Below are 72089 nucleotides of genomic sequence, written 5' to 3'. Positions count from 1 at the left end.
TGACATTTGCAACAAAGTCCAAACAGGGACCAACGGTGAAGATATTGTTACAACACTGATCCATGGTTTTTCAGTTCTGAAATATGATTTGTGATCTGTAATATCAGCTTTGATATGCTAAAGCTTATATATTGTGATATGCTTCATCTTTGGTACTGAATTATGCTGAATCAGTTCTACACCTGAAGATTAACACATTCCAAACCCTCTGGCGTAGAAAGTTGATGTTGCTGAGATAGCCCCATAAAGTATGACTTCACGTCTTCCAGGTGTAATATCTTCAGGTGTTTACACGTGAGTGCCTTGCCAAGTGATATCTTCAGGTGTTTACAGGTGAGTGCCTTGCCAAGTGATATCTTCAGGTATGTATAGGTTAATGTTTTGCCAAGTGTTATCTTCAGGTGTGTACAGGTGCATGTCTTCCCAACTGTAATCATTAGGTGTGTGCAGGTGAGTGTCTTGCCAAGTGATATCTTCAGGTGTGTACAGGTGAGTGTCTTGCCAAGTGTTATCTTCAGGTGTGTACAGGTGAGTGTCTTGCCAAGTGTTATCTTCAGGTGTGTACAGGGTGAATGTCTTGCCAAATGATCTCTTCAGGTGTGTACAGGTGAATGTTTTGCCAACTGATTATCTTCAGGTGTGTACAAGTGAATGTCTTGCCAAGTGTTATCTTCAGGTGTGTACAGGGTGAATGTCTTGCCAAGTGTTATCTTCAGGTGTGTACAGGTTTATGTTTTGCCAACTGATATCTTCAGGTGTGTACAGATGAGTGTCTTGCCAAAAGATATCTTCAGGTGTTACAGGTGATTGTCTGGACAACTGTGTGGGCAAGTGAGGTCTTGTACAGTGTGTCCCCATTGATGGCTCTATTTCAAGTGTAGAAACTGTGCCCGATTCCCCACATACTGCTTGAGGCAATTTAAAGATTTGTACATTTTTGTTATATCACATATGTTGTGTTATTCTAAAATAAAGTGTCATGCTTGTCACAGATAGTGTCACTACAATAATGTTTTGTGACAACATTATTTTTCCACTTGGTTGTGTTTTGTCTTTTACTGCAAGATGGTAAGGAAGTTATGGAAGAAATCTACCAGAACGAGTCATTTTTACCACAAGAAGACTGTTCATTTTTATGATTATAATTTTAATAAGGATGTAAATAGACAAGTTTTTGACATGTTTTTCAGCCTGGTTTCTTTGGAACTTCCTGACAAAATCAACTGCCACCTTAGCCCTGTAGAATGGGTAGATCACCTGCCCATGTTGTACCAAGAGATGGTACCTTGCCTGGTAGTATGAGAATACACATGGACTGTCCGGCTTGGAGACAGTATGCAGTGGAGTAACCATGTTGAACACGTGCACAATATCTCAGTGGGCTTACACCACTTCAGACAGTACAAGTACCTGCTTGACCATCACAATGTGTGGGGAATAACCATGAAGTCAACTTTAAACCCAGTTTCATCTCACCTGACAAATTGTGTCTTGCTTGTGTGAGATTGATTGGAATGTGGCTGGTGTAAATGCACTGTACCGTTCAGTAACAAATGACATCAAAAGGAACAACTCTATATCTGCAACAGTTTCCTGAACTTGAACAGTCTGTCTCTTTGTCTCCCATCCACATCAGTTTTCCTACCTACCAGCCCTTTCTGCAGTGCTTAAACCCTAAAAGAAGCAAGTCGAGATTTCCTCAGTCTGAATGTCCTGAATCATAGAGACTCTGCTTTGATTTAAAAGGATTTATTGGTTTCTATCAGAATTATATATTTAGAGACTAAGAGTTAGTCTAGAACATGAACTGCAATATTGAAGCTGTTTGTTTAGTGTTTAGTCTTTCTGGGACACAGTTTACACCTTGCAGTTATCACCTCAAGCATCTACAGTCGCATCATGTTAAAGAGGAAATTAACTCTCAACAATTCTCAAAATGTTCTGTTTGATGGAAAGCTTGGAAATGTTTCCATGCCCACAAGTATAAATGCATCCATCCAAAAATACAGTGGATGAAATGGTTAAAAAGTTATCTGCTTACGTCTAACAAGTGATAGAGGATGACTTTTCTTATGCCAGAGAGAATTCTGTCTACTCTTTGTTGTGTAGGAAGTATGTTTGTTGTCAACACTTACGACATAGGAAATGATACCATGTGTATTGAAAGATCAGCTGTATGGCCTTAAGATATTGAGGTGAGCTGAAGCAAATGCTATCCTTTGACCTTCCAGTTTCAAAGAAAATATTGAGCTCCAGGCTGCAACTTTTCTTGAGGATGAAGGTAATTTTAAAATGTGGAATGAATGAGACTCTTGTTGAAAGTATCTCCACAGGAATGTATGAATTATGGATCGAATAAACTTTCTCAAATCTTAACTTTTAATTTTATACCTGATTACATGCAATTTTGTCGACCTGTCTGAGATAGGAGTTTTGGCTATCAGGTTTTATTTGATGAAAGGATGGTTTGTTCGGTGAAGATAGCTATCTGTACAGGAGTATATGTGTTTATGTGCTTATGAGAAAGAGGTGTGTGAAAAAGAGAGTATTTCTTGATTTGATAGTGCTTGATGTGATCTTGTTTACTGAGGACACCAAAATAGTATGTGTGTGTCAGAGATTAGTCAAATGGAATGTCACAGTTTGAAATTGAAGTTGTGGGAAAAATGGATACTGATGGCAGTACACTGAGGCCAACAGTATACACTTGCAGTAACAACAAGATGTGAATTGGGAAAACAAAACAGTCAGTTATGCTGAACACGTTCTAAAAGCAGTAAAGTTACATTGTCACATTGTCAGACAAGAGGACATCTTCATGATTTTGTCACCATTAAATTACAGTTATCTATCTAAAAAGAATTCTCCAGTTGGTGCTAGATAACAGTTAACTAATGTCCTTGAAAATATATTGCCAGTTGCTCAGATCAGTGTTCATGCTGTTGATCACTGGATTGTCAGGTCTAGACTCACTTATTTACAGACCACTGCCATATAGTTGGAATATTGCTAAGGGCAATGTAAACCAAAAATCAATCACAATAAACTAGTATGAAACCTGGTGATTTGTGGTATCAGTTGTCAACAGTTCTTGCTTAATAACAGTTGACACCATAGTCTTTCAGCTTACTCTATATCTGATTTTGGGTCTAACAGGGTCCCTTATATCCCACTTTGTGTTTCCTGCAAGAATCTGAAAAACCCATTCTATCCCTCCCACAGGAGGTTGTTTGTGACAAACATGGTGGATGACATGTTTGTAGTTTATTCTGTGATTATAGCAGCATGTGACAACTTGCTATCTGTGGTGATGAGTTGTGAAGAATGTTGGCCACATTCACTTCCTGAAATAAATCTGTTTGGCTTCATGATGCTGATGTCAGTGGAAGATGGTATCAGGAACTGCCAATGTGGCGGCTCTGATGGCCGACTCTCTCGCCAACAATAACACATTTGCAACATGTATCTAAAATTTTAAGAAAAAAGTTTCTTTTTCAAATATTTATGTTTGTGTGATGTGCAAAGTAAGCAGATGAATGTTGATTTTATGACCTGTTAACAGTTTGGGAAATTAGAGGGTCATTAAGTTTTCTAGTGTAGTATTTTGAATGAGGCTTGCTGTGAATTGTATATTTTACCATGCAGGGTTAAGGCAGCTATAATTAGTACTGAAATTGGACAGGCGAGTTATAGGAAGGAACTGAAGCATGTGATTCACAGGAAGTTTTTCCCATTTTCTGTTGTTACCAGATTTGTTCAATGGTGATCAGATGAAATCAGTAATTAAGCATTTTTGATAAACCAAAGTAGAAGAACTACCCTACTGAATTAATGTGTCCTAATTTGTATATAGTATATGTCAATTAAAGCTGACATTCTTTTATTTATATTTGTTAGTGTGAATTTTTGCTCTTAATAACTTTGTGTACTTTTGAGATAAGGGTAGGTTAGAAGTTTATGCATTCTTCATTAGGCCAGGATTCAGTTCCAGGAGTGCACTGTGTATGTACAACATGTCTCTCTGTTGGTTCCAAAATTGCTGGAAGAGTATGAAGACATTTTGTAACTTTGTGCATGTGTGTGTTATTGCTGTAGAGTAAGTGAAGATGTCCATGTATGTGTGAGCACAATGTGCAATGTGTATAACTTAAAATAGTAAAACCTTCAAGGTGGAGATAACATAAGATTCTTATAGCGTGACGCTCCACTTGCCTCTATACAAACTATAGACGTGCACAGGATGTAAAAATGCACAGGTACATTCTGCTGACAAAGGAGGTACATAATTACATTTTAGAATTTATGAAGTTCTAAAACATTACAAAATCTTCAACTTGACTGATTGTACCAAATTCTTTATCATGATTGAAAATTATGTGCTAAAGTATGTTACTGTCTAAATACTTCAGAGTGAGTAAGTGTTTTTGGATGCTCTCTGTAAATCTTTTCTGTATCACTGTATTGACTTTGGATGATAGCATATACTGGACAAAACTAGTTAGAGATATATGTAAATTTTGAAATTATGAATAATTATATATCATATATTGATGAAATATCAGTCCTAAAAGTACCAATATTCCTAACTTATTTTGTCCAGTATATGTTGCCTTCTCTTCTATTTTCCAGACATGGATTCGTAACATTTGTTCACATTGACTCAAAGCACTGCTGTAAGGTGACAATTAGTAAGGTGGAACATTTTATTTGAGCAACCATGATTGGATAAGCAAGTCTTCCAAATGTCCCCAAAAAATATAATCCCCAAAATTTAAAGTTAAAGTTAAATCAAATGTCAAAATCGTCAAGATAAGAAAATTCAGACAAAAACATTTTCCTTATTGAAATTACCATTTCCTCATTTTGCGTGATGTCTTCCATATTTCTCCACTTGGATGGTGAAGTATATGTCAAGATAGATCATTAGAAGTCAGGGGGCACTGATAAGGGAGACAACCCTTATCAAGTTTATCGTAAATGTGGAAAGACATGATAAACTTTTCTTCAATTTTGAAGGGCCTTTCCAATTTCTATGCAAAGCAATCAGACACCATAAATATAAGCAGATGGAGGAAGAGAGAAAAAAGAAATTTGGCGGAGAATAAATAAACAGGAAAATTATGGTGAAGATCATAGCAGTACAGAGATCAAGGGGGGTGGGACCTGATGATTTCTCACTGGTGTAACAAACTTATGATGACATTATCTCATGAGGCCCTGCAGGGGTTCAACATTTTTTGGTATGTAATGATGATCAACTGTGTAGGGGTTAAGGACATTAAAACCTCAATGTTCATACTGGCCTGTTTCTTCATGTAATTTATAATCATATTTCTCATATTACACTCTTAAACCTTTTATTTTGAACACACATGTTTTTGTTTTTTAGATACTGTTAGGAAATAATATTGAGATTTCTTTTGTTGATTACTCTGTTTTGATGTATTAATTCTTCTTTTAATAATGTTCTTCCATTTTTAATAAGAGTCACCATGGTCCCTGGTTTGACAGTAATGAATGTCAAAAATAATCATACTGTTTTAATGCCCAAGTTTCAAAGCAAAAACTCTCATACTGATTCAAATACAGTCATTTGTTGACAGTCTTGTTTCTACTTTAGTAATGATGGTTTACAAACAATCTAACACATCTGTCTATACAATATATCATGATTTAGGATGGTTTCCTTCTTTTGAAGCTAGGGCAGTGGGGGTAGCCTAGTGGTTACAGCGTTCGCTCGTCACGCCGATGAGCCGGGTCGATTCCCCACATGGGTACAATGTGTGATGCCCATTTTCTGGTGTCCCCCACCATGATATTGCTGGAATATTGCTAAAAGCGGCGTAAAACTCACTCACTCACTCACTCTTTTTAAGCTAGTAAACCAGTGTTAAAAGTTCACCGAGCTGGCTTCATGTGACTGTGATATCATAGTAGGTCTGTTGAACATTGTTCTGTTATCTCATTATGTACATGGAATTCCCCATTTCTGGTGTCCACATCAGTCCTTGCCTTGATACTGAAAATATTGCCCAAAACAGCTTGAAAGCATACTCACTAATTTCTGTGAGAAACATCATACTTAATTAATATGCTGTCATGAAGTGTTACTAAACCTAAACTGGGCCCCATTGATATGAACACAAGCCAGATGATTTGATGGAGTGACAGACAGTTTTTGATTACACTGTAATTAATCAAATAACATCTGGGGTTAATTAGCTTTCTCATCTTCTCTTTAGTCCTTGCTAAATATCTACAGAAACTTGTAGGCAAGATAGAGAGATAATGATGAGACTTGGCCATGCTATCAGCAGTTCCAGAACTGCAGTAGACCATGATAGATGACATATAATGGTACCTTGAACAGAGGTGAAGGAAGCCATGCGCCGTTGGCACTAGGAATACAGGGTTTCACTTTAACCACTTGTTTAATGGCTGCAGAGTAGTGAAAAGGGTAGTTTTTTCAGCTACGTTTGAAATTAAAACGTAAACCTTTCAACAATTGATTTAACTCATTTAACTAGAGAACCCTAGATAAAATTGGTGTGTTGATGCATAGATATGTTTGTGATAAGGCTGAAGGTGTGAATTCTTGGGAGGCTGCCATCAGAAGCTGAAGTACTGGACGTGACACACCATCAGAAGCTAAAGTACTGAACGTGAGAGACCATCAGAAGCTAAAGTACTCAACGTGAGACACCATCAGAAGCTAAAGTGCTGGACATGAGACACCATCAGAAGCTAAAGTGCTGGACGTGAGACACCATCAGAAACTAAAGTGCTGGATGTGAGACACCATCAGAAGCTAAAGTACTGGATGTGAGCCATGATCAGTGCTGGATCCGAGGGGCCATTAGAAACGTGCCAGAGAGCTGAAACACTTGAGTTCTGTGGCCCTGAAAGAGCCACCACTTCATAATTTATAGTGCAGATCTCAACAGTGATTAGTTGCAAGGTATATCTTTTGATTGCTGGAGTAGAACAGAAATTGTGTGATGAAAAAACGTTAATGTAAGATTAATTCTCTTGGGGTTACAAGAATGTGTTTTGAGAAAGCTTATTCTGCCATTGGAAGTGATAAACCATGCTGGAATGTCATGAGTTAATCTGTTTCATTGCATGAAAGTGATAAATTGTTCTTAAGGTGAGATTTACAGAGTTCGATTAGTCCAATGAACTCTTAATTCCCTTTTCCACTGACACAAATTTCCGATTGATTGATTTTCAGTCGAGAATACCTTTTTATCTCTGAAATTTATGATGTCTCGCAGTTATTTAAGGTTGTTTGGTGTTGACCAGGTACTGTTTGCTTATACTTGATGAGTAACTAGGTTATCTACAGCAAGATCGGAAATCTACAAGTGTTGAGTTTGGAAGTGGCAAGGTTAGCACCAAATATGACCTGGATAGGATAAGTGTAATGCTTTTATTCCTGCAAATTCGAAACTTTCTGTTGATAATTCTGCAACACATGGGTCACAGAGTATGGTTCTATGCAACCAAGTGTTTTCTACTGGCACTGGACAGCTTACTCACCCATGCTGCAGAACTTGGTGCAGTGTTCATGTTACACTTCACCCTAAACTGTACAATCATTTTTGCCATGGTCAAATTTGCCAAAACAGGTGTTACTGGTAGATCATTCTCACCATATATAAAATTCTCATCCTCACCATCAAGTATTTCTGGTCACTCTTTCTCACCTGCAAGAAATTCTAATACCTCATTCTCACCCTTCCTTCATGACTACCCTTTCCTTCATGACTGTATATTGCAGGATGAACCTGCCCGGTCATGGCAGTTTCATATCAGGAAAGCATTATTTTTTAAGCTTAAGATAATGTAACATTTGATCTTCTAAGATCTGCATTATCCATTCTTAGTTGAATGAAGCCCCCAAACCAATATAAATTGATAAATGTTGGTTTGACTCATGCTTGAAATAACATTCATTTGTATGTTTATGTTTTGTTAGTTTAATATGTCTTGGAACAATTAACTTACATTTCATTGAAATAAGTAATGATATGGATATATTGTGATAAAGAGGAAAGGTACACTAATTTTGATATGAATGAAAATGTTTTTAGATATCATGGTATAAATATTGAAGAGTCATTTTCTCTGCATGTCATATTGAATCGTTAATCTTACTGGATTGTGTAAGTTTCAGTCATATCAAGTTTCAATCAAGAACATATTGTTGGTATATCCCTGTGTCATTATCTATGTACATACATCCGGCAATTCTTCAAATCACCAGTCTGTATGCATAGACACCATAAGCTAACTTTGTATTGATTTATTGATAAATAGATCATATTAGTGATTAATGACCTAACAGTTGTTTTAGATTTGACTTTGAAATTTCTGAATAAACACATTTTAAGCTGATAGACAATCTGGCCATGTTTTCAAGACAATCTGGGAGCCTATAGTTATTAATAATACAAGTATAGGATGACAAAGGTTGAACATTTCCCAGAGTATGTTTTACAGACATGTATTATGGGTATTGTTTTATCATCAATAAATTACTTTAAGATTATTTTTTATGGTTTCTTTAATATAGCTGAATTATAAACTGCTACATTTATTTTAACTGAGACTGTGTATGATGTCTTACCCTCAAGATGGCCACTGCATGCAAAACAAATACTCATTTCCTGTAGCAGTCTTAAAAACCTTAATCCCATTGTAAGCCTGTGGTCTTTGCTCGGAGCTTTCAGTCGCCTGCTCTTAATTTGACAGTCAATATGAACATGAAGCGTTATTATCCCAATCAAATATTTGAACAACAAGCTGCTCAGGTTTAGCTCCTGTGCTTCAATTTCCGGCTTTCAGTACTTAACATTTTCTTGTTTGGAGAAGTATATTTACTTGTCATTTACTGGTGGTAAAAGTACCTTTAACTTTTAAATTGCTGTCATTTTATGTCCGTTTGATAGTGTCTCAAACTTATGCTGAGAATGTGATATTTCCTTTCTTTGTCTTTCCCATTCTTTCTGTTATCCTGTCTTTCTTTTGTTTCCCCTTTCTCTTTTGTCTCTCGTTTAGTTTCTTTATTTTTCTTTCCATATTTTTTCATTTCTTCCTTATGCTGTGTCACATCATGGCCTGATTAGGCAGATTGTTTTTCTTGCTTTCAGCCACAAGTTTGTCTGGTCTGAAATATCGCAGACTGGATTTCAAACAACATTCACTCACACATTTTTTTTCTTTCTTTTATTACCATACTTCCTTTGCTTTTGTCAGTGCTTCCCTCTTCCTCTTCTATATTGTCTTTAATGTTGACACATGAAGATCCAGGTTAGAATCGGTTTTCGGCAAACCATGCTTGTCATAAAAGTCAACTAACAGGATAAGGTGGTCAGATTTGCTGACGTGGTTGACACCTGTCACCGTATCCCAACTGTGTGTATAAATACTCATACTGTTCATCAGTGGATTGTCTGGTCCAGATTTGATTATTTATGACTGCTGGAATATTGCTGAACATGGCATTAACCAACTTTTGCAGTTGTGTTGTGTCTTCCTAGTTTTCTGTCATCTCTTAGCCCTATGTTTCCTGGATAGTTAAGTCTGATGAAGTAGCCGAGTAGTGGAGCATTAGATTCCCAACATGGGTACAACATGTGAAACCCAGTTCTGGTGTCTCACCCTCATGCTATCAGACCTCATGCTGTCAGTCATCCTTACTTTATTTTATGGGTCGACTCTCATGCTGTTGATCACTGGTGCGTCTGGTCCAGACTCGATAATCATAAACTGCCACCATATAGCTGGAATATTGCAAAATGTGGCCAAAAACTAATCTCGCTCGCTCACTCACTCACTCACTCACTCACTCCTAAGTTAAACAATCAGCTGCATCAAAGTAAGTACCATTAACCACTTCTTAAATGCACAAAACTTTATTGAGTGTCACTTGCATGCGTAAGCAAGTTTGTTAGCAATTTTCCAGTTGCCACATATACATCACACAAAATATTTTCCTGGGTACAAGTTTTTCTTATCCTTTAAAACTTTTGTTTCCATATTGACTTTCCACCAACCATGGAATTTGTCTGAGCAAATACGATGCAGACAAACATGAATTGAAGGATTAACATGCAGGTTTAATCAGCCTGTTGACTTTACTTTCAGCTGACCTCAATCTGATCTTGTATATTGTATACTGGTTAGATTACACTGATATTGACGAGTCAGTCACAGCTATAGATTCATCCAGTCTGCTGTAATGGGGAAATTGACAACGATCCACAAAAGACGAAATTTCGTATCATCAATGAACATTTGTAGCCATGTTTATTTCACCATTTACATGTCTCTGCCCATGTTCCTGTGTGTATTGACGAGGCAATTAGTTGGGAGACGGATTACATTACATTGTCAAGTCCCATGTTTCAAGTGACTTGCTAACACATTTATCTCACCGATGGATGAAATGTTCACTCAGGCCTTTGTCAGTTTGGGTTTCGAGAGATTAGTTTTGTGTAAACCGTTCTGAAAGATTCTGTGATAAATCTTTTGTGATCTGTTGAATAATCATGATGGCAGTCAGCAACAACTGAATATTATCGTTTTTTTCCTTACGTTTCGTCCACCACATACAACAGAATACCTGAAGGTTTACAGTCAGTGCTGATAATTAAGTTACATGTATCTACAACTTGTGTGTCTGAAACAGAGAGGGTAAATATGTTATTGCCGACAAGTAGTGTCTCATTAAATGGTCTGTTTGATGGGGGATGAACCCTTGAGGTGGATCTTATCCAACATCCTTCAGATCCTGGCAGGTGTTGCAAGACAATGTTTATGTCAGAGAACAGTGGCAGTGTTTTTCTGCCAGGACTGAATCATACCAAAAGACTTATGCTCATACTTACTGTTACTCTTGGCATTGAGGGCTGGGAACCAGGACATTCATGGCCAAATGAAAGTAAAGAATAATCATTTTGTGGGGCTATATTTGTCTTAACTTGCTTTATCCCCTGCAACACGTTTTGCGGTGTATTACAATGCACTCCGTCCATCCGTACATTTGTGCGTCCGTGCACATTCGTCTTTTCCAGACCAGAACTGCAAAACCTTTAACTATTTCTTCACCAGTCTTGGCTTATAGATAGATCTGGTGGTGTACTGGTGCCTTTTTGTAGTTTTGGGCTTCTTGATCAAATATTTTTTGCATTTCCATGGCAACAAGTTAGACTTTGACTGAATTTGGTGGGTGTGCTCTTTTCCGGATTAGAACTTTAAATCTGTTCACTGTTTCTACACCAAACTTGGCACATAGATAGGTCTGGTAGTGTACTGCTAGCAGTTGGAACTTTTGGATTTCTGAATAAAGTGTTTCCTGTGCTTCTTCCATTCCAACCAGTTTGGCTTCAGCTGAATTGATGGTAGTGTTCCTTCGTGGAGTAGAACTTTTCAGCACTCTAGATCTGCTTCCACTTTGCCATATAAACATTTGACGTCATCATAACTAGAGGACGTATCCATGAAGAGTATTTTGCCATTGTGGGGATATTGATGACTTCGTCTTCTTGTTTTTATTCTCATACACATATCCGATTGAAGGAAGTTAATTGCTTACAATTTTTCATTTATACATGGCTTTCTATCTTTAACAGTTAGGTCTACGAAAGTCAATATACATCATGACTACTCAAAGATGGGGAAGTTGATGGACATTTTTCAAAATGGACACCATACAGACTACATCAGTAAAATAAGTATGAGATTGTCCCATGATTTAAAATTTTTCATCGTTTTTTTGGCAGTGCAGTAATCTTGAATTCAATTTTACGCTTACCATTCACCTGACGTTAGTTTTGTAGTTTGCATCATTATATAATAGTGACATCACTCACTTGATATGAGACAGTCAGTTGGACTGCTTATTAAATGTTGCAGAATAAACAAGATTGTGAGCACAAGATATTTTCTCAACAGAATATATACCTTAATGCAGGCCTCTGTAGTATATGGCTCTGATTACAACTCCTACAGTATGTATTGATAGTGACCAATTCCACGGGGCTTATTGTTGGTAGTATGCTGAAGCACACCTGTGAGGGCTAAGATCATGGTCACATGACCAGTTGTCAGGACAAGGTCACTGGCCAGCTGGTCAAGTGGTCATCTCTCCACAGTCAGGACAGTTTTATGGAGACCTGTTTGTGTTGTTATTGACAGCTACACAAGCCATGCTGTCACCTTAGTGATGTGTTGGTACTGATGTTTCAAGAAAAGTACTAGTTGTCCCAGGTGCCGGTGCCTCCAGGTGACTCTCTGTGTGGACTTAGTGTCTCTACAGGGAACAGATAGAAATATACAATAATGCCTGCCCCATTCAGCTGGAAAATCGCATGTTTCTTATACTATGACAGTTGTGTTTTGATGAGTTAGTTGCATGTTGTTTTATGTCTGTTTGTATAGTGATGCTGTGACAAATCACCTATAAGTTATTGTGAGTGAGTTTAGTTTTACACCACAGTCAGCCATATTCCAGCTATATGGTGGTGTCTGTAATTATTGAGTCTGGGCCAACATTCCAATTTTTCAGTGATGATGTTTGAGTGGAAGAATCGAATTTAATGTATTTAGATTATTTTTAACAACACCTGTACATTTGTTTGAGGAAAAATACATGGAATGAAAACATAATCAGTGTAGTGTTAACCCTGTACACTGGGGTAGACAAAACATATTTCCACTAAATAATGATACCCTTTGTTTCACACAAGTCACTGGTGATATGCCCTGTAGAGTCACCGCTACTTACATGGACATATACACTTGAGACAGCTTGAACTGTGGCAGAGGTCAGCGTCAGCTCCAGGGTATGCAGGATGTGTTTGGATAGCTTTAACAGCCACTTGACCACCCTCCTGTATGGTCTCAGACAAACTGTACACTGTGAACATTGGGGAAATAGTGTGGTATAGGGCTGATATCAGAAACATTGCTTCATTTGTGAGAGAGAAGATGCGTTTGATTTCAAACAGTTTAGTCATTTTAACCCTGTCATCTATGCTGCTATAATTCTCTCTGTTGAGGTGCAGTCATCAGACGTGCCAGACACCGATTATTGTGGATTCTTTCTCTTTTTCTCGTTCTCTCTCTCTTTTTCCCTCTCTCTACCTTTCCCTCCGTCCCTTAAACACCCTCACCCGGTCACCTCAACTCTGCTGCCAGTCACCAACCACCACATGCTAGCATACAGCATCATCCTGCACCAGGCGGGTCTACGGTGAAGTGCTGGTGAAACCCAACTCACTCACTTACTCACTCACTCACTCAATCAGTAACTCAACGAAGCAAGATATATTTTCATTTTCTGTCCATACAAGTAACCGACCCTTGGTTTCCCTGAATTTGACTGACTTGACAATGCATGTATGTCATGTGTCACTCTGACATGCCATGGTTGTTTTGTCTTAACACAATTTGTGTCTTGTGAGCTCCACCTGTGTTAGTTATCTTGTCACTACTGTTTTACCTGGTGTTGTCTCAACACGTTTTAGGCTGATTTTTTCAAAAAACAATGTTATTACTACTGTTCAAACAGAAGTTTGTCATATATTAAGCCTGAGTTTTTTTTATTACTATAGTCTAAATTACAAAACAGACAGAATCTTGCGTTATGCAAATTATCCAGTTCTCTATTTTATAATAGATCCATGAAGATCCTGGATAAAATAGGCCTTCAGCAACCCATCCTTGCCTTCCCCCCCAAAGTGACTGTGCTTGTCATAAGAGGCGACTATTGGGATTGGGTGGTCAGACTTCCTGACTTGGTTGACGCATCATCAGTTCCCATTTGTACAGGTTGATGCTCATGCTGTTGATCACTGGATTGTCTGGTCCAGACTGGATTATTTACAGATGCTGCCATATAGCTGAAATATTGCTGAGTGTGGTGTAAACCTAAACTCACTCACTCACTCACTCACTCACTGTTTTATAGTAAAAACACTTCTTTTAATGCATTTCTTTGTGATTTATGTGTAAGCAAACCTTCCTTCTTGCATGTCAAAGAGGCATTTGGTGGTTATGTGTGGCTTGGAAACAACTTTTATGAAATCAGGAGATTGATTGGATTTCATTTTACAAGGCTTTTAGCAATATTCCAGCAATATCACATCAAGTAACACCAGATATGGCATGCACACACTGTACCCTTGTGGGATTCGAACACGGGTATTTGGCCTGATGTGCAAACACTTAAATTGCTAGACTTCCTACTAAATAGATCTTCTTTCACTGGTAGTACAAGCTGGTTTGATGAAAAACTAGTTTTATGGATTGACAACCTCTTTATTGCTCTAGATGTCATGTTTCAGAACAGATACTAACACTGTCATCAAGCAAGTGATACACACCATTATTGAGAAGGAGAATACATACATGAATGATTATTGAGTTGCAATTTAGAGGTTTAATGTACAGTGTGATTACATTGCTGATAGTTGTTGGGATTATAGATAATAGCATGAAGATGATGGACTATGTGGGGAAGGGGTTGATGTTCAACGGCCTTCACTAGATGATGGTACTCAGTAATAGGAATGTCATAGCAGTGTTTACATGTATACTGAAACATCACGGCCATTGCTATACAGAAGTTGTCAGTTCAGAAATGTGAATCTTCTTATTAAAAGGAAGCCACACCATTGTCTTTAGTGATATTGAAGAATTGTGTGTCCTTACTTTCTTGTGAAAAGAATATTCAGTTTTAAAATGAGTAGGATGCTGGGAACTAGACAGGCAGATCAGGATGCCCAAGGTAGCAGACATTTTCTGATGCACCTGGGGAAAAGGGCAAGAGTTTTCTGTTTGTTTAAACTGCTCAAATGGAATAAAATTTTTTGCAAGTTCTACCTCAAATGTATAACAAAACACATATTTCTAATAGAATTTGTGAAACTTAAAATTTTTGTGTTTTTTAGTGCACTTTTTATTCAAGAGAGGGAGAAAGAAAGAGAGAGAAAGATAGAGAGAGAGAGATGTGCTTCCACATGATAGCTGTGACCATTGTTTAATAAATCTACTTTTGGATCAAGGACCCAGTGCTTATTAAAGACCCAGCCCTTATTAGAGACCCAGTAGTTGTTAGAGGAAATATGGTACATATTTGAGGATATTTGTTTCTGAATGCTGCAGTGACAGTCAGTGGAGTGCATGAAATGCCTCACAAGTCAGGTAGTAAACCCACCTGGGGGTGTCCTCGCATCTGTCATTCCTCTCTACCTGTAATGTCACTGTTTGTACATAGTTTCAACTTAAGGTGTTACAAAGGTAACATCTTACCTCTTCCCTTTGATGTTTCCTACCTGCGGATATCTTCCCTATAACATTGTACAGCTGGAAGAAACTGTCTCACCTGTAACGAGTTACTTACACAGATCAAAGGCCACTTTACCTGCCTCAAGTATCTCTGCAAGAGGTCAATTTAGAATTTGTTAAATAAATGTAATTAATTGTTTCCTTGTATTGCTTAAATGGTCATATTATGTTTATGGTTCTTCATTATGGACCTGTCACTAACATTGTAACATTTTGTTGTTTTCATTGATAATTGGGTTTAAAATAAAATAGAATAATTGTTTGATTACAAATTCATTTTGTTCTTAAACCATTCAAACCAATGAGAATGTTAACAGTATTGAGCTATCACCCTTATCACACTGACCTAGACAGTCTTCAATAAAGAAACAGTGATGAGACACTGTGCAGATGGACTATGATATATCAACATTTTCATTATCACTGGGATTGTCTTGAAGAATTGAACCTTCCGGAAGGTATATCATATGTTACAGGAGAGATAACAGTTTTGTCACTAGATTTTCATGAAATGTTGTTTGATGCAGAAGGAATTGTTTTTTATGTTTTCTTTATAAATTTTCTTCATGAAAATGTAATAATCATGTTGTCGTGTATTTACATTCTACATGTTAGTGTTCTGGTAAATTCTAGCCTGTTTGATAGATAAAACGTGAAAAGATTCATATTAAGTAGTTTTGATAAAATTTTGATGACATCAGTGCAAATAGAATTTGGCATATATTTACTCCCATTTACTTTCCCATTTCTAGAGACGCTTGTAATTTACACAATAAAAGAAAAGTGGGTATTCTGACAAGGGTACCCTATAGTCAATGGTTATGTTTTAGGAAAGAGGTAAGTACATTTGATCATTCAGAGGCGACATCATATTATCAGTGAGTTAACATCCCTACCATATAGCCCACCCTCCATCGTCATCCATGACTAAACAGGCCAACAATAGAAATTCTCAAAACCCACCACCGACAAATTCCTGAGTACTTTAATGTGTTGCTGATTTGAAAAACATCGTTAAAGATTTCTGGTGTAATTATTCACAGTTTTATAGGCTGAGGGTTAAGTGATATATCTGGCTACTAGCTGAGTTATGAATAACTTAGATCCAGGGGCCCAGCTCACATACTGGACTAATGGTGTAGAAAAAAGGTAATAAATTTGTGTGTATCCCTCCTAAATAATCCCCATTGATACATGTACAGTTAATTCCAGGTTAAGTGTTGACTATATTAAACTGAGTATGAACAGTTTCTGAAAATTGTGATTAATGATTTTGTTTACGAAGACAGTAACTACTGTGTGAATGAAGGGATTAGGATAGTCAGTTGATGAAAGAAGTGCTTATTAGAGGAAGAATGTAGCTGAGAAGTATTTACAAGTTGTAGTGCAAAGGAAGAATGAGAAGGATGACAATATATGGATAAACAACTTCTTTATTGCCACCGATTTATTGATTTCAGTGTAGGTTGTGATTCTGTTATCAAGCAAGTAATGTACAGAGTCTTGAAAACATGAGGACATAGCACAAGTATTTTATACTCTTACATTAACCACTGTGTAGTTACTTAACTGGCTTCTCTGCCTCATTCAAACTCTGCTCCAATCAATTGTGAAAACACATCCTAACACTTGGCCTCTCAATCCATACTCATTTGCTTGATAACATTTTTAGAGCCTAACTAAACCTTGCTTGTATTGTAAAGTAGGCCATGATTGTTGAATGAAGAAGAGAGGCGTCTAAATGATGAGGCGGGTGGTTGAATGGAGTGGTGGGTTGGTTGGTTGAGTGGAGGGGTGGGTTGGTTGGTTGGTTGGTTGAGTGGAGTGGTGGGTTGGTTGGTTGAGTGGAGTGGTGGGTTGGTTGGTTGAATTGGAATGCTATGAAATGGAGGTTAGGGAAAGGAATGAAAACATAACTGAATAATTTATGATGTTTGAAATGAGTTGCAAATAAAGTGATAAATATTTATCGGGCATGTCATTAGACGATCACACTGAGTGTGTACAGTGTTAAACTTTGAGCTATCCTGGTAATAAACCATACCCCTCCCCAGGTGGTGTGAACGGGCTCTGGCCTTGATCAACAAATCCAAATTAAATTATGATCTATTGATATTTGATTAGAACAGTTGTGCTGTTGTTGGTACAAGCATCATGTACATATGTGAACATAAAAGTCAAGCAATGGAAGATGTCGAGGAGTTTGTGCTGACAATTTAGTTTTGTGGGTGTCCATTAAGTACCCTCCTGGCATATTCACAGTAATAAATTTGTCATAAAATGTTTAGATAGAGATATTTCTGTGTGATTTTATGGATTAACAACTCCATGATGGATCTTCAGGAAGATATCAATAGTTTTGGACCTTACAGACCAGCATAACAGTTCTCATATCTGCTTTAAAAATATTCCTACTTGTAGAGAAATATATTAAAACAAGCGAAGCGAAAACAATCACCCTATAAACAATTTGTACTTACTGTGAATATCCCATAGTATGAATCACTCTGTAACCAACCTTTCCTTAGTGTGAATCAATCTATAACTAGTCTGTACTTGGTGTGAATATCCCCGTACCTTCCCTTTACTTAAAGATCACATATACTCTAGGGGGTGAAAATGTATAAATCACTCACTGGCATTGTTATAAATGAAACCCTGTCATTACAACTGCTCATTTCGATCTTTAATTACCTTAAATCAACCTTTTTGACAACAGTGCACAATTCTCAACCGCAAATGAAATTTCAACTTATCAGAGCGACGCGTCCCTGTGACGTAATTGTTGAATGAAATGAGGGTCTGTGCAGCATTCATCTACATTTCAGGGCTTAAACTATTTCGTTTACAGGTTTGTACAACCCTGAAATCGCGAATGCCGTTTTGAAAAATGAAAGCTATATGTTCTCACAATCTACTATTATTTAGTTTTGTCTCCTGCTTTGCCTAGTTTTCGAGTTACAGCCCTTGTTTTCATAGACAATTCTGTCAAAATCACTTGGTGTCGCTAGGTTGTAATCCGTGTTAGGTGCTATAAACCTACACATTGTTTGTCATCATTCACTTGATGCTCAGTTAATGAATTCATAACAGGTATAATTAGTGGTAACGCCACTTAGATTACCCGACAAAGGCCCCCATTGGGCATTTCTTGTGCCTGGATCGATCAAACGATTAACCGATAACACGCTGATTGATTAATTAGTTTTATGTGGATTTAAATAAGGGATATGTCAAAAGGTAGTGTTTATGTATGTACATTTACTAATCTATACTGAATACACTCTGTCATGTCTGTGTCTATGTAAAAACAACACCCTTCTTTCAAAGGATTAACCGCCAATATATTGATGGATTGCTCATTATTGGCTAACTAAATAACTTTTTCAAAAGAATGACGTACATTATGCAATTAGCTGCCAGGTGTGCTATTTTGGGTGACCAATGAGACTATACAGCAATGTGAAAAACCTGAAACGATACATCACGTTTTCGTATATTAGACTGTTAAAAGACACATCACTTGGGAAATCTGCAGATGAACTATATATCACTCGTTTGTGTGGATATTGATGGATACTTTCCTCGAGCAAGGTAATACCCTGACATTGCTCCTACAACTTTAATTTTAATATTTGCATTTGTTTTTATTAAGTTGTTGTAGCTTTCAACAGAATCACTGTTTTCGGCATGAAGTGTAATGATGCAGACGAACATACACAAGGGCGTGCGTGTGAATTATGATTCATATAGGCAAACTATAAAATGTCTGCATATTACATTCCTGTTATATATTAAGTTTCAAAATGCATACAAGAATGATTATAAAGTAATTAGGATTATGAGACCAAGTATAGAGACGTATATTGACAAGTGTCTACGTACTGGTGAGTGAACGTTACAAACCAAGTAAATTTTGCAAGTGAAGAAATTTATCGCGCAGTATTTTCACTTCGACACCCACCTCACTTAGGTTATGTTACAGGTTGTGTCATGCAACTCCTTTTGGTTATGATTCAAATACATATTTAACTACTAGTAGAAAGTAGTTTTGATTTTCTAACTTGATGAAAACAAACCATAATCTCATTAATTCCAATGGATTTGACTTCATAATTTTCAAAAATGGCGGGGCCCTGTCTTAGGATGAACACTTAGTAAGTTTGTTTTCACCGACTTACAAAATCAAAATTACTTTTCACTAGTAGTAAAATATGTATTTTATTGATGGACATTAGGATTTTACATGACATTGCTTATAACATAACAATTTCCTCTTGGATGCGAGGCGGGGGTCAATATAATATTACTTACGATAATATTGTCACTTCGACCACAACCTCGTTTCCAAGGAAGAAAGCGCTACGTTCATGCAAAATCCTTTTGGTCAGCAATATGTAGTAAGCAGTCTTTATTTAGTAAACTGGATGAAACTTGAACTCCATTTTCTATCTTGGAAGCGTGGTAGGGGTGAACCATTCGATTTAGTATATACCACAGACTTCCAGAATGCTTGCTACGCACACACTAACAACCAATTTAAGCACAAACTACAGAGTCCAGTGGAAATCTGTTTATAGTGACACCATCACCCGAACCCAAGGAGCAATTGACGGCAACACAACAATTCAGAAATCATCAAAATGACGAGCTTCCTACACATTTTCTACACAACTAACTGAAAATCGTTCCTTCTATGACATCACTGCAGGGCTCTGGCGACAGAGTTGCATAACCAGTCTGCGGTTTCGTTTGCGGGTGAGAGAGAAGCAGAAGGCTTTTTAGCAACTTTTGAGCTCTTGGTATTAATTAACCAAAAATTTTTTTTAAATAAAAAAATGGTGTTTCATTTATGACTAACCTGAAGTCTTTCATATGCAGTGGTAAAAAGAGTACCAAAAAATTGAGTTTAGTCGTTCTTTAATGTGAGTCTTTCTGGAACCAACTTTTACTTTGTGTGAGTCTTTCTTTGACCAACCCTTATTTAGAGCATACTCTAAATCTTTTCTTTGTGAATCTCTAATAAGCAACATTTATTAAGTGTGAATCTTTTGTCACCAACCATAAGTGTGTTGTGCAGTGAACATGAGCCGCTGTTGTGATTGGGTAACATATCTGTGGTGTTTTGACAACACATAATCAATGTTAAGGACTTGTAAACCACAGTCAGAGCATGTTTCAAAATATCTATTTAGTATAAAGTAATTCAGAACATCTTATGTTTAATTTGTTTAATATGTCACTTTGGTTATGTCCTTATGGGGAATCCAGGTTGGAACAGGTTCCCCGAAAGTGTATTGCTTGTGAGAGGACACAGAATGGATTGTTCAACCAGTAGATTGGTTGTGAAAGGAAACTGAATGGATTGCTCAGCCAGTAGATTGTTTTTGAGAGGAAACTAGATGGATTGTTCAGCCAGCAGGTTGGTTTTGAGAGGAAACTAGATGATTGTTCAGCCAGTGGATTTGTTGATAACATTGTAGATAATTCTTCACGAGGTTGACTGGTCCAGACTCCATTTTAAATAGACAGCTTTATATGATTCCTCTGTGGAGTATTCTGACATGAATGTGTTTTGAAAAGGAAGAAAATGGACCAATTCCACATTTTTTCTTATAAAATCCAAGTGATAATAGATGAATGTTTAATTCAAAACACAGCGTGACAAGGAGTTAGAAGTATTACAAGTCTCATTTTAACCTGAAAATATTGGAAGTGCTGGATTTCAGTGCACTGAATATTTGAAAGGTTAAACTGATCATCTAAAATAGCCGCGTATTTAGTAAATAGCCTGTCATATAGGTTTGCTGATTGCGGATGATAACGTATACTCCGGATGTGCGTAATGACGGCCATTAACCACAGGACATGCACCTCCATATTTGTTTCCAACTTGGAACATGACAAGATTTTCTGTGTATGCTGTTCTGGACACTTGCTGTGAGTGAGTCGTAGTATTGCTAGAGCAAGGGATCATGTGTCATGTTGGAAGTCGGTTAATTACTGTAATTGCCAGGCTGAAACTGCACTTGACTTCGCCTATCATGCAAGCTTTGCACTTTCTGACTTTATATAATGTTGATATTAGTTTTTGTTTGTTTGTGTGAATGAAACATATTGCACTCATGGCCATAATGACAACACCGTGGATGGATAGTTACAGATTAGGTGGAAATCATGGAATAACTGAGATGGCCAGTGGATCAGAAAGATGTATAAATGTAAGTGAATAAAGAATTTGGTAACACTTCTTGAAACCGAGCATCCAGTTACATGACAGTAAGTCAGGTTAAAGTTGACATGTGACATCCTGGCTGACCGCGGATCATAATGGGAGCAAATCTCAACAAATCCTGAGGTACCAAGGGGACATAACTCTGTTCATCTATTTATAGAGTATTTTTGTCATTACATATCATTTTAGATCTGTGACGGTGCGGGGTAGAATAGTCCTTCAGCAACCAATGCCATAGAAAGTGACTTTGTTTGTCGTAAGAGGCAATTAACGTGATCAGGTGGTCAGACTCGCTGACTTGGTTGACACATGTTATCAGTGCCCAGTTCGATGCTCATGCTGTTGATCACTGGATTATTTGGTCCACACTCGATACAGACCACCACCATATAGCTGGAATATTGCTGGGTGCGGCATAAAGTTAAACTCACTCACTCACTCACTCACTCACATATTATTTGAAGGATGACATTACTGATACATTGATATTGGAGAGACAGGATGCATGAGGTGTTTGTTTGTAAATGAGTGAGTGAGTTTAGTTTTACACCAGATATGGCTACATGGCAGCAGTCTGTAAATAATCGAGTCTGGACCAAACAATTAACAGCATGAGCATTGATCTGCATAACTGAGAAACAATGATATGTGTCAATCTAGTCTGGGAGCTTGACCCGATCCCGTCAGGGATGAATATGAAATTGAAGGGAAAAAGGATCTGTCCAATGAGTTCGTTGTCGCAGGACTGAATATAAACACCTGGCTTTATGGCATGATGGTAATCAACAAACAAATGGGCACATGGACTGGATGACACATGGATGGTACATTGATACTAAAATAAAAGGTACATAGGTTACACATTGATGAATAGTTTGGTATATAGATAGTGCAGCTGTGAAGACACAAGGTTTGATGCATCCAGAGATGGTTACATGAACAGTACACTTATACATCAGTGGCACATGATTAGGTCAGGGATGGATGAATCTCTGAAATAATTCACAGATGAAGAAAGTTATCTGAATGAAATTATTATAGTCTACACAAAAGAAGTTTTATAATACCCAGTTCTTTCATGTTAAGAATTGACAATTTGTTAACCTGTTTTTAGAATGTTATAGCATTTCTGAGTCATAATACAGAAAATATTTAGATAACACCCCAAAAGAAATACTTTGAAAGTGTTCAGCGATTATGCCCAGAGAGGACCCCTCTCTTGTGCATCACACCTACATCACGACTACCTGCCAGGTTTCAGCAAATACATGTCATTGTTATATTTCTGTTGTTATCATGAATGAAAAACTAACAAATGTAAAAACAATTATCTCTAAATCTAAATGAATGTTTTAAATTGTGTCAACACTAATCAAAATATCAGTTTGATAAAACTTCCTGAAATATAGTTGCAGATTTAAATCTTGTCATCAATTGTTCGTCATGTTTTAGAATTAAGGTAATAAAAGCTGAAATCTTCAGCCTTGGGCACTTTGTTGATGTTTGCTAATGTCACTACTCTCGTAGGTATCACTCATTCACAGCAACACCTGTTTCTGTTGATTTGGCCTCAACCACAAAAACGTGCCAGTATCGGCAGGCAAACTTGTGTGACGGGTTTTCAGAAAATAAATATACAAACCATCCGGACCTTTTGACACTCACTGTCATTTCATCTTTGACATCGGAGAGTCGTCTTTCACCACTGAGAATATTATTATTATGTTGTCACGCTCCAGGGATTTTGAATTTGCATAATTTCCGTAGCAGCATGAGGTGGGGTTTTCACGATAAGCCGAACTGATTCAGGTGAGGGGATAATGGACAATGTATTTCAATGGGAACAGTGTCGTACATAAAACTGCGTGGATATATCGTGCTGTCTTGCACGATGGACGCCTTTGTATGTACCTAAGAATTCTAAAGAAGTTTTGTCCGCTTTTATGTCCCCAACTCACACAATAAACTTTTGAAAAGTAAGTTGTATGCACATTTGACTATGTCTTTTTATCAATATTTGATTTGGACGCAGTTCTATGTGAGTCATATCCTATTCCATCTTTCGATGTTGATTTCACCTAAAATGAAATGTGCAAATGTACATAGGCTTCATACAGACACGCTTTTCAAGAGCTGTTAACAATGTAGAAATTGCTGGAAGAATATTTTCTGATATACCTTTCAAAAGTGTATAAATAAATATAAGCATGTTATTGTGAGAAGCACAAAGAGGCAAACTTGAGAACATTCATTGTTATGTGAGTGTGTTGATGTGAAATGTGTATGAACTGATGATAAAATGAGGCAGTTTCTCAAGTAGTGCTTGTGACAATACCGTCATTCTCTCTGCAGATAAAAACACATCACATGGAAGAACAGATAAAGATATGGAACACACTTAACAGAATACCTGTTAAGATAATAACTGGACTTTTGCTGAACACTTCAAATTGATCGTAAGTGCTTCTGAAGTGCACGTTTTTTATAATATATTTTATGTGAAGTTTCCTTTTGTAGTAAAGAGGATTTCATATTGAACTGATATTTATTTGTCAGACTGTATTGAGTTGTAGAACAGAGACTCCGTTTACTGAAGGAAATAGTCTGCATTGTTAGATATGGACTTACAGAAATCATAGACATGAAAAAAACTTGAAAGGAAGTAAAAAAAATAATCTCTGTGGATAAAGAATTCTTTCATTCTGTAAAGACAAGTTCAGATGAGTGCAGGAGGAAAATAGAAAGAAACACTAAAGAAATTGTTGACAAAACGAATTTCATCTCTTTACTTGAATAAATAATAGGAAGAAATTGGTAATTTTTATTACATTTTCAGTGGAAAAGATTGTTTTATATAAATTTAGTATATACAGCATAATTCCTTCATAATGGAGAATCAAGAATCAAGTACTCCAGGAAATCTCTTCAAGTACGAGGTGCCTCAACAGAGAACCAACCCTTCTGTAGTTGTACTGTTGTTGCTTGCCATTGAAACACTTCATTCCTTAACGCAGTGGACAGCCAATGTGTATTAAAATCACAAAAGGTCAAAATAGTACTCAACTCTCTCTCTCTCTCTCTCTCTCTCTCTCTCTCTCTTCAGACAGACCACAGAGTACTTTAACAGTTACAAATTGAAAAGGAATGGTACTGTTACAATGTAAAAATAGTACTTTTTGAGGGCAAACTATGAAACACAATTCAACTTTGAAATTATGGCATGTTTTTACTCAGGACATTATTTGTTTCACATAGCCAACAAATTCTGAACACATGGGTCGGTCAGTTGGGAGAACAGAAACCAAAAACAATAAAAAAAATTTACTAAATACAAAATTGTCCAAATAATGTTCTTGATTCCAATTTATTGTAATTTATGTTACAATTTTTTGTGTTCTTTGGACTTATGAAACATTTTTGATAGGTAGATATTTAATATGACAAGGCGACCCAGTGGTGTTAGAATGGAAAAAATGTTTTGGTGGGTTTCAGCAATAAAATTAGATGGGTCAGTCAGATGATGAAAAACACAAAAAAAATAAAAGTGCTGCCCTTAATTGAATATATGGTTGTTCCCAACAGAAAAGCATTACATGGAGTGTGCCGAGGTTGATCATTGTCATTTTGTCTAAAACTAAAACACAGGGCTACAAAGTGTAAAACAGCAAACTTCCTTAATGGACTTGGTTTCGGCCAAGGTATGTAAGACACAAGTGGACTATTGTCAAAACAGCAACACGAAAGGAACATATTTTATATCTTACCCAGTGCTGTTGCCAATTTACACCAGTCCAAATCTGAAGATTCAGATGTTCTTTGAATTATTAGGTGACTATCACACATCAAATAACAAATTAACAACCTACAGATTGGTCAAGTCATCCATATACCTTCAGCATTATCTGTTTCATTGTGAAAACGAAGCTCACAGGTCACATTTTTCAAAACTATGGTAAAGTAATTATAAACTTAAAATTTAAACTGGAAGATATACTAGTATACTGGACAAAATAAGTTATAGATATTGGTATTTTTATGATTGATATGTGTCAGTGTGTCAATGAATATATAGATAATGATTCATAGTTTCAAAAGTTACATATATCCTTAACTATTTTATGTCTTGTATACAAATTCTGCAACGCCACTAGAACAACATGTCTGTAAAACATGCAGTGTCTTAGAATATGAACAACTGAACAACACCGTATAATATTGTGTACCAAGTATAGCAAAGAAAGGGAATGACTTCCACAAACATTGCTTTTTCATGATCATACATTTACTATACTCTCTAAAACAGAACAATTTTTAACATTTTTTCCATTTTTCAAACAAAAGTCCTGAAACTATTCCTGAAATGACATTCACAGTTACAAGTGAATTTTGTGTATTACCATAGTCTCTTTATATTTATACTACAAATGATTTGTAAAATTGTTGTACTTTACATCATTTATGTATCTGTATTTGTAGATGTTTGTAACTACTGTGTTCATAGTTGTAGTTTATAGAATATTGCTACTGTTTCTTGATGGACGGATATGCAATAAATATCTTATTCCTATCCTGACACAAGAGGGGCAACATCAGTGGGTCCAAACAATGCTGCAGAATATGTTCACCTATCCTTAAAAGAAGCTAAATGGTTTGTCAACTTTTGAAAGGAGCAAGATGACCCAACAATCTCTTTTGTAGGACAGGATTTCATTCGTTCACGTAGACAGCATCTCTACTATTTTATAAAAGTGGTAAAACTTTCTGAAATCTTAGTTAAAACATTCAGCACATTATTATTGAACCGTGTTACACTTGGAGTTCACCCAGTGTAAGGTGTCATGTTTATGTTGACCGTAACAAAGTAACTTCTTAAAACTGAATTTTAATGGAGCAGGTCCACATTGATAAAAACTTCAGTCCAGAACAATGACATCCTGCTTCAAATAGCCTGCACAAGACCTTCCCACATGGAGAGGGAGCTATATCCCGACTCATTATTGTTAAGTAAACCTAAAATACACTAGACAATTCAAGTTTATCGATGCATGCTATAAGTGATGAAAGTTTGATTATGTTTTCCAAGGCACATAGTTGTGGTTTTACAGCGTTGCTGATCTCCACGGGTAGCAACCACTCCTCGACAATGAATGACCTGGCTGAGATTTACTGAAGTGGCGGGCTCGAGTTATTGATAAATTATTTGGTTGATGACCAACACTGGAATAATTCATACACCTATAAGTGTGTACTTCCTGTCGTGTTAAGATTACACGAAAAATCAATATCTCCCCATAAATTGAGATGTGGGGTTTTGTATGGGACTTTGGGGCCTCGATTGGCTTAACACATGAAATGAGTGGCTATGTGAAATAGAAGACAGGAAACAGAGTATTAGAAAGATCTTTGCTAGGAAAAATGTATACTAATCTCATCTGAGAATGCTGTACTGGTACCTGTGAGTTCGTATCTTCATCACTATAAATAGTGACTGACTGACTGGATTCTATCAACATACAGTACTATCTGTGAGTGAGTGGTTTCTATCAATGTACAATACTATCTGTGAGTGGTATCTATCAACATACAGTACTGTTAGTGAGTGAATTGTATCTATCAACATACAGTACTATCTGTGAGTGAGTGGTTTCTATCATTGTACAATACTATCTGTGAGTGAATTGTTTCTATCAACATACAGTACTATTAGTGATTAGTGAGTGGTTTCTATCAACATACAGTACCATCTGTGAGTGAGTGAGTGGTATCTATCAATGTACAGTACTATCTGTGAGTGGTATCTATCAACATACAGTACTGTTAGTGAGTGAATTGTATCTATCAACATACAGTACTATCTGTGAGTGAGTGAGTGAGTGTAATCTATCAATGTACAATACTACCTGTGAGTGAGTGGTATCTATCAACATACAGTACTATCTGTGGGTGAGTGAGTGGTATGTATCAACATACAGTACTATCTGTGGGTGAGTGAGTGGTATCTATCAATGTACAATACTATCTGTGAGTGAGTTGTTTCTATCAACATACACTACTATTAGTGAGTGGACCTGTGAAGGTCCTGGGGTAGATTAGGCCTTCAGCAACCCATGCATGCCATAAAAGTCGACTATGCTTGTCGTAAGAGGCGACTAACTGGATCAGGTGGTCAGACTTGCTGACTTGGTTGACACATGTCATCGGTTCCCAATTGTGCAGATCGATGCTCATGTTGTTGGTCACCGATCCAGACTGGATTATTTACAGTCTACTGCCATATAGCTGGATTTATTGCTGAGTGCAGTGTAAAACTAAATTCACTCACTCACTCAGTCACCATTAGTGAGTGAGTGAGTGGTTTCTATCAACATGCAGTATATTAGTGGTCTCGATAAATACTTAAGAGACTTAAGATATCAGTCATTACTAATGAATTAGTCAGGGCTTACATATTTTTTGTAGTATGTGGACTTGCAGATCCTTTCAACAAGGTGAGGGGTAACTCTGCAAATATAATTTCCACACAGGCCTCATGTCACCCAGCCTTTTTCAGTAGAGGTATTTCATGCTAGTCATGCTTGAAGGACACCCAGGTAGTTTCACTCTGCACTTGTAACTCCAAAAAATATTGAAAGTGGGTACTAATATAACGTCAATGCTGGATAGCAATCAGTTTTGATCATCCATGACAACAAATTCCATTGATGATAAAAGGCAAAACATGGCTGACCACCATGTGAAAGGCATCTCGTATCATAGCTGAAATATGGTTAGCACAGCAACTGACCAAGGCAGGAGCAGACGAACCAGAACTGGGAAGAGCATGATGACTGCTGGTGTGTCATCTCACAAGGGATTCTTCCATGCAAGAATTGCCCTTACTCAGTAGATATGGTGACAAAAATGACATAAACAACTTGTCAAGATCTGTCACTGATGTTACAGCTGCAAAAACAAGTTGTTTACAATCTGGACTGTTTATGATCAATAGTGCCGATTGACGTAAACATGTCATTGCATGTGTGGTGCAGGTTCATGTAAGGTCCTACCTACTTGAAAAATATTGTGTCCTGATGTTTGCTATAGCAAAGAAAGTAAAATAGAAAATATTTTTCTTTTGACTAAAGTTGTTTTTGTATTTGTTGCCATTTGCGTAAATGATAAAATTCTCAAATTATGTTTTTTAACCTTTTATCTCTTTCTGTATTGGCCCAAAAATCTGAAATACAAGAAATACATTCATTTAACTTTTGGCAAGAGGGAAAAAGGGCAAATGCAGTTTGTTAGAATAAATTTGATTTTTAAGATGGTACCTGACAGCTACAAAGACTTTAATCAAGTAAACATATTCCGGAGCCGCCCAGCAGATAAAGTAATCATGCAAATCAGATGCAAGATATCCAATGAAATTGATTGCAGCACCTGAATAAAAACACAACAACAGAAGTGCGTAATAACACCAAGGTTAAGGTCACAAACTGGCGTTAACCCTTACTTTCTGACATGACTGGAGAGGGGCGGGCCTGTATGGTGTGGGTCACATAAGGACAACTTAGTTGATAATATCTGTCACATTGTTATAGGCAGAATAAAGGCCAGGTAGGATCAACTGGGTAGCGGAGTGTCTTAGGTATAAACCAGAATAAGTGAGTGAGTGAGTGAACAGAATTACGTGAAGATATGTCAGCCTGCTGATGAAGGAAAGTGATGTGTTCTGTTAAATATGCAATCATAAAATAGTTTGTCCACAGCTGATGTTCAGAAGGAAAGAAACAGTTGCTGACTGTTCCGATGCACCAAGGTCTCAAAATGATCTCTGAAGTGTGTTCCGATGACTCTCTATTATGACAGACATACTTCTTGGATAAACACGTCTTTATCGAGTGTGTGAGTCCTACCTCTTTATTAAAAAAATCAACAAAACAATATATTAAACATTGAGCAGATAAAGAGTTAAGAAGGATTCACTTATTTAGCACATAAAAATCACGTCACCAGCTTACAATTTAAACAGCATGGAGCTGTTGCTAGGGACAGGAGGGGGCAAGGTTGGGAGGGGAAGGGTGAGATCTGGGTGGCCAAGAGGAGTTGAATAACAGGTGGAGGGTGTGCTCAAACGGTGTCATATTTTAAAGATGGGGGTGGGTAGAGGGGGGTTCAGAGAGGGGGGCAGGGATTTAGGTGGTGCGGTGTTCATTGATACCAGGAAGAGATTTTTATAAGTGATTTATGATCAGGTTTCGAGGTGAATCTTAACCACATGCAATATTGTATTTATTTGATGTGGTTTATGTATTATACATGAGGGTTTAGTATATGTAGAATGGGTGTGGGCGCTTTAGGAAGAGGTGTTTTTTCATTGATTTTATGAATTCATTTTTGTAACCTTTTAGAAAATTATATAAGAAGAAAACTGTAAGAAGTTAACAGAACAAAATATATGTTTTACAAATGTACATGGAACAATGAAATAATATGTAAGGCTCCAGAACAGGATGTGTGACATGCATTTTTCACAGTATCTATAAACAATCCCATTAGTCCCTGGCTGACAAAACCATTGTAGTACTACTGCATCTCATCAACTGCTTCGTCTTAATAAAAGAACAATAGAGTGATCATGTTTTGATGGATGACTCGGGTGGCTTCTACAAGGGAAATAAGACTTTGTCAAGGCCTGGCAGCACTGTTGTAATCTCCCATCCTGGGCCAAAATTCTGAGCTGTCAGTCCCAGATTAGAAATCACACAATATGGTTGTGAGGTAGGTCTCAGCTTACATCAGTGAGACCAAGACTTGGCCTCATACAACCGATTCAAACACAGTGTTATATTGTGAAGAGCCAGTGTTATCTCTTGACTACCCTATGCATGGCACTGGGAGATAGTTTTGTCACTTATACACAATAAACACCCAAATTATATATGCAAAAAAATTAACAAATTATGTATGGAAAATTAGAGTGTTCAGATATCTAAGAAATTAATCAAAATGTGAAAAGAAAAGATTTCAAATGAGGATTTGTGATGTGCTGTCTTGTTTAGACCTACATCTGAGGGTGAAACATGCCACTCCCATTAGCCCCTTATGTCACCAGTAACAGATAGCGTGGCCCAACACTTCCGTATGGGAACGCTCAAACCTGCTTCTATTTTTGGTTCCAATTCATGTTTGTAATGATACATTGTTACCTTATCCCGAACTTGATGCTTGAGTTACATCAATATGTATGTCGACAATGTCCTCTATGACTCTACTGACAGTTGAGTTTCTAGCAGGGGGATAGTGTTTCGGGAATGGGGCTGAAATCATACATTTAGAAATCATTTAAGTTTAACAATTTTACATTTTAACTTAATGTCACTGAAATTTGCCTTCCTCCATGCAATCTCAATTCAACATCACCACCCCTACACCACCCTTATCTCTCCAAGGCCTTTTACGGCATGCATTTTCAATTGAGTCCACCCTATCAAAGCCACCCATTACACCACCCTCCCATCCATGTCTTCCAATACACATGTGGGGTGGCCTTGTGGTTAAAGCATTTGCTCATCATACCAAAAACCTGGGTTCAACTCATCACATGGGTACTATGTGTGAAGCCCATTTTTGGTGCAACCTGCATTGATATTACTGGAATATTGCTGAAACGGTGTGTAACCATCCTCACTCACTCACTCACTCACTCACTCACTCACTCACTCACTCACTCACTCACTCACTCACTCACTCACTCACTCACTCACTCACTCACTCACTCACTCACTCACTCACTCACTCAAATACACATGTCCATGCTTATCAATGAGTAGACTGACAGGATCAGGTAGTCAGACTCGCTGACTTGGTTGACATTTGTCATTGTATCCCATTTGTGTAGATTGATGCTCATGCTGTTGATCACTGAATTGTCTGGTCCAGACTCACTTACATACAAACCACTGGAATATTGCTGAATGCACTGTAAATCAACAAACGGACTAACCAGTCCAATAGACATTCATTTACCTATGAATCCACCCCATTAACACCACCCATTACCAGATCCTTCCACCTACTGCCTCCAACACACACACGTTTACCCGTCAATCCACCCCATTAACACCACCCATTATACCATCCTTCCACCCACTGCCTCCAATACACATGTGTGTACCCGTCAATCCACCCCATTAACACCACCCATTACCCCACCCTTCCACCCACTGCCTCCATTATACACACATACCTATCTATCCATAAGTCCACCCCATCAACACCACCCACTGCTTCCAAGGCCCACACATTTACTCTTTTACCCAAACCATCCCCCAACCTTTCCACAGCAGGACATTTACCCCACACTGATCACCTCCTATCATTATTGTTGCAGGCTCATACCCTACCAAATTCACCTGATACTGTGTTACATTTCCACAAAAGTGCAAAATTTGTTGAGTTAAGTAATCCCTCTTTCTAACCCAGAGTTACAAGCTACAGCACAGGCACAAGGTAATCAACAGGTAGACTCACCTGTTGCTTCTCTGCCCTGGTCTTAACCAGAGTTATTTCCCTTGCATAAGGATTTCCACAACAAGCAGCTTAGTGAGCTTGCTGTTGTGTTATAGGACATGTCTTATGTTGTAACTAACTTGGACAACATGAAATAAGTGTTTGAAATATATTTGTTGTAGTTTTACAAGTAAATAGGAAAGATAAAATTAGTACAATTGATACCCGTGAAGGTTCAGAGTAGAATAGACCTTCAGCAACCTGTGCTTGCCATAAAAGGTGTATATGCTTGTCATAAGAGGCAAGTTACTAACGGGATCATTTGGTCAGACTCACTGACTTGGTTGACACGTCGTCAGTTCCGAATTGCGCAGATCGATGCTCATGCTGTTGATCACTGGATTGTCTGGTCTAGCCTCGATTATTTACAGACCACCACCATTATTTGCAATATTGCTGAGTGCAGAGTAAAACTAAACTCACTCACTCACTCACTCACTCACTCACTCAAGCGCAAGCGATACAACTTTGTTGATACTCAGTGACTTCTTTATGGATGTTTTGTCACAAATCACTGTACAGCATTTTGACATCATGGGTTGTCCTGACACCAGGATGACAAGACATCACTAACCAGTCAGCAACCGAGACTTCTTGGCTGTACTGTTGATGATTAAGACACTGGTTATTACTTAAGACAATTAAGAACCTGATTATTACTGTTGATGATTAAGACTCTGGTTATTACTGTTGACATGAAGACACTGGTTATTACTATTGATGATTAAGACACTGGTTATTACTGTAGATGATGAAGACACTGGTCATTACTATAGACGATTAAGACACTGGTTATTACTGTTGACAGTTAAGACACAATTAATCACTGTTGACATGAAGACACTGGTTATTACTGTTGACGATTAAGACCCTGATTATTACTGTAGACAATTAAGACCCTGGTTATTACTGTAGACAATTAAGAACCTGATTATTACTGTTGATGATTAAGACCCTGATTATTACTGTAGACAATTAAGACCCTGGTTATTACTGTAGACAATTAAGACACTGGTTATTACTGTAGACGATGAAGACACTGGTTATTACTGTAGATGATGAAGACACTGGTTATTACTGTTGATGATTAAGACACTGGTCATTACTATAGACGATTAAGACACTGGTTATTACTGTTGACAGTTAAGACACAATTAATCACTGTTGACATGAAGACACTGGTTATTACTGTTGACGATTAAGACAATTTATAAATGTTGATGATTAAGACACTGGTTATTACTGTTGACGATGAAGACACTGGTTATTACTGTTGACAGTTAAGACACTGGGAATTACTGTTGATGATTAAGACACTGGTTATTACTGTTGACAAACTAGAAAAGTGATTGACAAATTTAATCACACTCATCTATATAACAACACAGAAGGTAGAAGTGTTCATCAAGCCTTCAAATGAATTAGATTCAATTTGATATACCTTGTATCTAAACACACTGAATCCAAGCTTGCTACAAATCTGATGTATGTTCGTGATACTTGTAGAAAGTTGATCATGAAAGTTTTCAATTTCATGCATGGTGACCATGTTGATGAAAGAACTCAAATACGTGTTAATACAGACAGATTTCAAACAGGAAAGAAATAAGCTCATCTACTTCTGCGTAGATGTTTCTGCTAAACCTGCCATTAGAACATGGGTGTATCTTGTATATATTTATTGTCAGTGTTTCATAATGACAGACAACTAATCATAACAAATGCTTCTACTTGCTCCTGAAAAGCCTTTCACAAACTAAAACCATGTATGCATCGTTAAAGTGCTTCAGGACATACACAACAAAGATTGCTTGTTCACTATTCAAATCTGTGTTTAAAAGGTATTACTTTGAGATGGGTGACATTTGCATCCAGGCTCATCATATATTAATAGCCAAGCAAATAACAGTAGGTCACTCAAGTGTTGAATGTAGTCCGCTTTCTGTTTACTGAGGACATCTTACACTGCTATGTCTCAGATGTACATAGAGCACAAAGGATCAACTGCATGCATTAAGTGATTTAACCCATAGAAATGTACAACTATGAATCATTGTACATACATTTTTTCCTCTAAATGTATTCAAATTATCTATCATTAAATTCAAAATACATTTGTGATTCATATGAATAGTTGTCTGTATGTGTTTTTTGTCTCAGTATATCTATAATATAGAAGAAACTAGATTTACTGTTTAAGGGTTAAAGGTAGCAAGATGAATGTAAAGGCCTTGACAGAAGCAACAGAAGATGTTTGGCTGAATGAATCCCGAGTTATAGTTCTGTTGGTGACATGAGCTTATTGATGGAGGATTCCTTTCAGGAATAAATGTCAATGTCTTTCATTTCAGTGACATCATGTGAAACACGTAGAACTGGATACCTATGAGAAGTGAAATAGTAGCCTTGGCAAGGATTGTTCAATAAAAAGGTTTTGACAGCATTCATAGTGAGTGCCATGACTCTGGTGAGTGCTTGGTTTGGGATGGAAGTGTAGCTTTATAGCAAGTGTGGATATGATATATGGTGATTGTCAGTTGTTTGTTTTGTGTTACTGGTATTGTGTCAGAGAGTTTGTCTTCTCTTGGTTCCAGATTGATAAACAAATGTTATCAGTACAGCTGACAATTCTGTATGACCACCTCATGTCAGTAGTTGTAGTGTAACATGCTAGTAGTGTCAGGTGGCACTGTGTATTCAATCTAAGAGTTTGATATGTGAATCTGTCTCATACAGAATTGTAGTATCTGTCTTGGCATTGAAATAAATATCAAAATATGATTGTGAACTTTTCTGAAGTTGTCTCTTAAAGAAATGTTTTGTGGGTGAATAATGAAATCTTTATTTGTTTAATGTGTCCCTGTAAAGTTTTTCAGTTATAAACTCAGCTAAGACTTAACAAAAAATAAGAGATCTTCGACAATTTTATTTTTGTGAAAGTTTAGGTTAACACATCTGTATGTTATGTAAAGATTTGAGTGATCACAACAGTCGAGGGAGGGTTGTTTGTGGGGGAGTGGTGTTGGGGAGGGGGAAGGGGGTGTTGGTATCAGTAGCGCTGGCTGGGCATGAGGGATTATTACATACAAAGCTGGTCTTGCAGTAGAAGTGACTCGGGGAGGGACCAAAAAAACACTGACAAATCTCTTCAAAAGTCAATAACACTAACTGAAAACAGTTCATTCAAAACAGAAGAACAAGCCACTGACAGGGGAGTCAGGCACAGGTGAGGGTGGTTGAGGGAGGGGGAGGGGATGTGTGGCTGGGGGATGTAGTCCTCCACCCACTCCCACGTCTGACAACATACAAAACCCCTTGTGAATGAATGAACTGCCTGGCTGATTGTCATAAATTTCTAGTAATCTGTACCATTCATGTGTTAGTGGTGTCATTGTCCAGATTGCTTCAGTCCACTTGACCACCTCAGCGGTCAGCTGAACAGGACAAAGTGCTCCAGTCATCACCCCAGGGGCCCAGAGGAGGTGTGTGGTCACACAGTGGTCAGTTCGCTTCAAACAAGAAGAAAAGATTGAGATCACAGATTGGCCGACAGGCAGGATATCAACAAGTTAAACTGGCAGAAACTATGACAGTTAAATTCAAATTGAGTTATCACTTTCTAGAATAAATTAATCTAATTTGATAGATTGGATTCTTTCTTAAAAGAGTAATCAGTTAAATTACAATATAGGCATGAAACTGACTTGATTTTTGACATATGAATCTAAAATCTAAGACAATCAGACAGTGATCATAATTTTGTAAAACTGATCAAGAACTTAATGAATATTGTATAGTTTCCCTACACTTATGTGTTATTATAATTAACAACTGGAACATTAATGTTCATATTGGTGTAATAAATCAGTAGAAATAAACTGTAGTCTAGAGAAATATGCTTTGACAGTTATGCTTACTTTAAACCTGCTTACTTCCACAATCTGGAGTGATGCTACGGGACATAATCTTCTTCCAATATCATGGGCAATTTTTATTTTCTATGAACTGAATAATCCACACAAAAAAGATCCTAGTCATTTACAATAAAGTATATTTCTGAATACATCTACTAAAGTAAATCATCCAGATGGAATTACTTTAGGTTGATTCTGGGGTTTATATCCTTCAAAGCATCAAGTGCAATAAACAAAGACCTCTGCTGGCTGCTGAAGTCATTGTTGAGTGCCTCCCTATCTGCCACCTGTTGGGATCATCCCCAGGGGGTGGCGGCAGAAGAATCACTGTACCCAAGGAGGGCCTCAGTGGTCAGTAGGGTCAAGGTGACCCAGGGTTTGTGTGGGGGAGGAAGGGGGAATTCCAAGGCAGAGCAAGGAAATGATTGATTCTGCTGGCTGTGTGATAGCAGGTTTAACCCTGGAAGTCGCAAACAAGAGCTCCAGATTTGAATGCAGTGTTGTGAATGCATTAAGGGGTTTGTTCTTGCCACTAGCAGTTTCATTTTCAGCCATGGTGTAGTATTTGTATTGCTATATCTGGAGACGTTTTACTTTCCTTAATAATTTGAAGCTGAACTGTGTTTGACATAGGTGAAGGCGAAGATGTTGATACAAATGTCCATCACAGAATGATACGGTACCAGATAATGGGTTTTTGGAGCTATTGATGGAATCTTTCTTTAAAGTCAAAGACACTGACATTAGAAAATGACCAACCACCAGTAAGAAAACGGAAAGTGAATTTTTATAAGAGGCGTATGGGCAGTAACACATGCATGTTGAACATACACCTTTCATTAAAATTCACTTTCCTGTTTAAAACTGATGGCTAGTTGTTTTCTATTATCAGTGATTTTGACTAGGTATCAAGTTTGTTGCCAGTTAGTTTAGTTGTATCAGATCCTTTAGGCTTTATAGGGTGTATTTTTCCTAAGACAATAAACAGAATGCTTTTGGAAACATCACATTGAGGGGGTTAAGCCAAAGAAATTCCTCCATTGTTGGAGCACTCCTGTGAATTTTGAAGTGGGGCACCTGATACATGATGTGGCAATAATATATGATACTTACTTGAAATTTCTGAAGGGGTCAATTTCATGCTTTAATTACTTTATGGCAGTCAACACTGAATTGCTATGTTGAAGGGTAACTTGTGAAAACTGAATCGGCTAATTTGCACCAAGTTGGACACTAAATTTCTCCCCTGGATGACACTGACCGTAGTGTGATGGCTGGTCTCAAGCTGTTTATAGCCATTCAGTTTTATGACTGAATTAATCACACACTCAAAATAAATTAATGAGATGTAGACATCGCATGAGGAAAATGCTGAGAGCTGGATTTTCTTTTGAAGTGTTTGTTTGGGTATCCTATAAGTAAATATTATGTTTAAATATTGATATCAATGACAAATAAACAAGCATATCAAGTTCAGTCAAAGGTCACTCAGAGCCTAAAGGTGTTCGCAACCACAAACAAGGGCCATAAATACCGATCAGGTCAAATTGATCAAAACTAATCACTGGCACCTTATGAATATTGGGCATACATAAGTTTCTAGCTGTGCTGAAATCAGTATACACGTGTGCTTTTCATTTTTGTTTGTATTTCCATGTTCATACTAATAATGACTGATTTTAGATATTCTCGGACGATAATTGTGTTTATGTCATTAATCATGTTTCTGACTCTTGCATTTCTTTGACATATTTTCAAGTTAAGTTTAGTTCTTTGAGTTTTATCCTGGAACAAAGGTGATTACAGTAAAAGCATATTGCTGTTTACCAGAGACTGCTCACTTGAGGTCAAAATATTTTTAGACTCATTTTCAAAATAAATATGAATGTGTAATTTTAAATAATCAAACCAAGATTACACTTAAAATGTACACACTTTTCATAACTACAACAGTATTTTTATATTAGAAGTTAAATTTTGCAACTTTTTACATGACAAAGTGTTTTTTATTTTTTTATTTTACTTTTTGCGAAACACATTATCCACATGAAAGACGCCCCATTCCACACTGCAACATTTGCCCTGAGTTGACTGGAACTGCAACTTTAACACTGGCCTATGGCGTACAATCACAGCTTGGGTAGGTTCCACGAAAGTGGAGTCATCTTACCACTTGGGTTTGTATAAAATTGGGAACTGGATGGTCAGACTTCACTAGTGCATGGACTGGATTGTACTTGATGGTTGGTGGCTCTTGTTGTCATGGTTACTGTTATGACTGGTTCAGACTCAAACCCAGACTGTAATCCAGCAGGTACTACACTTGTTAAGAACTAACTTAATGTGACTGATGAGTGAAATGATAAACTGTGCATCTGTGCACAATATCATGCATTTGATAGATATGGAGTCTGGATTCACCATAATGGTTATTTTTGTTATTTATTTATTTTGCAAATCTACCAATTGCAAAAGCCCCATAACTTTTGTGAAAAATGCTTGGATCCTTTGTCAAATATTGATCATTTCATGAATAGCTTATTTTTTATTTATTTTGTTGTTGTTGATGTTGATGCTACTACAAATACACAGACACACACACATACATAAATCCTCAACCAAAATATATGTTGATCAAAATCTCATAGCAGTAATACACGCTGCTTAATATAAGTTCAGTATCTGTGATATTGATTACATTTGCAGGCATTAAATCATCCAGCCAGTGACTGGAAGCATTTTCATCTGTCCAAATATTGAACTACGTGCTGCCTCTTGTCTGCAAACAATGATTCATGTAATTCAATGTGCTGGTTTCTAGTTCATTCACATTTTGAAAGGGATTGTACCGTTAAAGCATTTGTTTTGGAGTTTTTCCGGAGCTATGAAAATGTGACACCTACGACACTTCACCAAACCACCTGTATGCAAATGAACCCCTCTAACCTGAACTGTACTGGAAAATCACTGCCAGGGTACAACCTAGCCCCCCCTTGGGGACTCAGTAAACTCAGCCAAGAATATGTTGGGATTATTCCATTAAGAAAAAGAGGGTTTTGTGGTTTTCAGGTGAGTGGAATACCCATGGTCAGTGGGTATATTTGGCCAGATGTTCTATAGTAATGGGTGTCACCTTGACTTTTGCCAGTGACACTTGATAGCTGATTATTTCAACATCCTTTACCATGATGTCCATGGCGTAGAGATGGCACATATCATCTGACATAGCATTGTTTACTGGGACATGTTGCATCCACCAGCATCCACTATGTTACACACAGGAAACCAAGGTTAATGCTGAATACACAAGGAAGGACCTCCATAAGCTATTTGTTCACATCAGGTACTTGGGTAGAGCGAGGTTTCAACATTGTATTACATTAATGGGGGATATTGAGTGGCAAGTTAGCATGGTCCTGTGTAATAAGAAATGTTGAAGAAAGTCTAACTTACTCTAATATTTAGAGTGAAATTCTGTTCGAAATTCCAATGATTTCTTTTCTATCATGGAATGGACAGTTCCTTATGTAAGCTGTGGAATGTTTCCATCATGCCAAGCACTCACTCACTCACTCACTCACCCACCCACCCACTCACTCACTGAGCCACTCACTCAGTCACTTCACTCCCTCTCACTCACTCACTCACTCACTCACTCACTTCACTCACTTCACTCACTCACTCACTTCACTCACACACACACACTCACTGATTTGCTTGATCCACACTGTAAAGATAACAAAACCAGCAAACATTACTGAGCAGCAATTTTGCCAACAACTGTATAATGATATGGCATATTGTAGATGACTTTGAATAATATCAATGAAACTGAAGCAGGACAGAGTGATCTTTGTGGTGTTGTGTTTGACCGTATGATGATATCAGCAACACTGATAACAATGATCTTGCGCTAATTGGACTGTTGAGGTTTTGCCAATTTCCATGAGGGCAGTGACTGCTAGACCAGATGATCGATAGAGATTTACCCCAGTGTTTGAGTAGTAATATACTTGTGTTTACTGAGTACAGTCTGTGTTGTATGAATATGTCTCTGTACAATATATACCAAACAAACGATGTGAGATTTACAATAGACCAGCTACATGGTCCCTAATATTTACTTTTCCGATGTAATGAAAACCAACTGGACTGGCTGGACTGTGGTGATAGTTTGCATTCGTGTTATTCGTGTTATTCGTGTTATTCGTGTCATTCGTGTTATTTTAATTTTGCAAACAAAAGAACTGTTATCCATGCACCATTATTTTATTTTATTTTATTTTATTTTATTTTATTTTATTTTATTTTATTTTATTTTATTTTATTTTATTTTATTTTATTTTTTTGTTTAACGCCGCACAGAATCATGACCTTGAACTTTACATAACCAAGTGTGGCCTAGACAATTCAAAATATAAGAATATTATCATGTGGTCTTAAATCTGGTCACAATTCCAGATATAAATCACATATTCTGTGCTTCTTTTGTGTGGAACTGAATGTTCTGAATCCTGCATTTAAAAGAAAAACAATTTTCACTTTTTCCTGTCAACAAATATTAAATAGCCATAATTTTACCTGATTCATTTTCATGTGGTGCAATATGAAATTAATTCCGTTCAAGTGTGAATCTTGTTTTAAGTGTCTGTCAGCATGTCATCACTGAGTGGGCTTCAGTACCCAGGTCCATCATCACAGGGACATTATGCTGTATCATTAGAACTGATTGTTTACACAGTTCTGTGTAAATGCTTCATAAATTCAATTATAAGCCCGCCAAGTGTAATGGACCCCCTGGCAACGTTGTAGTCTGTTCTGATTAATTGCTGTCCATGAAGAATGACTTCAGTGTGTGACATTGTTGGGCGACCTGGTGGGATTATGTCAAGTGAGAGTGTTACACTTATGTTATTCTGTTTAGATTAATGAGCCTGAGTGCTTTTTGTTTTGCTGAACTGATCTGAATGTGGGTCAGTTATTATTAAAGTGTGTTAATTAGCAAATATGGTTAGCTGTAAGGCAAGCATTATGATTCTAATTGCCTTCGGGAGTATCAGTTGTCCTGGTCTGTCATCTATGATACTGTTGCATGAGCAGGTACTCTAACTGGTGGGAGGTTGGTGGCCAGTTTGTTTTCTGGACAATAGAATTGGGTCAGAGTAACACATGGCGAAAATATCAACCAGATGGAGAAAGAAACCTACACACTATAAACCCATTTGCCGAGAGACCACCTCTGTTGTGTAGTGGATGGAGCATTTGCCCAGAGACCACCTCTGTTGTGTAGTGGATGGAGCATTTGCCCAGAGACCACATCTGTTATGTAGTGGATGGAGCATTTGCCCAGAGACCACCTCTGCTGTGTAGTGGATGGAGCATTTGCCCAGAGACCACATCTGTTATGTCATGATTGATAGAGTATCAGCTGAGAGACCACCTCTGTTGTGTAGTGGATGGAGCATTTGCCCAGAGACCACCTCTGTTGTGTAGTGGATGGAGCATTTGCCCAGAGACCACATCTGTTATGTCATGATGGATAGAGTATCAGCTGAGAGACCACCTCTGTTGTGTAGTGGATGGAGCATTTGCCCAGAGACCACCTCTGTTGTGTAGTGGATGGAGCATTTGCCCAGAGACCACATCTGTTATGTCATGATGGATAGAGTATCAGCTGAGAGACCACCTCTGTTGTGTAGTGGATGGAGCATTTGCCCAGAGACCACCTCTGTTGTGTAGTGGATGGAGCATTTGCCCAGAGACCATATCTGTTATGTCATGATGGATAGAGTATCATCTGAGAGACCACCTCTGTTGTGTAGTGGATGGAGCATTTGCCCAGAGACCACCTCTGTTGTGTAGTGGATGGAGCATTTGCCCAGAGACCACATCTGTTATGTCATGATTGATAGAGTATCAGCTGAGAGACCACCTCTGTTGTGTAGTGGATGGAGCATTTGCCCAGAGACCACCTCTGTTGTGTAGTGGATATAGCATCTGCCTAGAGACCACCTCTGTTGTCTTGTGGATATAGCATCTGCCTAGAGACCACTTCTGTTGTCTGGGGGAAAGAGCATCTGGTCAGAAACCACCTCTGTTGTCTGGGGGGAAAGAGCATCTGGTCAGAAACCACCTCTTGTCTGGGGGAAAGAGCATCTGGTCAGAAACCACTTCTGTTGTCTGGGGGATAGAGCATCTGGTCAGAGACTACCTCTGTTATTCTGGGGGATAGAGCATCTGGTCAGAAACCACTTCTGTTGTCTTGTGGATAGAGCATCTGGTCAGAGACTACCTCTGTTATTCTGGGGATAGAGCATCAACTCATGGTTCATGGCTATGCCATATGATAAGAAGTGAACTGGTGGTACTTGTGTTCTGGTCTGGCTAATACTCGTTCATGCTCATCATTACCTTTACCCCTCCTCGCATTTGAAATATGGAACAAAACCATTATAAATGGGAATGTAACCAAACTTGCAGTATCTGTATCCACCAACTCAACCACCTTTTCACCCACCCAGCTCATCCACTATCACTTTTACCGTCTCACCTTTTATATCTTCTGCCATCTCGTCTTCATTTCTGCAACCAACTCACCAACTCATACCCTATTTCACCAACCATCACACCTTCTATCTCACCAACCAACTCCCCAACCAACTCGCTCAACAACTCATATCCCATCTCACCAACCATCACACCTTCTATCAAACTAACCAACTGACTCACCTACTCATACCCCACCTCATCCTCTCTCTCTAACCCACTCACTCAAAAATTCGCCATTATCTCAAAACCATCTCACCCTCAATAGAGGGATACAAATACACATGAGTACAAATATGTGAAGCCGATTTCTGGTATTTACCCACAGTGATACTGGTGGGATATTGCTAAAATCCACATAAAACTGAATTCACTCACTCGCTCGCTCACTCACTCACCCTCCATTTCACCAAGCATCTTATCAGCCAGCTCACCCAGCAGTAACCTGCTTGTTCAGTGATGCAACACTTTATCCAAACCTACTCACACACCCATAAACCAACCAACCTTCATCAGACTGACAGTATCATTCATTTCACAGAACACTAATTGTTTTTAATAACTTTTCAAAACTTGATTTATGTAATTGCATTTTATTGTTTAGTCAAATGAGAGCAAAGATTTTTGATAAAAATGAATGGTCACGATTTATCCAATCTCTGGGAGATTCAGAGTCTACACATGCATTAATATATGGGCAATAAATTCTGTTATACAGCCTAGGCAGAGTGTGAAATCAACTGTGTATAGAAGAACTATCTTCACCAGCATGCAACTCCATTGACTTACTCCTTAATGAAGACTCCCTATGATGCTTGCTTTTAACAGAAGTATCCTGTGGTTATTAAAGATGAGAACTATCCCTCTGAACCAACAGCTTATGTTAAACCAACACCTGTTTGTGATAAGCTTTTGTTGAAATCCACATGGGACAACACCCCTGGTGCTTTAATTGATTATAAACATTTAACTTACTTTTTTAGTTTACATGATGTGAAGATTTTGTCATTTGATCAATTTGTTTAAATCTTCATGTAACAGGTGCATCCTCTATTGAATCTATTTTTTGTATTTGTTATTTTAGCAAAATAGTTTCCGTAGAATGAAAAGACTGACATGACCCGAACAGTCTCCTTATACAGTGGATCATTATTCATGCCATCATGTCTTGAAATATGAAATATATGAAAGATAAATTGTGTTCATTTTGTAATAACAACAAAGGATATGAAGAAGTTATGTTGGGGTATGTTACATAAGTTTTAAGAAAAGGAAAATGATCCATTGTCATATCATTAATAGAGTTTAAAAGAGCTCTTGTACTGTATTTTGATGAAGCCCTTTCCACACATTTACATATGCATCTCATCACAACACATGTCTTTATGTCACATGTAAAATGATGTTGTTATGACTCTTGTCAATATAAAATATCAAACAGCTTGTGGTCACCACCCATCAGAGCAAGCACCACTGACGGCCTACCAAAGAAAACACTCCCAGTGAACAGAAAAATGCACAAAAGTCCGTGTTAATCTTGGACATAGCATGTTACCAAGAAAAGCGGTGGTGAAAAACTATGAAACTGCAACATTTTTATAGTAGCAAACTTTGACGTCTACTGCGCTTGTGCATTATGATTTGCTTTCAAATTTTTTAGCAACCTTGAATCGCCTCACATAGAAAAAGTATTATATATGTTGAAAGAATTGCAGTCAATCATTTCATATGAGTGGAAAGAAAACTAAGCAAGTGTATGCACCAATATCATGATAAATGCAAATAGCACAACAGAAATAGTTTAAGAAAGGAATGTAATTTTTGTGCAAGTTGGAAAATGTGGTCAAGACTTCCTCTTCAAATGTCAGAGTTGCATGCTCCTTATTTTTTTATTTAGTTTTAGTGAAAGTTTTTACTGTTTTTACTGCTTCAGTGGCAAAGTATTGTGTTTATGTTGCTATTTCCATGATTGTTGTTGACTTTTTAGCATTTTGCTGCTTTCTGGGAAAGTTTTGTTTGGTAGTCCAGAGGGAGACTCTGATAAGCATCCCATCTATTTCACACTCATCCCCTGCATGTATGCAGACATTGTGGACAGTAAATCATGCAGGTTCCAGCAGGTGTCAGTCACACTATGTGCAGTGAAAGTAACAAGGGCATAAATAATGCTGTAACCCGCCAGTTACTCCAAGTCTGTTAACACAAGTTAAGGCATTCCTCACACTGATAGTACTTGGCTGATTGGGACAGAATGTGGCCATTTTCCAATCTGGACAATTTGAAACCTGCAAAATGAGAAGGCAGATCTAGCGTTAACTGCCATTAAGTTTAAGAAATCTGGACAATTTATTGTTTTTGGTTTGGTTGCAGGTTGGGTCCACATGTGAGGGTTAGGTGCTATTGACAAGATGTTGTGCAGAGCTGGACCAGGCAGTCAGCTGTTCCTGATGTCCACAATGTAATGTGCATTCTGAACATATCATACAGGTCATATTTAGGATTACACTTTTTCAGTAAAGTATTGATTTGAAGTTTTTTGGTTGGCAGTGAGCTTGGTTTACATCTTCATGTGTGGGGTCAGTGTACATTTATTACTGCAGACCAAGATGGTTGTAATCACAAGAAACATCTCTTGTTCTCCAACTTCAACATTAACAATAACCTTTGCACAAATCACTTACTGTTTTTGTACAAGTTGCCTTCCTGGTTCAAGCTGCTATGGGTGCAATGCAGCACAGCTGTTGAAACCACTTTTTAACCCCAACACTGGAGGAAAATTATTGATTCTAATTATTGATTGATTTTAAGTCCATACTGAAAGGTATCAGAATCTGTTATGTTTTGTATGTGACCTCTAACAAAAGTACCAGAATCTGTACTTGACAGAGAAAGTGTAATTTGATGCATAACATACAACATGTTCATTTGATCTAGGTTTACTGATATCTTAACTTCAACATTAGTTAATTATTTGGTCAGTGTTAATGTAAAGCTGTAGTGCTGCGAAGTATTATCCAGAATGCAGTTACATTATGTCACAGTCAGCTGGAAATATTTTCCTAAGACCAGACCACCAAAACAATCACCAGTCAAAGCAAAAACCCACATACATTTTTCAAAGACATTGTTTTTCAAATTCACTCTCACTGAGGTGCTTGACACACTGATTCCTATCACAAATATTGTTGGACAATATTCTGTCTCTGGGAACTGATAGCAGTGTTTAGTATCCAACAAACACTAGTGGAAATCTCACTCTTGTATGTCTTAGATGAGGACTGTATTTTTCAGCCTGTTTTACTTGAATTTTTTTATTTCTTACTCTTGAAAAAATATCACCAGTGGATCCGGGAAACAAGGGAAAAAATTGGTTTGGCCTAATGATATATTTTTGAAAGTTTTAGACATTGTTGTAATCATGTAAAAGGATTCTGGAACTCCAACTATGAAATTTTGCCCTGAAAAAACAACTAGGAAATTATAGAAGAAACCCCAAGGGTTTTCACGTGAGCAGATTGTTCTGGTTATCAGAGGAAAGAAAAGTCATTGTTTTTGTGTGTTTTATGAATCATCCAACCTCCATTAATTCAGAATCTTACATGGTGATAGGAGATAACAAAATATCTGTTTCTCAGGCTGGAACAAACCCTTCCATCTCTCCTTGGTACATTCCATCACAAATATCATGAAGCAGTTCAATTAGTTGACTGTGGACAGTGGAGTGGTCTAGTGGTTAAAGCATTCGCTCATCATGCTGAAGACCTTGGTTCAATTCCCGTATGGGTAAAATCTGTGAAATCCACATACATGTATGCTGAAATTGCTAAAACTGAACTCATTAAATCAATTAATTGACTAAATCAGTGAAATTGTATCAGTGAGTGACTGGGTATATTTTGCCAACTTGAAGCAGTGTTCAGTAATACTCAGGTTACATCAGGCTGAGAGACAACACAAAAATAGATGCCACATACCCTGATGTTTGAGGACCATGTTTCCAGAAGACCAAACGCTTGAAGGGCCGACCTAACTATCCCAGTGACCACTGATGACTGGTGATGTGGCATAGAGCTTATTACAAGGACAAAACCATTTCACCATTTCCACAGCGCCAGTGGTAAATTCCTGACAATGTCTTGAAAAACAAGTTTGTTTGTGTAGTTGCCTATTGCACTTCCTCACCTCTGCTCTCTCAGTGCCACCAGTCTTCCACTGGGGAAGTGTCAAAAAGGAAATTGAACACAGTGATTTTTTCTCCTGGATTATACAGAACTGCCTCCAGATGTGTCATTACCTATTGTGCTCTGTCTTCAATTACAGAACACAAATGGCCCCTGAAGGGTAGACATATGTACAGAAAAACCTTTGTTCCATCGTCAAAGAAGAACATTTCTGGCGTCCTTGGTCAGTGAACAGCTTCAGTTGATTATGTAATGGCGTCATTCATCATTCAACAATTGAGTTTAAGGCTGTGCATATACCATGGAAGAAATGTGATTTGTATTATCTGACATATTACATTATATGGCACAATGATCGTATTGTGGACTGTATGTATGTATTTACATAGCAACATTTCAAAATAAAAAAATATTCAAAAGAAGAATATTTGGTTCTTATGGGCATTTGGTTTCAGGTATGAAGAATTATCAATAATTTCAGGAATCAACATTATTCCTTAAAGTTACGCCATGAAATGGTTTGTTTTTAAAGCATTTTTATATTAAGAACATTAGTTTGGCATGTCTTGATAGTATAAGTTAATATATATCAAATACATGTTGTTGATTTCTGAAATGTCACCAGGTACATTTGTCAGGTGTCAATCAAGGCCTGTTCAGGCCAGCTCAGCTGATATTACCATTACCAACAAGAACTTATTACCAAAACCATATGAGTTGGGCTAATGTTGTATAAATGCCATGAGACCACATTTCCATTTCAGAGTCCAACTTCTCAATGTTACCTATACAAATACAGGGAGACAATGTGGGTGAATATCAAAATCTGCTCTGTTGATTTTATGGAATGAGATTGGGAAGCTATCAAAACCTTGACAGATGGATGAAGGAATTCAAAAGAAATATACATTCTGAAGAGACTCCATAGCCACTTGTAAATCATGCTGAGCTAAATATTGGCGTGTAAAAGGTACCCTGATAGAGATGGAGTATGTCGGGTGGCCATGCTGTTCTACTGTTACATATGAAGTGGTAAATACCCAAGGACTGTGTTATGTACGAGAAAAATACTTTAGACACTGCCTTTGTTGAGCCTTGGAGTGGAGTTATGGATACAAATCACTAGAAAATTGTGGTAATATTTTCTTAGATATTCTCAGCAGGCTGTCAAAATTTGGTCAAATGGAATGTGTGAAACCTGCTCCTTCACATTCAGGTAGCGCTAATTACGCCATTGAAGAGTATGTGCGGATATTCTGTTTGTAATAGAATAGCTCTTTCATTATGCTAGTTGCCATTGAATTGACGAGATCCAATTTCGGAATGGATTAGGTAGCTCTTTCATTTTGATTTTTGACAGGTAACCATTGGCAAATATGCACCCTACTGTTCCACTGGGGCAGGTACATAATTTTGTATCTTAAAATTTCTTTTTTTCTTGTATTGTTAAGATTTAAAATTTTTTTTTAAATATTTCAGTTTAGAAAATATGATTCGCAAGATGTAGTATGAAGGCAAACAGTGCATGCACACAGATGATGTAATGTTAACACAGTGTCAGTCTGTATCTGTGTAGTTACAAGGCACCTGATCATTGTCTATCAGTCAGCATCAGGAAGCTATTTCTTTCACATTAAGATTCTGGAAGGGTTTTGCCAATCATTATTATATATAATATTTATGATAATGTGTCTAATAATGTTTCTGGTGTTGAGTTTGATATTTATCAACCCATTGTGCAACAGACAGAAATTGCATTGTATATTCAGTTAGATTTTAATTAATATTTGTAGGCAAAAATATGGAAAAACTTAGAGGATATTTGATGGCTTAGAGAAATTAAGGCAAATTGTGACATTTATTCCATTCCGTTAGCAATGTTTCATCTGTATGGATGTATATTACTTTTTCTCATTGGCATTGGCTAGTGCTATATTTGGAAAATGGAATATCCTCTACTTATTTTGATGGTATATTTTTTTGAATGTTAAAACAATGCCCTCCATACAACTGTTTATATTGGTTCTGTAAATGTGACCAGTCAAGCTATCGTCGTCATATGACATCAGAGTATACTGTGTCTGAAGAATGACGCTGCCATCAGATGGATGACAACACTGCTTGTCTTGTTCAACTGAAATACCACATGGACCCAGCTGGAAATTTACCAACTCTGAAAACTTCAAAAGATGACGTTATCATTAAATTTGCTCCATTTCGATTTTGCCATATCTGTCGACTGCTTGTAAATAAAAACTGACCGATGCAGTGGACATGCAAATGTTGGCCCGTCAGAAGATGTCAGTCATCGAGACTATGTAATATTTGACGAGGACAGCCATTGTTGACAGAGGATTAGGCTGGCCAAGGTGTCTAAGTACTCACTGATGTTTTTACACGCTATCGTTCCAGCCCGATTTCCGAGGTGTTGGGATGTAGGACACGTGGGCAAAGCCAATGATGCTTTCCATACCACAGATTTTGACATTGTGTCCAAGTATTTGGAAATGGTCAGTTGTTTTGACCACTTCTGACCGTCTGCATTGATTTGAGATTGAATAAATATGGCTGCACTGACTATGTCCATTTCAGAGATTCCACTTTGAGCTGGATTCTCTTTGTGAACAGATTATGAATTCTAAATTGGCTAGAAATTTCATATGGCGGAAATTCACTGACATTTCAACTGATGGTGTTAGATAATTCATCGTGTTGAGGTGACAAAACAAATCGCAGACTAAACTCAACAGAAGTTAGTTATGTGGGACAGTGTGCTCGGGAATGTGATCAGTGGTGATTCAACAAGTGGGTGACATCGTATGGGATGAATTAGTGAATGTGCCTCCAGATTAGGACTTGCCACCTATGTATCAGAAAAGATAATTTTGTTTATTGTTCATGAAAAAGAGTTATTATTAAAACACTTATAATGAGACTGATGTTTCCTTGTCAGAGTTCGGTCTGTGAATAATAATTTCTGAACCAGACAAACCAATGATTGACATCATGAGTACCATTCTCTTCCCACAGAGGTTACTTGTCATACCTTCCTACAAACCTCTGTTCTAATACGGCCATATTTCGCGGTTCTCATAAAATCCCCTAGCGGCAAAAAATGGCAACAGATTTATCTCCCTTTTTTCTGTCCAATCAGAACACATGTTACATCGACTTAGATTCAACTTGACAAATGCAAACAATGTGGAGAAACAAAAATGACATGACTTAGTTCTGTCTAGAAGAAACATTTGAGTATCGCACTAGGGAAGAGGTTCTAGTTTTCACGATGCATCTGGATAATTACGGAGATCTTTCGAACAATCACTTTTGAAACAAGGTCGCTGATTGCACTACTAAATCTGATTGCCTCCAATCACAAGTCTTGAACACCATGAAAGGGTCGTATTAGAACAGAGGTTAGGTAGGAAGATGTGAGAAGTAACCACTGTGGGAAGAGAATGCATGAGTACGGAACTACACAGTTGGCATACGATCCAACAAGTCAACAGGTTCGAAAACCTAATCCCATTATTCAACTATCATTACAAACATGGGTTGCTGGAGAGCAGCTCTATCCAACTTTGTCATGGCCTGTATCCTTATGTAGTGTACTCAGTGAATGAATCTATTTTCATTCCACTTTTAGCAAAATTCCAACAATAACATAGCAGAAGAAACCAGAAATGGGCTTGACATCTTGTACCCATATGGAGAATCAAACCTGGGTCTTTGGCATTAGAGTGAACACTAGACTGCCATAAACAGACATTTGACAAGAAGGCATTATTAATAAAAAGATCCCTTGTTTTCAAGGTTACATGGACTGACTTGCACAAAGTGATCTTAGCGCTATGATTGTAACTCCCATTCCACTAAAATTGCTTTGTGCAAGTGGGCCCTGCTCCAGTACTTCTTCATCAGGGTAGCCAGGTTATTAATAGCGTTTAGTCATCCTGCTGAACACCCGGGTTTGATTTCCCACATGGGTACAATGTGTGAAGGCCATTTCTGGTGTCCCCCCGCCAACTGTGATACTGTTGGTATATTGCTTGCAGCGGCACTCACTCACTCACTCTTCCTCATCCAGGGTCAAAGATGGCCCTGAGGTCATAAGGCAGCATGACAGTAGTCTGTGTAGAATTACCTTCCTTACTTGTTATAGGATCTGCTGCTGTAGAAATCCAATCATGTTTTGCCTATGAAACAAATCCTGCTATGCCTTGACAGATGTGAGTTAACTGCTTCCACTAACTTGGGGAATTCTGTTTTCTGCTGCTGAAGGCTTAATCCAGACCAAAGACATCTCAGAGTTTATGGTCAGAATATAAACAGCACATACTGGGCCCAGCAAGGAGGCCACAGTCACACAATGTCCATAGAAGTCTCAACACAGTTAGCTCAACCTGACAGGGCTCTGAATGTCTTTGTGTATTGTCATAGTCACCTTTAACATGCAATAACATTTGGGAGTGTAGCATTAATATTATTATTATTATCATCATCATTGTTGTTTCAGGTTTTCATGATGTGAGGCAATTGTACTCTCTCTCTCTCTGTGTGTGTGTGTGTGTGTGTGTGTGTGTGTGTGTGTGTGTGTGCACCCATTTGAATGACTGTCACTGCCAGCACAATAACAATAGCCAGGCTTATTGCTCCCTAACTCTGACATGTCAACTCGGTCTCATTGTTTCAGTCAGTAATGTTTATGTAACTTCCACTTGTTAATGATTTGACCAACTGAACTCAATTGTCTTCAACATACAGGAATCCTGGTCAGAGTGAGTTGCCCAATGCAGCTGGCGATATACGTCAGATAAACGTCAACATACCACACCTTGCCTCTGTGGTCATCAACTCTGTCATTGTTCTACTTCCCTACTGAATTCCATAACAGTAGTTTCTACTTTCCCCATCCAACCTTCTCCTCCCTAGTTTCCCCACCCTACCTTATCCTCCCTAGTTTCCCCATCCAACCTTCTCCTCCCTAGTTTCCCCACCCCACCTTCTCCTCTTTAGTTTCCCCATCCAACCTTCTCCTCCCTGGTTTCCCCACCCTACCTTATCCTCCCTAGTTTCCCCACCCACTTTATCCTCCCTAGTTTCCCCACCCTACCTTATCCTCCCTAGTTTCCACACCCAACCTTATCCTCCCTAGTTTCCCCACCCTACCTTATCCTCCCTAGTTTCCCCACCCTACCTTATCCTCCCTAGTTTCCCCATCCAACCTTCTCCTCCCTAGTTTCCCCACCCACCTTATCCTCCCTAGTTTCCCCACCCTACCTTATCCTCCCTAGTTTCCCCACCAACCTTATCCTCCCTAGTTTCCCCACCCACCTTATCCTCCCTAGTTTCCCCACCCACCTTATGCTTCCTAGTTTCCCCACCCAACCTTATCCTCCCTAGTTTCCCCACCCACCTTATCCTCCCTAGTTTCCCCACCCAACCTTCTCCTCCCTAGTTTCCCCACCCACCTTATCCTCCCTAGTTTCCCCACCCAACCTTATCCTCCCTAGTTTCCCCACCCTACCTTATCCTCCCTAGTTTCCCCACCCACCTTATCCTCCCTAGTTTCCCCACCCACCTTATCCTCCCTAGTTTCCCCACCCAACCTTATCCTCCCTAGTTTCCACACCCAACCTTATCCTCCCTAGTTTGCCCACACTACCTTATCCTCCCTAGTTTCCCCACCCACCTTATCCTCCCTAGTTTCCCCACCCAACCTTATCCTCCCTAGTTTCCCCACCCACCTTATGCTTCCTAGTTTCCCCACCCTACCTTATCCACCCTAGTTTCCCCACCCTACCTTATCCTCCCTAGTTTCCCCACCCAACCTTGTCCTCCCTAGTTTCCCAATCCTACCTTCTACTCCCTAGTTTCCCCACCCAACCTTCTCCTCCCTAGTTTGCCCACCCTACCTTGTCCTCCCTAGTTTCCCCACCCAACCTTATCCTCCCTAGTTTCCCCACCCTACCTTATCCTCCCTAGTTTCCCCACCCACCCTAATCCTTCCTAGTTTCCTCACCCCACCTTATCTTCCCTAGTTTCCCCACCCTACCTGATCCTCCCTAGTTTCCACACCCAACCCTGTCCTCCGTAGTTTCCACACCCCAGCTTCTCCACCCTAGTTTCCCCATCAAACCTTATCCTCCCTAGTTTCCCCACCCAACCTTCTCCTCCCAAGTTTCACCACCCTACCTTGTTCTCCCTAGTTTCCCCACCCAACCTTCTCCACCCTAGCTTCCCCACCCTACCTTGTCCTCCCTAGTTTCCCCACCCAACCTTCTCCACCCTAGTTTGCCCACCCAACTTTATCCTCCCTAGTTTCTGCACCTAACCTTCTCCTCCCTGGTTTCCCCACCCTACCTTCTCCTCCCTAGTTTCCCCACCCAACCTTGTCCTCCCTAGTTTCCCCACCCTACCTTCTACTCCCTAGTTTCCCCACCCAACCTTGTCTTCCTAGTTTCCTCACCCTACCTTCTCCTCCCTAGTTTCCCCACCCAACCTTCTCCTCCCTAGTTTCCCCACCCTACCTTATCCTCCCTGGTTTCCCCACTTAACCTTCTCCCTAGTTCCCCACCCTACCTTCTCTTCTCTCTTTCACCCCTCCTTCACCCCTCCTTCACTCACTCCCTTACTCCCTCAAGATCTCACTCACTCACCACCTTTCACTCACTCACCCCACACTTACTCACTCACTCTTGTATCAGACTGTCCTCTGACGGTTCATGCATTAGGTTTATACTAATTCCATGTACAGACAATGCCCAAGTGAGAGAGCCATGGATATGCCTGGAATGCTTATTGACTCAAGGTAGTTCCAAGAATCACATGATTATTTTCAGACAGAACTGGATATGTGCAGGCACCTAGGAGTGTTACAGAACATCAACAATCATATGTGGATTGGGGACTAATTGGTGATCGACAATCTCCACACTTTCATGTTTCACACAAACCATAAAAGCATCTATTGTCCAATGTTGTAGGAGAACGGGGGTCGTGGAGGTCATGTGACATGTGGTTAGCCCCGGGGCCAGTACCGTCAACTGTAACTTTAGTACTTCCATCATCCCTGTGGATTCCCCTGTGCTAATTACAGTTGAACTCCAGGTAATGGCTTTGAGGGCCATAGGTGTGACAGTCTTCAGTCAACCTAGCCAATAATTGGAAGGAGACACCGAATGCCATTTGCTGATGCTTGGTGTGGGACGTGAGAAAAATATAAACTGACATTTTTAATTGGTGCTGGAAATACTGGTGATTTGAACGTGTCCCTCAGGTCAAAATTGGGTCTGCACAGGAAGAAATTTAAAATGTTTTTTTCTCATTTATTGATTTTGCTGCAAGAGGTTGCATACTAGTACTATTTGTTATTAGATTATTCAAATTAAACAGTACACTGAGATTGTCATCTTAATGGCTATCTTAATGAAATTACTAGAGATTATGTGACACACAGAATCAGACCCCTAAATTAGAAGTAATTGTGTTGATTATAGCAAGAGGTCTCTTTACCTTTCGCACCATTGTGTTGCAGCCTAGCGTGACATATACATGAAGTCTTCAGTGGAATGTCATGTGTTGACAGTTGACAAGAATTGAGAGTTTCATTGTTGGATACTGCGTATAGGGATTGTACATTGAGTATAGGGATTGTATATTGAGTAAAAGGATTGTATATTTGATATAGTTGTTCTCTGAGTATAGGTGTTGTATATTGGATATAGTTGTATACTGAGTATAGGTGTTGAGCACTGAGCGTAGTGTTGTTATCTGAGCATAGGTGTTATGCGAGCATAGGTGTTGTAGACAGAGTATAGGTGCTGTACACGAGTGTATGTGTTGTATACTGAGACTAGGTGCTGTACACTGAGTGTAGGTGCTGTACACTGAGAGTAGGTGCTGTACACTGAGTGTAGGTGCTGTACACTGAGAGTAGGTACTGTACACTGAGTGTAGGTGCCTTAAACTGAGTGTAGGTGCTGTACACTTAGTGTAGGTGTTGTAAACAGGGTCCAGGTGCTGCACTCTGAGTATAGGCATTGTTCACAGAGGATAGTTATTGTAAACAGAGTCCAGGTGCTGTACTCTGAGTGTAGGTGCTATAAACTGAGTATATGTGTTGTATACTGAGTACTGATGTTGTATACTGAGTGTAGATGTTGTACACTGAGTGTAGGTTCTGTACACTGACTGAAGGTGTTGTTTGCTGAGTCTAGGTGTTATACACTGATATAGATATTGTACAATGAGTGTAGGTAATGTACACTGAGTATATGTGTTGTATACTGAATGTAGATGTTGTACACAGAGTATAGGTGTGTACACTGAGTATAGGTGTGTACACTGAGTATAGGTGCTGTATACTGAGTGTAGGTGCTGTACAATGAGTGTAGGTGCTGTACACAGCGTAAATATTGTACACAGAGTATAAGTGTTGTGGCTGAATGAGTGAGGGAGTTGTATCTTGATTCAAGGAGTTTAGATATGCTGAGTTATGAAGTTAAACTAAATGACTTTTACTATGTTATGAAACATTATTAATTTTTGAAGCACGTGTAGAAGAAAAACATTCTTAAGGCAAATAATTCAACACATGTTCAATAAATTTGTTTCATTTTTCTGTTAATTTTGAGTATCTCATAAGTGATGGTAATAGTATGGAGAGTGTGCTATTGTTAATCATATTGGTGGAGAAACTGCAAAAAAATCATTTTTAGACAATCAAGAAAATTTAAAACAACCTACAATCTCTCTCCAGGTGTGTTTGACAAGCCAATCTGGACCTTGAAAACTCTTCTTTGTTTTGAAACGTACAACTGTGTGCAGAGCGTAAATAATGCGAATTGGAACTATGTCTATTTTAAGATCTCACTCCCCCACAGAAGCCAATCGTCATAGTTACAGGTAAATACGAGAAATCTGATGACAAACCAGGTGTCAGTGGACTGATCTGCCAAATCAACATCGCCATCAAGTGTGTATTTGTTTATAAATCGCCTTTCAAGCTCTCTACTTCCCCATTACCAAGAAAAATTTCTCAAACGAAATCCGATGGAATTTTAGTAATTAGATGATCCCAACCCGCTCTTTGTTTACCCTGAGTTTACGTGGACGATGGCAAGCGAAAGCATGCCGTCCGAACAAAGACATGATTTTATAAGCCGCGGTCATTATTCTGTCAAACATGATCTTGCTCATGTCCTGGTGTGAGGAATATTTATTGACAACAACGTGAAAAATAAATTATGTGGATTTTAGAATTCTCACCTAAAATTAAAAGAATGCATTCTGTAGAATTTGTCTGTTGACCATGCATTGATTGTATATTTTCAATTATGATCTCTATTTTGCTACTACTATTTCCAGAAAATAGTTTAGGAACAATGACAAGACTGAACAATAAATGACAAACACTGCATGGACATAATTTCACCTACATTCAAAACAGTTCTTTAGGCTGTGGTCTAGCATAGATTCCTGCTGAACCATGCTGTGATTGCCTGGAAGTAGTGTAAAATAGTACTCACTCTCTGCTGGACCATGCTGTGATTGCCTGGAAGTAGTGTAAAACAGTGCTCACTCTCTGCTGGACCATGCTGTGATTGCCTGGAAGTAGTGTAAAATAGTACTCACTCTCTGCTGAACCATGCTGTGATTGCCTGGAAGTAGTGTAAAATAGTGCTCACTCTCTGCTGAACCATGCTGTGATTGCCTGGAAGTAGTGTAAAATAGTGCTCACTCTCTGCTGAACCATGCTGTGATTGCCTGGAAGTAGTGTAAAATAGTACTCACTCTCTGCTGGACCATGCTGTGATTGCCTGGAAGTAGTGTAAAACAGTGCTCACTCTCTGCTGAACCATGCTGTGATTGCCTGGAAGTAGTGTAAAATAGTGCTCACTCTCTGCTGAACCATGCTGTGATTGCCTGGAAGTAGTGTAAAATAGTACTCACTCTCTGCTGGACCATGCTGTGATTGCCTGGAAGTAGTGTAAAACAGTGCTCACTCTCTGCTGAGAAGGTACAGGTAACGGTTCAAGCTCAACAAGGCCTGGTGTTACCCATTAGGAATCTTGGTTTTGTCACATACTAATTATAATACATGTACTTGTGTTTTGTAATTTGGTAATCTTCTGGCTGCACTGTTGTATTATTGACATGAAGACTAATTTGCCAGTATGTTAGTTTTTTGAAGAAAAAATATTAAAATTTTAACGAAAAAGATGAAATTAATAATAAACTTGTGCTAAACTATTTAACTCAATAAGAAATGATTAGGCTGCATAAAAAAAATTAAATGTTTCTCGGGCACATTTTTTTCAAAAGTGACAAGGGCTCTTGGAAATACAGCTTGGGAAGTTCAGCAGGTGTTAATGAGTTGTAGATTTGGTCTTACTTGTTCTTACAGACACTCATTCTTATGGTGGACAGATGGATGATCATGACACAGCCAAGGCAAAATTCTGTTTTTCAAATGACATTAAAAAAAATTGTTACATGAACAAAAAAAGTGACATGCCGATGCCCAAGGAACATTTCACATTTTTGGTTTAGCCTTACACGAACTTAGACCAGAGGTGTTCCAGCAGTTTTATGTGCAAGCTAGGGCCTCTATTATTTCCAGTCTTTCACATTCATCATGATAATGTTTTTAGGTTTGTAATGGTATATGGGGGATCATATATAAGAAACCATTCTGTCATAAAAATGACAAACTCACTTCTAAATGTCACTGTGACATCACAATACATAATATCATAAGATGCAAAACATCACTGTGACATCACAATACATAATGTCATAAGATGCAAAACATCACTGTGACATCACAATACACTATGTAGCAGGCAGTGGCACCACAATTTAGCATGCAGTGTCATCCCAATACACAACATAGAGTGCAGTAACATCACTTTGACATCACAACAAGATGATGTCACTGTGACATCACAATACAACATATGGGATTCGGTACCGTCACTTGGACGTCACAATAAGAGGATGTCATTGTGACACAACAATACAACATGTTAGATGCAGTGAAATCCCTGTGAGATCACAAGACAAACCTTAGATGTCAAGGCAAGACGTGGCACATAAGTGACAATAAGTTTCTAAACAACGTCCCCAGCTGCTGCAGGCAGTATGTAGTGTAGACTGAGGTACATGTGTGAACAAGAGGGTTTGCAAAGTTCACATACATGTAAAACATGAACTTTGTGCATGACCCATGTGTTGCCGTTTAAATGTAGATGGCACATCGCCAAACTAAATGCATTAAGGATATGGCTTGCCATTTCAGCTTTTTGGAGCGGATTAAAGATTGTTTTTCTCTCATTCAATTTAGAGATCTCCTCTATACCAATGGTCTATGAATGACCATTGTTCAGAGTACGTATGTCAGATACGGATGTTGTCTGTATGGGATATGTTGCATAATGTGTCTCGATCTGTCTGGTACATGTTGTGACCCGTGAAGGTCCCAGGAGAGAATAGGCCTTCAGCAACCCATTCTTGCCATGAAAGGCGACTATGCTTGTCGTAAGAGGCGACTAACGGGATTGGGTGGTCAGGCTCACTGACTTGGTTGACACGTCATCGGTTCCCAATTGCGCAGATCGATGCTTATGTTGTTGATCACTGGATTGTCTGGTCCAGACTCGATTATTTACAGACCACCGTCATATTGCTGGAATACTGCTAGTGTGGCGTAAAACTAAACTCACTCACTCACTGGTATATGTTGTACAATGTATCAGTGTGGTATATGTTGTATAATGTGTCTGGATATGCATTAGTTGTACAATGTATCTGTGGTATATGTTGCATAATGTGTCTTGATCTGTCTGGTATATGTTGTACAATGTGTCTGTGTGGTATATGTTGTATAATGTGTCTGGATATGCATTTGTTGTACAATGTGTCTGTGTGGTATATGTTGTATAATGTGTCTGGGTGTGCATTTGTTGTACAATGTGTCTGTGTAGTATATGTTGTATATTGTGTCTCAATCTGGTATATGTCGTACAATGTGTCTGTGTGGTATATGTTGTATAATGTGTCTGGGTGTGCATTTGTTGTACAATGTGTCTGTGTAGTATATGTTGTATATTGTGTCTCAATCTGGTATATGTTGTATAATGTGTCTTGATCTTTCTGGTATAATATTGTACTATGTGTCTGTGTGGTATATTGTGTATAATGTGTCTGGATATGCATATATTGTACAATGTGTCTATGTCTGTGTGGTATATGTTGTATAATGTGTCTGGGTCTGTGTGGAATATGTTGAGTAATGTGTCTGTGTGGGATATGTTGTACACTGTGTCTGTGTGGAATATGATGTACAATGTGTCTGGGTCTGTGTGTAGGATATGTTGTAAAATGTGTCTGGGTCTGTGTTTGATGTGTTGTATAATGTGTCTGAGTCTGTGTGGAATATGTTGTACAGTGTGTATGTGTGGAATATGCTGTTCAATATGTCTTGGTCTGTGTGGGATATGTTGTTCAATATGTCCTCTTGCACGTGTGGTATGTTGTACAATGTGATTTGTTCAGTAGGACATGAAATGAGCTGAAAAAGATTTTTCCTCTGTTTATTTATCTATGATGCTCTTAGAGATCATGATCTATGTTCAGAAAATGAGTAAGTAACCATTTGTGAACATTTTGGTAACATGTTCTTCAGTTACAGTGAATGTTGAATATTTCTGTGTAACACACCTCCAGAGGATATGAGTAGCATCCTGCTGAATAGAATATTGGTCTTGAGAATCAAGAAGTGGAAAGAGTGGCCTGAATCATTGATGGCCAATGACAGCATGTTGGTCGATGTGTGATAATCTCTGCAACATACTGTGTCATACAGGGAAATATAACTACTGCCTACAGCATGGGACTGCTGACAGTGTTCATATCTGGGTAGCCACCTCTCTACTGTAGTACTTTGTTTCCACTGCCTACAGCATGGGACAGCTGACAGTGTTCATATCTGGGTAGCCACCTCTCTACTGTAGTACTTTGTTTCCACTGCCTACAGCATGGGACTGCTGACAGTGTTCATATCTAGGTAGCCACCTCTCTACTGTAGTACTTTTTTTCCACTGCCTACAGCATGGGACAGCTGACAGTGTTCATATCTGGGTAGCCACCTCTCTACTGTAGTACTTTGTTTCCACTGCCTACAGCATGGGACTGCTGACAGTGTTCATATCTAGGTAGCCACCTCTCTACTGTAGTACTTTGTTTCCACTGCCTACAGCATGGGACAGCTGACAGTGTTCATATCTGGGTAGCCACCTCTCTACTGTAGTACTTTGTTTCCACTGCCTACAGCATGGGACTGCTGACAGTGTTCATATCTAGGTAGCCACCTCTCTACTGTAGTACTTTGTTTCCACTGCCTACAGCATGGGACAGCTGACAGTGTTCATATCTGGGTAGCCACCTCTCTACTGTAGTACTTTGTTTCCACTGCCTACAGCATGGGACTGCTGACAGTGTTCATATCTAGGTAGCCACCTCTCTACTGTAGTACTTTGTTTCCACTGCCTACAGCATGGGACTGCTGACAGTGTTCATATCTAGGTAGCCACCTCTCTACTGTAGTACTTTGTTTCCACTGCCTACAGCATGGGACAGCTGACAGTGTTCATATCTAGGTAGCCACCTCTCTACTGTAGTACTTTGTTTCCACTGCCTACAGCATGGGACTGCTGACAGTGTTCATATCTAGGTAGCCACCTCTCTACTGTAGTACTTTGTTTCCACTGCCTACAGCATGGGACAGCTGACAGTGTTCATATCTAGGTAGCCACCTCTCTACTGTAGTACTTTGTTTCCACTGCCTACAGCATGGGACTGCTGACAGTGTTCATATCTAGGTAGCCACCTCTCTACTGTAGTACTTTGTTTCCACTGCCTACAGCATGGGACAGCTGACAGTGTTCATATCTAGGTAGCCACCTCTCTACTGTAGTACTTTGTTTCCACTGCCTACAGCATGGGACTGCTGACAGTGTTCATATCTGGGTAGCCACCTCTCTACTGTAGTACTTTGTTTCCACTGCCTACAGCATGGGACAGCTGACAGTGTTCATGTCTAGGTAGCCACCTCTCTACTGTAGTACTTTTTTTCCACTGCCTACAGCATGGGACAGCTGACAGTGTTCATGTCTAGGTAGCCACCTCTCTACTGTAGTACTTTGTTTCCACTGCCTACAGCATGGGACAGCTGACAGTGTTCATGTCTAGGTAGCCACCTCTCTACTGTAGTACTTTTTTTCCACTGTGGCGGTCCATATCCAAGACAGGGAAGCAAACAGAAGCCACCCAACACTATTGTTGTCCAGCTGACTATCACAGTGCAACGAGCAGCGGATAGACAATTTCCACTGTATCAGTCAGTTCAGATTTTTCTATCTAATCACATTTGAAAAGGACATATGAAAAAGCTGACTAGCTTAAAAGTTTTATTGCTGACTTTTGGATTGGATCATATTATGTAACAAAGGATATTGTGCTTAGAATGAAAGCAGGCCAACAATTCTGTATTGTAGGCTTTGAAAGTTAATGGATTCATAAACCTGTCTAAAAATTATTGCCTAAAGACACATGTTGAAGCGATTATGGAATGGTAGATGACATCATGTGGTTCCCTGCACTAACACATCCGTCATGATGGGAATCATTACTGGAAATATACAAATTGAATTATGTAATTAACGAGCCATTTAAACATTTTCATTATAATTAAATCTTGGACATATCGGAGTAAAGCAGTTTTTTTATCAGGTTTTCACTCACAATTGTCTGATTTAATGCAGCATAAATGTCTGTTTCAACAAAACCCTGTCTGTAAACATGATACATATTTCAGCTGGTGCTGTCAGAGAGATGCATATATTAAAATCTTTGTCATCACATTTCATGGTATGTGGAAATGTTCTTTGAAAAGAAGGACAATAATGTTGAAGAAATTCCTTCCAACAATTACTTTGTTACTGCTGAATCTTTGCAATTTTTTTTAGAAAGAGATCTCCGATTATATGAGCTTGTACAAATTATCTGAGAGAAATCACAATTGCTCACAAAAAGGGTTCTTCAAACAGCCAAGCAGCCACCCAGAAAGAACATACTTCCATGTAAATTTCCTGTGTTGAGAAAGGATAAAATGTAATATGTTTATGTCTTCAATTCACTGTGGACTTGATAAACTTTCCTGATGTACTGTTGTTGCTCTAGGATCCATACAAAAGGCCTTTCTCCATTCTGCAACCTTTTATGTTTCTTGCTATCAAAACAAACATTTTTGTGTATTTTGTGGATTTAGATGTAGATGTGTGCTGGTGACATCGACGCGACCTTTGACATGTAGCTACCATGTATACCAGTCTGTGTCATAAAGTCCGATGATTCACGGAGATCTGTTTGGTGCCATGTTCTCTTTGGAGTAAATGTCTTGCAAATTAAAAAGTGAAATGTTTCTTGGACATTGGCGCTTCGCTTTTATTTGTGTGCATAATAATAGTTTATTGCCATTTAACAAAATTAATTTTGACTTTGCCACGTTATGATCATCCATTTGTCCACTATAAGAATGAGTGTGATTTAATCTACAACTCATTAACACCTGCTGAATTTCCGAAGCTATATTTCTTAGAGAAAAAAAAATCCTCCCTCGTTACTTTTTTTTTCTATCAAAAAATAAAAGCAAAGTTCTACCGCTCTCATCACTTTTGAAAAAAATGTGAACGGGACACATTTGATTTTTTTATTCAGCCTTATCATTACAAAGTGAGTTATGTCAAATGGTTTCAGCACAGGTTTATTATTAATTTTATCTTTTTTGTTTAAATTTTAGTATTCTTTTTATAAAACTAACTTTCTGGCAAATCAGTTCCAATAAAGTTTTTAGAAATTTGAATGAAAACAACCAATTCATTCTGGTATGATGACTACTATTTGCAAATGATTGTTATTAAATAGATATTAACATTTAGCCTTGATATTCACATTTAAACTCATATTTATGATTAAATGTAAAGTTAAGTTACTGTTGAAATATGATTTTGATTTTGAAAAGTTTACTATATTACATAAATAAATCAGTCAAAATGTTTATTCTTTCTTTTCTCATACAAAAACCATAGGCCCCCGAAAAAATGATTGCATTTTGTTTAACTCTTCAGCGAGCAGCATTCCCGACTTTTCCTACCTATTTCAACGTCAGTGTTTCAGCAGCAACAGAAAGTGAAGCAATACCTGAAATGTAGAACTGTAGAACAACATTTAAACAAGGACCCCAGAATACTTTTTGTAAAAATATATAAAGAAAGCTGTAAGCAAATGATATGCCTTGAAGTGGTTGATTCTTTATTCGGCATTGTACAAAGTAAATCAATGCTGAGGCATCAATCACCTCCCTGTGTTTAGCCAATCCATCTACTTCTAGTTCCCTGTATTTTTGTTTGCTACAACACTGAAAACAAACACAGAGACTGAGTTTAAGCCTGATTAAACCTCTTCCTGCTGTCAGGTAAACACACACAACTGCTCACTCCAGACAGCAACCTGTAAGAAAGCAAATACAAATCATCTTTCCCATGAATATCATTTTCAGAGTAAGTCAATTTATACTTTCTATAAGTATTTGTAAAGTGTTAGATTCTGACCCGATCAAATATACCATTGCAGATATCTGCCTGACTTTAAGCAGGAAGCTGAACAGGAATCAGAGGGTTTAGTCGGAGGAGTTATCTTCCCTGAAGACAGTATCAATTTGAAATGTTATTTTTGTCACTCTGTACCTTTATAGAACATAAATGTTGATTGTGCTACTCTATACTGAAACAGGCAACTGTAAACTATACTGTTGTACTTGTGATTATGGATCTTGGTTTGTTTGTACCACATGTCTGATGGTTTGGATGATGTATTAAACTGCATCACGTCAGTCTCCCCTCCAACATCAAACACACACCCTCACTCACTCACTAGTCCAGTGGTAAAGGCATCGTGTTCGTCACGCTGAAGACTCGTGTTCGATTCCCCACATGGTTTCAATGTGTGAAGCCCATTTTTTTCTGGTCTCCCTTGCGATATAGCTAGAATATTGCAAAACATGACGTAAAACTCCACTCGCTAACTGACTTGGGCTGAATCTCCTACCTCACTGGGACTCCTTCTCAAAGTAAAAGGAATGATTTGTGTCTCAAATAGTTCCATACACAGGGACGAATCATTTATCTAAATGGGGATCAGTCTTCATAGCTAATCTGTACACAGTACTCACAATTTACAATGTAAAAGTAGAAGGTTAACTACAGCAACTGGTTATGTCTGACTTAGACGGCAAGCAAGGAGTAAAGCCCTGTTAGTCACGATGACTAATGATTGAGTAGCCTGACTGTGACAGTCATTGAAGATAAGATAGGTGTCTGCACTCCTTGTGAACTATTACAGTTTTCCGGTTTACACAGTATTCTTTGTTGTCTCTACAGCATTATCTGGGTAGAACACAGGGGCAGTGGAAGACTCTCAGGCGATGTTATCTTATGTCTGAGTTTCATCTGAAAATATCTGCTGTTGGTTCTATTATATCAAAGGTGTACTCTACTGGCACTCAGTCAACACTCAAACAATACTTGGATCATTTATTTGAGAAATATACAGCTTTTAAAATATATTTTTTGACATAATAGCTGATTAGTATTGCAGACTGTTATATTATGGCCTTGAAAATCAGTAAAGGTTTGGGTATTTATTCACATATTTACTTTTCAAACATGGTTGGGGGGGGGGGTGGGGGGTGGCGGGGGGTTGTGATTGCTATTTCACTTCTTACACCACCTACTAAACACTCTTCTCTGAATTGATTTATTTTACTCATAATTACCCAACCAAACATTATTTTAACAATATGATTAAACAGACATGATCAGGTTTAACAAGAGTTTTATTACATAGAAAACAAATTTAGTATACTGTCTGTTGCATGTCATGACAAGGTAACATATCTTCTCACTCACTCACTCACTCACTCACTCACTCACTCACTCACTCACTCACTCACTCACTCACTCACTCACTCACTCACTCACTCACTCACTCACTCACTCACTCACTCACTCACTCACTCACTCACTCACTCACTCACTCACTCACTCACTCACTCACTCACTCACTCACTCACTCACTCACTCACTCACTCACTCACTCACTCACTCACTCACTCACTCACTCACTCACTCACTCACTCACTCACTCACTCACTCACTCACTCACTCACTCACTCACTCACTCACTCACTCACTCACTCACTCACTCACTCACTCACTCACTCACTCACTCACTCACTCACAGTTACTTGGTCCAGGAGCCATGAAGCCAGTTGTGCCCTGTGTCGGTGCAGCATGGAATATTCCATGTGGTGTGGTGTTGACTCCAAATAGCTGACACAGCATGTTGTCATCAGTCAAAGATTGACTGCCCTCATGCGGGTCTCGGCTGTCCACCAACTCTCCAGTACACACCAGCATGATTAAATGCAATGCACATCTTTGAATAAACACTCTCTGCTGTTTGTGTACTTGAAGGTGGCTCGTTAGTGTCGTAAAGCAAACAAGAGGTGTTAATTAAAAGGCGAGTGTCCCTTTGATCTGTGTTAGATATTCAGAGCTTACTAACTGAACTATGAAAATGTTTGTTATTATCAAGTCGTCAAAGTACAGATTCCTGTGCTCAGCAGATCAGGTTGTCGGAATGAAGGTTTGGGAATTGCCATGTTTACTCTGTCATGTTTATTGAGATGATTTGCTGAATACATTAACTGACAACTTGTACGTGTGAGTCTGACGGATGGGAGGTATATCATGATGTCATCGTATACTTCATGTTGAAAGTAATTCTATAACCAGAGAAGGATGAACAGGACGGAATGGCTGACTGTGTTGTACTCACCGTCATTCTGAAACTTCACAAATGCCACACTCAACCTGCTATCCTGAGGAACAAACAGATTTCTGTTAAATGGGGAGTGCTGTTAACTCAGTACCCGCTTGTCATTGAATTTAGAATTGACACGCAAGAGGGAGAGAATTCCTGGCCTCCTCCATTACAGAAACTTTTATAAAGAAATTTAAAGCCATTAATTATCTCCCTTATTATTTCTCTATATTAGCTGAGAATGGAACAGTTAGAGTCCCCAAGAAATGTCTCCGGCTTTATGCATGCAACTTTGTACTTCACTCCTTCATCTGATTGTGGCACAGTTACAGGAGATAAGAAAATGTGCTATTAATATGTATACTTTAATCATTATCAAGGTGTCAGCATCTTTTTCGTGATTTAGGGAAAGGTGCATGGTTAAGTACAAGTTGTCCCAAACACGATACACAATCTGATATCTTTCTAGGTTCACTTGTACCACCGCCAGGTACAAGAGCATCACATACTATGTCACATACAATGTCACATACATATTGGTGTCATGCCTTTTGCACCTACTGGGTTTAATTATTTACCCCCACCAAGTGCTTATTAGAGTCCTGGCGATTATTAGGGACCTGGCACTTGTTAGAGTTTATACGATACTTTAAACATACACTCTGAAAACATTTTGCTAGATGTTTTGTCTTTCCCAATGAGATGTCACTGTTGTGGTGATGGAATCCACTTCTGTAGGTGTGTATAGCTGAATGGATGTGACTCGTTTCACATAAATGCTCCTGAATCCAAATACAGGGTGAGTGAGTGGAGATTAAGGCCTTCATGTTCTGTCAGCTTGATGTAAAATGAGTAAGACAAAACAGTCACTTTTCTCTACTCCTATGAACAGACATGTGCCGTTGTCATTCACACACCTATCCAACGAGTCTTGTATTTCTCTTTACAACAAAAAAATTTTATTTAATCTCCTTTTTTCCAAAACAGGATGTTTTGGACAAGTACTGCAAAAAAATTCAATTGCATCATCCAAATATAAAATAAAAAGTGTGCACCCCAGGTGACAAGTATAAGCTCTTTAGTATTCTTAATTCACTTATACCTTTGATGTAAAAAAAAATAATTCATTTCTTAGTCTCTTCAAAATGAGGAAAGTCATATACAGGTGCAATCATAAGTGATTTCATAGTGACTGAAATCTGTTGTACACCTGTCATTTTTGACAGGTAGAAGCTGTTGAAGACATCCCGAGTTAATGTCACCATTACACTTTACACAGTAATGTGGACTCTCGCCTTCTTTATGTCTTTGGGGCAATTGATTGTATGTTTGTTACCCCACAGACCAGACTAGTCAGACAGTCAACAGACAGTTGGAACGACAGAATAGATATTGGAGAAATTTACAGACAGTGGCTGGCTGTCTTATTAAAAATAGCTTAGAAATTCTGGATGAGAGTCTCATTTGAATTTCAATGAAAGAGTCAGATAGGATAATATAGGTATTTGCAGAGCATTTGGCTTGTTCACTTTAAAAGATATATTTAGTGATTCAGTTTACTATAAACAAATGTAATCTTTACAGACTTTAAAAGTTACTATTATTTCAGGAGGTAATGAAATTTCTATCTTTGAAGTAGTGAGTATAACACCATTCTTTGTGTTATTGTATGTTTTTTTTGTTGTGCTCGGAGTGAGACTGAGTAGGTCGTGTCTGACCGAGGAGATTTGTTCAGACAATGTTTACTTTGTTCAGGTAGAATACCAACATGCTCATGTATACTATTAATCTTTCTTTCAGATTCCTCTAAAAGGTTTGCTTGGTGGAATGTTATACCACCATTCTTAGTTATTATCTCAAAAGTAAAGTCAGCCCAGAAACACTCCAGGTAGACTTATGCACCGTGTCATCAGACCAGATGGGTTGGCCAAATGCACAAGCAGACACCTGGATTTGTTTGTTTGTTGTTTGACGCCGCACTCAGCAATATTCCAGCTATATGGCAACGGTCTGTAAATAATTGAACCAGACCAGACAATGCAGGGATCAAAAGCATGAGCATTGATCTGCACAACTGAGATAAGATGATTTGTGTCAGGTCAGTGATCCTGTCAGTCGCCTCTTACGACTAACATGTCTTACTTAAGACCAGTTCTAACCTGAATCTTCACGGATATATATGCCTGATGATGATGACACATCATTCAGTCTTGGACAGGGGTTCAGTCTACACCAGTAAACAGTTCACTCTGGCCTTGTACCTGTGATACAGAGCTCATCATTGTAGTGATGGTTCACAAACTGTGTTACGTGGACTTTCACTTCAATATAAAGCTGACAGATCGTGATGTGACTGACAGTGTGTGCATCAAAGTGTCTGATCCAACTCAACATCGTGGCTGTTATGCATGGACCAATGTGTAGGAGTCTGGTGGTATTAAGTGTAAGAGTGAGTGACTTTAGTTTTGTGCTGCTTTTTAACAATATTCCAGCAATCTCATTGTGGGGACAACAGAAAGGGGCTTGACACATTGTACCCATGTGGGGATTCAAACCCGGGTTCCAAGAAGAGATCACACAATGTCTCACACATACATCAGTACAAGATCATACAGTGTTTAATATTTCATTCAAAATTAACTTAACTGAATGTAATATCACTGAAATTACAAGCCATCAAATAGGGTATTATTATTTGTGAGTAAATTCAGTATCTTGATACACCTCGAACATTTTTTTTATAAACACGGATGGCCTAAATATGATCAAGTTCTTTGATTCTTGTAGGTGTTTCACCAGCATGGAAGCACCCTCCTTTCAGCTGATACAGGTATATTCTCAGTATGTTGCCATGCTAACAAGATAACATGAAAGTGTACTCGGCTTTTTTCACATAACACTTTCAGTTAAAGGATACCAGGATACAGGTGTTTGTCTCACACGGGATTAATGCAATGTTACACACTTTATCCTTTTCATTTAGTTCATGCCTACACCTACATCTCCCTATAAGAAGCTGTGATAACATGGTAGCACTATGTTGTCATAGTGTAACACTCTGTGTCTAATTGCAGGTAAATGGGTTAATATTCCATCTCCCAGTTGTTAATAAGCTCCCATTTTTCCCTGGGGTACATGTATATACATGTCTTTTTGGTTTTGTTGCTCAGCACCTTGTTAACTCTTTATCTCCTTCAGACCCTATGTGAGATAGGCTGGGTGCCTAATTAGCACGTTATCATGACTTCTTGGGGTGGTCTTTCCTTCCAGTTACCTGACAAGGTGTTAACTATTTAGCTCGGTGGGGGCTGCTACTTGTGGTTACTCTGTTCAAGCAACAGTTGTGAAAAGGTTTGAAGCTTAGGAACATTATCATGTAATTTGATAAAATAGGTTTGTTGTTGTCATATGAGTGTTTATACAGGTGGAGAATTCCTGGCCCTTGTTTTGAATCTTAATGTAGACTCATACAATGCTTTTTTCATGAACACACAATGCCCAATGCCGTCAAGTTGTGGAGGAAACAGACAAGTTTATTATTAAGTTTAAACATTGTTTCGTTCAAATAGAAACAAATCTTTTTATGATATGTCAAGGAGAAAAAAATCACATCAATAAATTTATTGTGAGTTTGATAGGCAATATTGTGAGTTTGATAGTTTGGTAGGGTAATGCAAGGCACTTATTATGAATGTGCAACTTCTTCATTATTTACACACAACAATTCTGGGCTAATACTTGCGTCTTCATCAGGTGAATCATTCACTTGATGATAGGACAGGTATTAGCCCAGAACTGTCTTGCATTAAATTTATTGTGTTATTTCCAGCAGTTTATTAGGTGATTAACTGAATGTATCACCTTGATGTACAGTTAGTCACAGAGGGCTGCATTTCATATCCTGACAGGTATGATCTTGAAATGAAAATATAAAAGTAACCAGAAACTGTTCTTTTGTATCTTCTGACAGTATATATATATTTTTTTTATTTTCCAGTGATTACTAGCACACGCCGATGATTCTGTCAGTCCATGTTTGCCAAATGGCCCAAAACAGATATGGAGAGATATGGAGAGATGTATTAACACTTATTTAAGTTGGGATTTAATGGTATGGGGCTGCATTTCATCCTTTGATGAATCATTGAGGACTGTATACATTTGAAAATTGAACTTATCTCCCAAATTACAAACTTTATCAAAACAGCACCAGACTTAAAACAGTCACTAACAGAGCTTGCTCTGGTCCATAGTGAAAACAGCCCCTAATCGGAGCTTGTTCTGGTCCACTAATCTGGTCTTACACAACTACAATACCCATGTCAAATACCCATTTCTTGTTTGTTTTATTTCTATCCAGGCATTTCAAGTTTCTTCCCGAAATTTGCACAGAAGGTTTTACCTTTTGACAGTTTTGCTTTGCCAAGAAACTCTGGAGAAGAACATAACCTGTAGGTTGTAGGTGCTTGTTTGAGTTAACAGTTTATACATACACCTGAAGACTGTTCATACGTTTTCACCTGACATAAAGATATTTGTATTTTCCAGCATTATCTTCCAAGTTATCATCTGCTGACCAGAATGCAACCCAGGGTAAATCATTCTCAGCATCTCCTGCTTTGGATTGGTCTGTGTGTTACTGAGATTACACTTGGAGATAATATGAGTTGACTTCAATGTCAGTCCCCATATGTACATTGTCAAGTATGTATAACTGACTGCTTGGTTCCTACATTCATACTACTTAGCTCTGACAAGCAGCGAGTCCATGATAAATCTGAGATTCTTAAAACCCTGAACAAGTGGCTGTGATTTGCCCCAGTCTCACCCCAGGATGTATCCGTGAGGTACGCAGTGTTGACAAAAAATGATTCTGTTAGCCAAGAGGAATTAACACCAACTCTCCAGTGTCACACTCTCCACACACTGTCATCCTGTATAAAACTATGACGTGGAGTTCCTTACCCCAGCTGGTCTGCTTCTCTTGGTATAGCTACATAGTCAGTCATGTGGACAGCAGTACACCAATAGTCAGGATAATTTATGATAATGATGAAAGTTGGAGCCTGTTTGTTTCTGTCAGACAGGGAAGCACTGGTACAAATGAAGACATCTTGAATGAAGTTTGTATCTGTCACTGACTATCAGGAGCTACTCCTTCTTTGTTGATACACAACATTATACACTACTCTCTGGCATAAAACAACATCTATTCACTCATTCCTCAGCTTATATATCTAGTGTTGGAAACACTGATGGGGAATTAGCGTGTGTGTTTCCACAAGGCGTATACATGCCTTGGGGGCTGTTTCCACTTCTGTATAGAACTGTACTATATAACTGTGTTTGTTTATACAGTGGATAAGATTACCAGATTAAATGGTTTAAGACTATATTCATACACTACTTTGACATGGCAAGATTATGGCTATAGTATAAACTGATAGGCTCTTGATTCTACAGCAGTCAATGTGCCCATTGAAGGGCAGGGTGGAGATATTCCAAGTCGTTAATTTCAGATTACAGATGTCTATCTCACAGCTGACAATGTGTCAAATTATGCTTATGATTAATGAGAGTTTGATTGGGATCATTTTCAATCAGGGGTTAGTTTTCAGTTAAATTGATTAGGAGAGAATTCAGGCTGAATTTGCATTTTAGATTGAGTATAATTGATATTCTGAATGACAAATGATATGTATGTTCAGATTTGAAGTGAGATTGATCTTTTTAATTTACTGTAACTGGATTGAAATTAATTAAAAGCATTTATATTTTTTTTGCCATAGGGTACTCGAAACCCCCCAAAAGTTCAGGCTATTTATTGATATTAGAAATAATGCTTGTTAGTCACTGGATCAGACAAAATTTCAAGATTTCTTGCCAATTTTTTTTTTCAAAAAGCATAAACTTTTCGTTGAAAAAACAAGGACAGTAAAACTTTAGTAGAATCTAAAAAGAAAAGAAAGTATTTATCCATTTTAAGCATATCCCTTGAAACATGTAACGCTACACTTAACACATTCAGTTTGATATCAGTGTTTAATCAGGTCTATAGGATCCCTATCATCAACGTTGGTATTTCCTATACATACTGGATATCATCAACCTGGGACGTGCCATTCACCATTTTCCGTAAACACACCAGATCGTTAGAACAGTCAGTGGAGCCTAGCCTGTTTATCATAGGGCTCATCCTGTCCCCTGCATTCATTGACAAGCTTTTGTACCGCAAATAACCACTTCAACCCAGTAATGACTGTCTCGTTTATTTTCAAATATTTTATTCCCAAGATAGAATCATGTCCCATCAGCGTGTGGGAAGGAGAGAACATACATCATTATCACGTCAGGGAAGAACAT

General features: G+C 38.3%; 1 long non-coding RNA gene across 1 annotated transcript; it reads right to left on the bottom strand.

Moving 5' to 3' along the window:
* Positions 1 to 35046: 35046 nt before the first annotated feature.
* Positions 35047 to 56404, bottom strand: LOC137294897 (uncharacterized). Its single transcript, XR_010957548.1, has 2 exons — positions 56312 to 56404; positions 35047 to 35649 (listed from the first exon to the last, which is right to left on the bottom strand). It is a non-coding gene; the product is annotated as an uncharacterized lncRNA (long non-coding RNA).
* Positions 56405 to 72089: the final 15685 nt, after the last annotated feature.

This window comes from Haliotis asinina, chromosome 8 (assembly GCF_037392515.1).
Source record: "Haliotis asinina isolate JCU_RB_2024 chromosome 8, JCU_Hal_asi_v2, whole genome shotgun sequence".
NCBI classification, from domain to species: Eukaryota; Metazoa; Mollusca; class Gastropoda; order Lepetellida; family Haliotidae; genus Haliotis; species Haliotis asinina.
The sequence above is the reverse complement of the archived record's forward strand: the minus strand, read 5'-3'. Positions and strand labels throughout refer to the sequence as shown.